Genomic DNA, 60948 nt, shown 5'->3' with positions numbered 1-60948 from the left:
CTTTATGCCATTGAGTTGCTGACTGATGTATGACTGATGTATGTACCTAAGAGACGATAAACCTACATTTATCCTCTGCCAGGAATGACTAGTGGGCAGGGAATTCAAAACGACTAGAAAGTCATAAGAATGAAAAGACATACTTTGCCTCAGGAAGGAACCCAAAACAAGACCACTTTGCTTTAGGACAAAAATGGTCCTGATATGAGAAGGCATAAAAACCAAGGTGCTGGATGTCAGCTACGGCCTCACTGAACACTGGCCATGTCTCAGAACCACTGTGCAACAAAGGAATCTGGACTGCAGCATAAAGATGGACCAGTTCTCATGAATTCACACATGTGGATGTAGGGGTGTGTGTGGGTGCTGTGCAAATTAGCCATTTCTTTACTTTTCATCTTAAAAAATTTCCCAAAAAGGTGTAAGAGTATAATCCCAAAAGTTGAATAAGATGACACAGACTCATTTACGAAACAGACTACACATTCCTCATTAATTTATCATTTAATATAAATGCTGACAGAAAGCAGATAAAGACCTTGTAGACACTTTCATGTATTTACAATCCAAATGGTGAATCACCTCCTTCTACTTGTTAAAGTAAATCCTTTTATCTGCAACTCATGGGAGCCTTAAACACTAATTAGGAGCAACAAGAGGCTGAGTCAGTTTCCAAGGTAATAAAGAAAGGGAACAGCATTTTAACAAAATGTGGCATCTTGATATAAACAACATGCACATAAATAATAGAAAATAGAAAAAGATGGCCCTAATCCTCTCAAAAACCTGCAACAAGTGGAACATGTACTTATTCAGAGTCTACTGCTCTAAACATAGTCCTATTGTTTCTTTTTTTTTTTTTTCCACCTTATTTGTTTTGAAGGCTGCTTAAAAATTAGAAATACTAACCAGATTTAAAAAGAGAGGAAATGGTCCATTTCAAACAAGGGTTTTCTTTTTCTATTCCAAAAGAACTTTCAGATAAGTCATATAAAGTCTTCAAACAAGATTTCACAGTTTGCCAGACGCTATGGAATTATTCACAGCTTGTGAAATTCCAACCCACTGTCTATCTTCACTTCTTTTAAAATTGGAAACATTTGGAAAAAGTAAAATTTCACAAAATTCAGCAATTAAAAATTAGCTGTCACTTTAAGTTTACACATTAAGTTAAAAAAAAATTTTTATTTCTCAACAAGTGGGTAGAGACAGGCAAACCCCCCCTCCCCCCCAAAAAAAAAAACCCTAAACAAAACAAAACAAAAAACAAGGAACCGAAGCAATGGGATTCAAACAACCCACACCAACCAAACAAACAAACAAACAAACCCAGGAATGCAAGAAAACCTTTAAAAAATGACATTTTATCTAGCACTGATTTATAATAAGAGAAAGAATTCTCACTATTCAAAATTCTAAGTGATTTTATAAAGTCACTTATAACCTGACTCAAATCTCAAGGGCTCCTTTATTAGCCTAGATTATTTTTGTCTTGTTAAGTATACCTCTGCAGGGCACAATCACATACAATCAATACGATTGGTAAATTACACAAGCTCTATCCCAAGCAAATATGCATCAATGTTAAAAAGTTATTATTTTTTTTTTTAAAAAACAAAACAAAATAAAATCCACCCAAAAAGGTGATAATGACTGCAGAATGTCTCTGGGAGACTGGTATGAGCCTAAAGACCAATTGACCATAGTCAGAAAAAGGGTATCAGGGAGTAACGGGAAGAGACCACACACATCAAGAGGAATCTCACAACTGGAAAATGTTTAAGTGGGTGAAAGGTTTTGTTCATTACCTTAATTTACTTTTTCCATTGCTTATGTTTCAAAGTCATAGATTCATCATAAAGCTAATAAAGTCCATGACCAATGAATAAAATGAAAGAAAAAAATCTTCAAGTTCCTTTCATAATAATGCAGGAAAAGACAAAGGGGTGGAAAAGGTAAGTATGAACACTAGGCAACAATACATCTGAGAAAAAATAGTGAGGAGAGTGTCTCGGCTGAACAGAGAAAGGTGAATATTAGAGGCAAAAAAGCTTAAAATGCCTTTAAATCAAAGGAATATTTTATGGGGTAGTTCAGATATTATTGTGAGAAAGGCAGCCAATCAATGAAGAGAGATAAAACTAAAAATTTTAATTAAAAAAAAATCAGGCAAAAAAGGAAAAAAAAAAAAAAAAAAAAAATCAACCCACCATTTGTTCCCACCCTTTTCTGCCCCTCTCACGGGCTCGCTGGGGTGGGCCCCACCTGACGGTTTCCAGTTATAAGACAACTCTGAGTGTATAACCTAAAACGGATGCCAAAGACTTGTGAGCTCTGTCTGCTTAGAGTTAAAAACAAAAAACAAAAAACAACCAAACAAACAAACAAAAAAACAAGAACTAACACAAAACCAAAGAAAAGCCAACCAGAGACAGTGGAATCTCGATATAAGAAAACAAGTCACGTTATCTAGTATATAATAAAGATACATTAGGATAACAAACTCCACAGGATTTTATTTCTCTAAACACACATTTGGACACAATATTGTCTACAGGTTTAAGTTCTCTACCTTGGGTTGTTGTGCCTTATTTTCTTGTGATAATAAAGGTTACTCTAGGGATGTTTTGCTCAGGACAAAGTTTAGGGGAATTCAGTGTTTGGCTGAAAACTCAGAGGCTCTGAAAACAAGGGTTCCAGTGGTGAGGTAACCCAGGGACCTCAACAGGGCTGCAAAGGGTTCTGGACCCCCTCTGCTCAGTGCAGTATTGAAAATCCACCGACTGGGAACATATCAATTAATAAAAGGTGTCACTCCTGTTGTTGGCAGTTTCTTATTATTAACATTACAGCCAGTATTACTTATCAATTAGAATCTATTGTGAAAACTTTCAGCAATCACAAAAACAAAATCTTAAAACTCCAAATCTTAAGTTATCTACTATAAAAGTACCTTTTGACAAAAACAGCTTTCTTTTTTGAAGTGGCTCAGAAAAGCGGAATTGAGAATTTAAACAAAATATTAACTGTAATTCATCTACAACTCCCAATATCATTTCAGCAGAAAAATTTCATAAAGCTGAGCTGAAGCAACAAATAAATAAAAAATCAAAGCTGTCCAAGGTAGAAATGTAGAAGTGGATCAACAAGACAGCATGCAGGGGACAATGACACCAGTAGTAGACAGCTTGTCTGTTCAGTCCCCAAGGCTGAATACATCTGTTTTTAGTTTAGCAGCTCTGATTTTTACTTTCAGGGGAAGAGATCACCTTTGCAACACTGTAACCATGCGTCATTGATTAAAATTTTAATAAATTAGGACTATTTTTAAGGTAAAGGTTGAAGTAAACACTGCAGTTAATGATCTGACAAGTTATCCATTTCTCCTAAAAGTAACTGGGCCATTTGTCCTAATGAAATATCATTATAGGTAGTTTTTACAGATAGATTTTATTATGAAGCCTTTACTCAGTTCTTTAAAATGAACAAAAAGAAAGTTGAAAAAAGACAGCAAGACCTTTGTGTGTGTGTGTGTGTGTGTGTGTGTGTGTGTGTGTGTGTGTGTGTATAAAAGCAAATGAATTCTCTTTAGTGAGAAGATTCTTATTTTTCTCTGAATCTGACTACAATGAATTATTTCTCACCAGCCAGATACTCAAGATTACCCAGTCCCATGACCTACCATCCTGAGAGTGTATCATCCTTCAGGCACAAGTGAAAAAACAAAACCATGGGAGATGCTATAAAAGAGTCTCAAAGAAGGCAGGGTGGTTGATTACACACAAATATTGTAAAAGATGACATTCACAGGTTTAGAAAAACTGATGAATTTCCATTACTTTTACATTTTATAAGGCCAGCTAACTTTAACAGTTAACTTTAGATAAATCTACACAGTACAGTCAACTCACAAATACTAAAAGGTTACACAATTAAAATGGCTACTACATCTCCCAAAACCAAAACAGTAAAGCACAAGTCTTTGGCTCTCCCTTAAAGAAAACAGCAGGTTACCATTCTTAACCAGACCTCTGTTTGCCTACCAGTAGGGCAAATACCACATTTGTGCATCACTGAGTAATAACACCATTAGAAAAGGCAACTTCACAGAAGTTATTGGCTAAGCGAATTCATCTGAATGCTCTGTTTTGAGGCAGCAAACTGTCACTGTTACAGATTGGGAAGGGCAGTGGGTAAGTCAAGGGGAAACTGCAGAATGGAAAAGGGTCAGGGGAAAAAAAGAGACATTCATGGGAAAACTTAGGAATTAAATTTTGAGCTCCAACAATGAAGACCCATGCAAAGTCTGATGGAGTTACATACTCAAAGTAGCAAATAAGAATCATAACTATTTTTTATCTTTCAGGCAAACGAATACATGGGAAAGAATAGGAAAAGGGAAGGGAAATAAGATGGGAGAAGGGAATCACCCACATTAATGCTGTTCTATACATTCTGAGTAGTTGACATTAAGAATAGTGTCATTATCGTTTGAGTAATATTACTACTAGGAACCTATGCTATAACTAACTTCCTCTCAATTAGAAAATAAAGAATGGATCTTTGGTCACTTTAGGCTCTGTACATTATCTAAAAAAGGGCATCTATTAGACTTATCTTTTGACAATATCTATAGATTAGGCAAAAGAACTACATGTAAGACAGGAAACTGAGCCTGGACGTCTTATTCTCAAGTCTTCTACACTTCTCCAGAAACTCCTTGAAAAAATAATCCAAAACACTTTTATATTTCTCATTATAACAAAATCTAACTTTGTTATTTAAACAAGAGTGAACACATGCTCATTACTCCTATCTTAACCCTTTCAGAACTGTTGATGGAGTTCATTTGAGATTTCCAAGTCTTGCTTTTGAAAAGCACAAAATTATCTCCAGAAGAAACTAATGTGTAAAAGAAAGCACAAAAACTGTATTTTCTACCTGATTGGTTTCACTTCTTAATGTCTCTAAAGGCACAAATACATTTAAAAAGCCAGGGGAAAAAAAAAACAAAAAACAAAAAACGATGCTTTCCAGATTTTGATAAAAAAGCAGTTGAAGAATCAAGTAGTTACTCGTATGCCCTAATAGGCCATTTACCTTTATGGGCTCCTCATAACACAAAGTATATCCAAGAGAAAAACAACAAAAACAAAACAAAGTTCTGGGGTTTTAATAAATTCCTAAACCTGCTGGAGGACACTAGGAAAGCTGTAACAATTTCCATCAGGTAATGCAGAATGACCAATTTAAAACAGCTGAACTACTAGACAAAAGGACAGTTTACCATTCTGCTTTTCTATTCAATCAGACTGCCTTTAGGGACAGGGAGGGCTACAGTGAGAATTCATGCAGAAAAGATTTTTTTAGCCCCTAAATGAAAATACATAGAAAGTATTAGTGTATATGAAGAAACAAGATGAAAGAATTTGAGTTATCAGGGGTCTCAATAAATACCCCAAATGGAACTTTACTTTTATCCTGAACTTCAATAAAACCATTACCCATAAATTCTTTTCTAATACCAGAAATCATTCCAACTTCCAAAGTAAACCAACTGCTTCTAAAACTTAGGAATTATCTGACATGTCCAAAGGAGAAATAAGATATGTCCAAATTTGCCTACAGAAGGTTGGAGGCCAACAATGTTGCCTTTTATATAGAGAAATGAAAACCCTTGAGACTCTGTCAGACATAACGAAAGTTTCTTTCCTTCTCCCAACAAACAATAAGTACTTAAAGTGTAAATATAACAGGGTTTTTATTTTTTTAAAGGCCAAAATAAGCAAATGTATGAATTTTTTTTAAAATGGAAAATGTACGTATCAACTGAAAAAATGCCTCACCTTCGTTCAGTGCTTCTACCTCCCAATCAGTCATTTTATCGCAACAGCTGCGCTCATGCGAAGAAATCCTTAAAACATACCCAATATATATACAGATATAGCTATGTATATATGTATATATATAATATATATATAAATTTTTATTTAAATAAAAAAGAAAGCTCGAATCCCAAGCCAAATGTGTATATCAAATCCTTGACCAGCCAGGTCTGTAGGGCATAATCAAATTCAATGTGAAATAGTATATAAACACGGTGCCTTGACTGGGCAAATTAAATAATCGCTACTCAAAAGAGTGTTCGGTTTGGACTCTCCTACTGGTAGGCAATGGCAGGACTGTATTACCCTTCCCACCCACCCCCATTTGTTTCAGTTAACAATATAATGGAAACAGAGCTTAGACTGAGGCTGTTATGACCTCAGCAGGAGTTAAGGGTTAAGAATATAAGAAACAAGAAAAATATAAACTTTTGCTTTTACCCAACCAAAGCAATGCAGTAACTTATTACATAACCAGTGCTTTCTGATTTAGTAGTATAATCCAAAAAGGGAAATTGAAAATATCAGGAAAACAGAGGGACAGAGAAAGCGAAATAATCCCCACAAAACATGCTTTATAGGGGTTAAGTACAGACTCAGGGTATCAGAATATGTGCAGCAGAACTAAAGAAATTTTTAAAAAATTTCTTCCTCTTTTCAAAATTTTCTTAAAGTTTTTCAAGGCTGGAATACCTAATATATGAAAATTAACTTCAAAATATTTACTACTTATTTATGGTAATACTTTGGGACAGCAACAAGTGATCAATTCATAAACCATCCTTAAGATTCAGGCAGTTTTATATTTGCCAAATCTTTTTGAAAGCCAGGGGCTCCAGTATACAGGGGTTTTGTTTCATGCTTTTTTAAATTTTGAAAGTGAGAGAAAAAATATATCCATATTTCATTCATTGAAATAATGTGTCCCTGTTCATTTTAAGTTCCAATCAAGTGTTAGTTTTAAAACATGAATGATAGTCCTGGTTTGTGAGCATTCTATGATTTTAGTGAAGTTTAATTTGTTAAAAAACAAACAAACAAACAAACAAAAAAACTCCAAATTTCCAACCAAGAGCTCAGCCCAGCCAATACACCAATTGGGTATTTTTAGTGCTAACAAATTACATCTTGCTCTTAATCTTCATTAAAATCTAATCAAACAAGACAAACAGTGATTTGCCTTTCTGATTATATTAAGAGAATGCAAAGTATCCTAAACAGGGAACTAAAACATTGTTAATTCTCTTTCTGAAAAGCTGAAAATAAAACCCTTCCAAGAGGTAACAACAAAAGTTTCAATGCCATAACAAAAACATACCTACCCATGAACCTAGTGATACAAAAAGGAAAAAAATTCTAAACAGGTCTGAGAAAATGTAGTTTGCTGCACATTTTCTAATAACTCAGTCTATTACTGTCTCTGTTTCTCAAGCACCACAAAATTCTAAGAAATGCCAGTGCTTTTTGTCTGTTTTAGTTTAAGGAGTGGTGAGAGTTAGAAAGGACTGGGGCTAAAGAATTATACACTGGGTATGTAATAATACCAAAATACAAGAAAAACCTACTTCATTAAGATCATACAATTAATCAAACAGAGTGTATATATAATATCATCATCTTTTTTTTTTTTAAAGCCCTGGATCCAAGGCGTCCAAAGTTATTAAAATAAAGTTCATTCACAGAACAAAAACAAATTTAATCTGAATTGCTTGCAGATACTGCTAATTTTCTTTTTCTTTAAATTAAAAAAAAAGCATTAATGTGAACTATGTGCAGGGTTTGTTTTTAGTAGTGGTGTTTGTGCACATTGCCTCTGGTGCTTTTCCTGGATTTCTCTGACCATTCTTAGAGAACACGTTTAGAAGTCATCCATTCTTCTACCCCTATGCCCCACAAATTGATTAGGGGCAGAAGAGAATAGTAGGATTCCTCATGTTTTAGGGAGCAGAACTGGGAGTAACTACTGATTTCTGGGAGTCATTGTTATCCCCTCCTCCCTCTGGGTCCTCTGATAGGGTCAGAGAGCTGGTCTTGTTTGACAGGAGGCTGATATTCTCTTGTGTCAAGGCTGATCCATTCGGTATGTCACTGTTAATATTAAAGAACAACAACAAAAAGAGTTACAATTTTAAAAAGGAGAGAAAAAAAATCAATTATTCAGTAGAATAAAGTCAAAGGGCCTATCATTGAACACCATAGAAAAATATATGAATGGCTTCCAAATTTTAATTTACAGAGTCTCATTCATGTTTTAATATAGAGTTGGCAAAATAAAAGTAGGCAAGCTTCCTGTTTTTGTAAATCGTTTTTATTGGAACATAGCCTGGCCATTTATTTATCTATTGTCTGCTACTGTTAAGAGTAAAGAGTTGCAACAAAGACTGTAAAGCCCATACCTTAAAATAGTAACCAAATGGTCTTTAAGAAAAAATGCTGACTTCTGATTTAGCAGGTTTATTAGTATAGGAGATTATTATTTTTTGCAGTGCTGGGGATCAAGACCAAAGCAAGCACTCTAACACTGGAGTACACCCCAATCCTTAGAAAATAGTTTTGAATCTATTAAAAATCTATGGGTTTAAAATAGCCAAAAGCTAAGAATAAAAGTAACAGGGTATTAGAAATTCCTGCTATGTCATCAGAAGGTCAACTCAGGCCTATGCATTCAAAAAAAACCTCAAAATAGCCTAAGAAAATAATTAAAGGTGTGCAATTAATTTCAGTAATATTTATTGAAAGATTATTCAGGATACTTGATACATATATTCTTCCATAGCTGTAACAGGATACCGAATCGGGACAGATCACTCAAAACTCAGAGGGCAGGGGGCTGGGGAGATAGCTCAATCCATAGAGTCCTTGCCTTGTAAGCACAGGCCCTGGGTTTGATCCCCAGCACCCCCCCCCCCCAAAAAAAAAAAAAAAAACTCAGAGGGCAGGATTGTAGGTAGGTGGATTTGCAAAAACAACAGGCTAAATAAATGCTCCCAACACTTTAAAGACAGGAAAAATGTTAACATTATTTATCTCTAGGTGTTGGAATTACAGGAGATATATATTAGAAAAAATTTTGTTTTGCAATACTCGGGATTGAACCCAGACCTCACATATGCTAAGCTACATATAAGTGTAATGTAGAAAGTGCTAAGCTACATTCTTCTTTAAATTTTGAGACAGGACCTTGATATGTTGCCCAGGTTGGCCTCAAACTTGCATCCTTCTGTCTTAGTCTCCTGAGTTGCTGGGATTACAGAAGTGTGCTACCGTACCCCACTACACAAAATTTTAAAATTTATCTTTGGGGGAGGGGAATAAGAAGGACGGTAGAATTAATCCCATATATAACTTCCCTATCCTCGTATCTGAATACAGGACCAGGGTAACTGCATCACATACAACCAACGGAATAGGATACTAATTAGAATAAACTATACTTCATGTACGTATCATATGCCAAGATACACTCTACTGCCATGTATCTACTGCCATGTATCTACTGCCATGTATATCCTAAAAAGAACAAATTTTAAAAATAAATAAAACTGATCATTATCGAAAACTTTCAATTTCCTACAACTTATTTTTTTTTGTAACATATTTAATGTAAGGGGTGATGCTGAGGGTGTATGTAACTCAGGATTAAAGTGTTAATTCCCAGTACCAAAAATTCAGAATATATTACTTTTATCATTTAAAAGCATAAGGCTATATTTAATATGAATTAAAACAAAGAGAAGAAACAACACAGTAAGAAACTTTGTTAGGAATTAACAGATAATTCAATCCTGGGTCTAAGTTCTAGAATTCCTAGATTAATATAAAAATATTCTGCTCTCAATGTACATAGAATAATATTATTTTAAAAATCAAAACATTAGCTGAGCATGGTGGCATATGTCTGTAATCCCGGAGGCTTAGGAGGCTGAGGCAGGAGGATCACAAGTTCAAAGTCGGCCTCAGTAACTCAGAGAGGCCTTAAACAACTCAGTGAGACCCAGTCTCTAAATAAAATACAAAACAGAGCTGGGGACATGGCTCAGAGATTAACTACTTCTGGGTTCAATCCCTGGTACCAAACCCCCCCACCAAACAAAAAATATTTATAATGGTTATTCTGGTATGAACAGATAATACAATTTTTTTCTCTCTCTTTTTTCTTTTGGCCATACTGAGGATTGAACCCAGAGGTGCGCTACCACTGAGCTATATCCTCAGCCTTAATGACTTTTTTTATTTTGAGTCAGAGCCTTGGTAAATTCCTCTTGCTTCAGCTTCCCAAATAGCTGGGATTACAGGTGGCATTATTTTTCTTTTGTATATAGTTTAATAAGATTACCTGAATGTCAAGGTAAGGTCCCCAGCTGGAACCTTGTTCTGTGGTTCTGGTTGTCCATTTTCTGCTTGCTTACTTGTATTCAATTTGCTTTTCATGTCCAGAGAACACTGGTTCTCCTTTGAAAGAGAAGGAAATACAAGTCCGTTATCTTGTATTCAATGGGGCTAATGGGATAGACTAACTACAGATAATATAAACTAACTGATGATCCAGAAATTACATTTAGTTTTATAAAAGGAACAAGGAAACAGGCAGACTAGAAGAGATACATACACAAGAGTGTAATGGAGTACAACCCACCTTCTTGCTATCTATGCTTGGCAATAAGAAGAGAATGCCTCAAACTAACATAAGTTAACAGAAAAAATGTGAGAACTGCATCTCACTCATAAAAATAGGTCATCAATAACTTAAAGGCTATCAAAACTAAAATGTTACTTGGTAAATACATCTTTATATAACAATACAAAATAGTAAACATCATCTCATCTGCTTCCCTAGTGATATTTTAAAGAGAAATTTAAGAATTCCCAATTAATCACCATGTTTTCCCTGAAGAATCCTATGACAAATAACACACCCAAACCAAATGGGAATAAAGAGAGGAAAGATCCAATAGAGGCAGCAGCTCATCTTCATGACAATTATTCTAAACACGAATCATTCATTAGAATGCCTTAGAGAGTTCCAGATGACACAAGAACTCTAGAGTCATGTGACACAACCACATAGGTTTCACTTCACTTTCCCTCTCCTTTCTCATCATAACACTCACCATACTTAGTTCCCGGGTTCTCTTCCCAATTTCCCTTTCCACTTGATGCAGTTCCAAACTCAACTGCTCACTTGAGATCATTCCAGGCCACTTTGGAGGAGGTGGCGGCGGCTGTGGCTGGCCTGCAAGGGTGTTTGCCTCCCTCTGCAACACCAGCCTGTTACTAACAGCCTAGTGCATAAAGCCAAGAACATACAAATCTCAACACACTTTACACCATGCACATAATAACTGGGTCCAATTTCAGACCACAGCTACTTAAACTTACCACCAGGTATTTGCAATAAAAATACTGGAACTACAAGGCACAATCTCTTTCTTAAAGTACTAGGTAAATTAAAAGGGGGGGGTGTATTTAAATTTGATAAATAGTAATTTTGTCTTAGGTATTAACTACTTTTTTGCAGTACTAGGGATTGAACCCAGGGGTACTCTACCACTAAGCTATATATCCCCAGCTCTTTTTATTTTTTACTTTGAGAGGGGGTCTTGCTAAATTGCAGAGGCTGGTCCTGAACTTGGGATCCTTCTGCCTCCGCCTCCTGAGTCACTGGGATTACAGACATGTGACACCACACCTGGCTATAAATTATTTTCTTATTTAAAAGAGAGGTCAACTATAAATGTGTATCTCCCCCTACCCTTTATGATTTTTTTTTTTTTTAAACAGCACTGGGGATTGAACTCAGGGGTTCACTCATGCTAGGCCAACACACTATTAGCTACCCCAAAACCCATTTTAAAATACTGAGACAAGGTCTCGCTAAATTTTCTAGGCTGGCCTCTAACTTGCAGTCCTCTTCCCAAGTAGTTGGGATTACACATTGCAGCACCATGCCCGGTTTCCCTCTTTTACTGATTGTTAATTTTCTCTAAAATAAATCCTACAATTTCAATAAAACCTCAAGAATGGCAGCCAGGCACAATGGTGCATGTATACAATCCCAGTGACTCAAGAGGCTTAGGCAAGAGGATGGTAAGTTTGAGGTCAGTCTTGGCAGCTTAGTGAGACTATGTCCCAAAAATAAAATAAAAAGGGTGTGGATTAGCATAGTGGTTGAGTGCCCCAAGTTTAATCCCCAGTACTGCAAAACAAAACAAAACAAAGCAAAACCTTCAATGGCAATGTCTTTTAACTATGAAAAAGTATCCAGCAAGCTTCCAAACAAAATGAATATTCTTCTTTTCTCTTTTTTTTAGTGCTGGGCATAGAACCTAGGGTCTTATGTGTGTTCAGCAGGAATTCTATTGCGAGCTATATCCCAAGACCCTAATAATTTTGGGGGGATGGGCACCAGGGATTGAACTCAGGGGCACTCAACCACTGAGACACTTTCCCAGCCCTGTTTTGTATTTTATTTAGAGACAGGGTCTCAATGAGTTGCTAAGCACCTCCCTATTGCTTAGAGGCTGGCTTTGAACTCTTGATCATCCTGCCTCAGCCTCCCGAGCTGCTGGGATTACAGGCATGCACCACTGTGCCCAGCTCCGAATATTCTTTTGAGATAGAAAATGGCTCTAGAAATTTCAACGAGACAAAAAACCATGAGTTTGAGGATAAGGAGTACTGTACCCTGTGGAAATGAAGATCTGAATCTTAAATTTTAAATTAACGAACTAAAGAGCAATATAAGTAAACACAGCATTTTGGTTTTTGTTTGTTTTGTGGTGCTGGGGTCAAACTCAGGGCCTCCCAAATGCTAGGCAAGCACTATGAACTGAACTAAACCTCCACCCCAGACTTCCATTTTTATGACAGAAGAATTTCATATCTTCAATCAGAAGATGGAAGCAATCCCACCTGCCTAACATACCAAGGACATTGTAAGGGTCAAGGGGCAAATAAGATATGTGACAGTGGGTTGGGAATGTAGCTCAGTGGTAATATAGTTGCTTGTGTGAGTACGTGAGGCCCTGGGTTGGGTCCTCAGTACTGGGGGGAAAAAAAGATGTGACCATAATTTATAATAAACTGTAAATAACTATATAAATGAAACATTATTCTCATTATACAGGAATTATTATTTTTTTTTTTTTTTAAGTCTAAGTTCTAAGCTTCTACTTTTTGTTTCTTTTTTTTCTTTCTTTTTGTGGTGCTGGGGATTTGAACCCAGGGCCTTGTGCTTATGAGGCAAGCACTCTACCAACTGAGCTATATCCCCAGCCCTAAGCTTCTACTTTTTAAAGATTTGTAAAAGCCAAGGATTAAAGTAAGTAAGAGAAATTTTAAAAATTTCTAAAGCTAAAAGCAGTCATTTATAAATAACATTTACCTTAAACTTGTGCCACCAAAGAATAAAAGCTCCTGCTGGGAAATTTAGATATCCTGTTTTCTCTCTGTAGGTGGCAATAATTATATTTCCTACTATCCCAGAATCAAACCCAGTACTGAAAAAAAAATTTTTTGGGGGGCAGTGCTGGGGATTGAACCCAGGGCCTTATGCTTTCAAGGCAAGTGCTCTACCAACTGAGCTATATTCCCAGCCCGGTACTGAATTTTTTAAAGAATGGACAGCCATATCGATTCTTAAGGAAAAGACCTTAAAGTTTTATGTTCATAATACCTCAAAAGTTTCTCCATTTAAAATCTCTGAGAACCCTGCAAATATTGGGACGAAAAAGTATCTGTACTTTCAGGGGCTAATACCTCTAATCCACGTAGCTGAGTCTGCTGGCTAATCTGATGGTTCAGTTGCTGCAGTTCTAGCCGGAGCTGTTCTCTCTCAGCAGATGGAAGGGGTTTTCCATGACTGGCTACTTCTGGTATAGATACTCGCTCCCTTTTGTGAGAAAAGCATGAAATAAATTTTAAAGTTTTATTTTGTGAAAACACTACTTACTGTAAAAACAAAATAAGAGAAGTTGAAAAGGTAAAGATTTGTACAAGTAAAAAATATGATTCATACCTCTCACTGAAGTGTCCCTGAGAAGTTATGTTTTGATGAGGTGAATATGGAGAACCTCCCCAGCTACTGTGCGTTCCATATGGACTATAATCTGTAAGTGAATGATTTATTGTGGTATGATGTAATTCACAGATTTGATTCTTTAAGGTACCCATAATCTAAAAGGTATAGACATATTCTGTATATAGCCGTCCAGAAAGACATCTACCAAAAATGGTAATAGGGTGGTGCTATTTGTTTCTTTCCCACAGAACCTTCAGTTTTCATATTTCTTCGTCTGTTTCCATTATTACTACTTTGCTTTTTATTGCTAGATTATAACTGTGCATAATAGCTGGGTTCATTTTGACATAATTATACAAGCATAAAATTTAATTTACTGAGAATGAATATTTTAGTAAAAGCAATGAAGCTTTTTGAAGAAAAAAAAAAAAAACCACACAGTCATATAGGCATTTAATTTTTACTTTGTATCTCTAGAATTCCCTGAAATATAATTATTTTTATTAACACAAGATGATTCTATGGAAAAATTTGAAAATTACTGACTTAGAAACTATTGAAAGTGCTGATAGTAAACAGAAGAGGAGTTACAATGGGAATCACGAATATGAAATCCTCAGAATCAGCATACCTCTGAGATTCTTACCTGAAATGTTAACAGATTTTGTGGGAGCTCCCTGAGGTGCCATAGCCTGCATTGGGCCAGCACCCTGATATAGCGTTTTGGAAGTTCGAGAAATGGCACCAAACCGAGACACTGTTGGTCGGTCTCCAAATGGGATGAGGTCATCATCACTGGTTTCTACTGCTCTTCTCTGAAGTTCCAATCGCTGGTCTCTCATTCCTTTACTCTCCACATTCTGATGGAAAAAGCAGAATAAGAAGTCTACCCCACACTTAGATCTCTAACATAATTTCTTCTAGCTGTGTAATAAGGTTAAATAAAGAGCATGATGTTGGTACTGGGGGCTGAATCACAGGTGCTGTACTACTGAGCTACACCCTTAGCCCTTTTCATTTTTTGAGACAGGGTCTCTCAAAATTGCTAAAGTTGGCCTTCAGCTTGCAACCTTCCTGGCTCAGCCTCTTGAGTCACTGGGATTATAGGTATGCACCACCCTGCTTGGTTAGAGCACAAGGCCCAAGTTGGTAAGACTAAAATCTTTAGTTGCCTTCAGTTGTCATACAAAGCATTATTTTTAAACCAATGATCACTCCTCACAGTTAAACATATATTTTATATCATGACCAAGTATGCACACATACACATGCACTCCCACACACAGTTTTTTGTGGTACTAGAGATTGAATCCAGAGCCTTGTACACAGTGGTTAAATGCTCTACCAATGAGCAACACCACCAGCCCTTTCTTTTCATTTTTTTATTTTGACATAGGGTCTTACTAAGTTGCTGAGGTCTGCCTTAAACTTTCAATCCTCTTGCCTCAGTCTTCCTAGTGGCTGGGATTTACAGGCATATGCCACAGCACCTGGCCAGAAACACGTATTTCTCCCTATAGATATGATGTATAATGTTATATATACAAATATATATTTATGTGTGTGTGTGTGTGTGTACACACACACACATATATTTATTTATTTAGAGAGAGAGAGGGAGAGAGATTGAGTCCTAGGTAATGTGTATGCACATTAGTGTTTGAGAAACACTGAGACTTCTTTCAACTCTATGGGAGATTTTCAATTACATCTAGATTGTGTTAAGAACATTTTTATTCTTTACTGATTTAAGGAAATTAGTTTATTTTGCTGGTACATATGGTACTTTAAAGTAATAATCCCTTCCGAAAGTAAATTACATCCAAAACAAGGGTTCCTGTTTAATTCCACCTCCTCATCTTATTCTAGTAAAAAGGCTTATTATGGCCTAAAAGAAATGTTTCCCAAATCACACCACAGAAAAACACAAACAAAGGCTCTTTTTTTTTGGTGCTGGAGATTAAACCCAGGTCCTCACAAGTGCTAGGGAAGTGCTCCAGCAATGATCTGCTCCCTCAACCCCTAAAGGCTTATTTTTGCTTTGTCTCCTCTATATTCATTTCTGTTTTTTCGAAGATGCCATCTACTCGTATTTTTACTACAGATACCAAGTCATTTATGTATAGTGCTACCAGTGTTGAAGAAGTCATCGTCTTTCTTTTTCTTTTTTTTTTTTTTTTTTTTGCAGTATCAGGGGTTGAACCCAGGCACTCTACCACTGAGCTAACCCCAACCATTATAAACTTTTAAATTTTGAGACAGTCTTGCTACAGTGCCTAGGTTGGTTTCACACTTGCAATGCTCCTGCCTAAGACTCTGGAAATTTTATTTCTTCAAAAACTATAAAGGCAATCAAGATAAAACAAATATAATAAATTTCAATATGTTAGAGCTCACTTGAAGCTAATCAGCTTTAATTCTAACTCAAATAATACTTATTCATTAGATTCAACTCTGTCGTTTAAACTATAGTGTTGTAAAAAAGTTTTATTTGGTGAAGTCCAACATCTTTTTAAAATATATTTTTAATTGTCAATGAACCTTTATTTTTATTTATTTATATGTGGTGCTAAGGCTCGAACCCAATGCCTCACACATGCTAGGCAAGCTGAGCTACAATCCCAGCCCCAGAGGTCCAACATCTTGATTAATTCCATAAAATAAGTTAGCCTGGGTTCTAAATAATTGGTGTGAAATTATCACCTGCACAGAAATATAACAAATGCTCTTTTGTCTAGATAATGTTTTTACTTAAACTTGAATGAAACAAAAGAACTGTATAGTTTTAATGCAGTTCAACTGCAGAATAAACTACAGCAAAGTTCAATTATTTGTGCCTAAACTACAACGAGTGAAAATTTACTTGGCTTCCTTTGATTTGTATTGATCATGGCTTAGCCATTGCACATACCATCATTTCCACACTCCCTGCTGCCACAACATCTTTGGGTTTTGCATCTTTGGTTCCAATGTAGGAGCCGATGGTGTCACATGACCAAGGAGAGTATTGGCTATAATCATTTCCTTTGTATTTCCCAGCTACCTTCAATTCTTCATCCAAAAACTATAGATGAAGAAAAACAAACAAAACAAAAAACAGGAAATGGGTCTATGAGTAACAAGACAGAGAAAGCAAGGAATTTCTTAGAACATCAAGCTGAAGCAATATAGTGTTATTTGACTTTTAAGTGTCAAGTTTTATAGTTTATGAAAAGAATAACTTAATAATGATGACTTTAGCTATCACACTTTGTTATTGGGAGGTCAAAAACAAGTATCTCAGTATCTTTTATGGAATCAAGTCAGGATTTTAGAAGAGGTTTGCCCATCATTTCTTCATTACATTAGATGAAGTCAACATTTAAGCAAATATATAGCACGGCATGATTTTCCTAGACCCTCCTCAATGTTTCCTTCAATAACAGAAGAACAAAAACATTAAATACAGTTTAAAATGCTGTATACAGTGGATGATGATGTAACAGATTCTTTATTAAAATCTCTTTAACAGCCATAATTCCTATCTTGAATAAATTCTGGTTCATAGGATGATTCAAGGAGGTAATATGCATAATTTTTATCTTCTTAAAGTTCTCTTACCTAGTAAGAGAAGAGCTATTGTAATATTCACTTTTATGTAATGTTTCACATTTTCCTCATTTTCAAAGTGCTTTTCATGTATAATATCTCCTAAGTTCTTCAAGCTCAATAGAGAAAAATGTAGGTACAATCTGATCAAAGCTATACCACAATAGGGCAGAAGAAGAACCAGAACTTTAACAATGCTTTCACTTCATCACAAGAAATATGTAGATCTACTGATAATGCGGGGGCTGCTGTGTATTTAAGAGGCTCTAAGTTTTGCCTTATACTTAAGGATCTCTTTTGAGTCATAATTATGGCTTTGTGCACTGAGCAAGTCTATGCTGCTCACCAGTACTCCCTTCAACCACAATTTGTTTCTACTGCAAATGTCTTTCCTTTTCATAGCCTTTATATTTCTCCTGTCTACGAACTTCATGTATAACAGTTAAAACACACTATCTACTAAAAAGCACACTCTTTCTGTCCCAAATATAATGTACTATGCACCTATTAAAAGGAACTGGATAAATTTATATACTGACATAAACATCCAGAATAACTAGTTAAGTAAAGACAAACTGCAAGCAAAAGAATGCAAAACACAGGCATGAAACCCCAGAATGTACGATCGAATCATTCTAGTAGAAAATAATGTTAGTGCAGGAACAGAAAAATGATGAAATATATAACAAACTGACAGTGGCTAGAGAAAATAGGATTTTGGAAAAATTATTTCTATATTATGTATTTCTAAAATGTTAGAATTTAGTACAACTATATGTAGGCTGTTTATAATCAGAATTAAGGTTCAAATATGTAGAGTTTTGTATATCCTAAGATGGTTCTGTATAAAGTTCTTTAGTAGCCAGGCATGTTATAATTTTGTGAAAAGTAAAAATAAAATTATTATTTACTAAATGTCTGCTATGTACTATCTTTTAAAAAACATATACCACTATAAGCTGAAGTACTATGTATAAAACAACAAAACAATGAATAAATAAGATCACAAAGTAAAAAAGCTGGCTTTGTTTTACAGACAAATAAAATGGATAAATCCCTAGCAAGAATGACCAAGAAAAAAAAATATTGCCAATAGCAGAAGTGGTAAAATGAGTTATCACTACAGATCATATAGACATTAAAAAGATGCAAGACAAAACTCATTCACAATAACTATTAGCACTGTTTTGTAGAAATACAAAGAAGGTAAGATCCAAAATTATGGTTTACTGCCCTATGGTACATTAATCAGTTTTGGGTATTGTTTCAGTAGTGGGGATTGAACCCAGAGGCACTCTACCACAGAGCTACATACCTGGCCTGCTTTATTTTTGGAAACAGGGTTGTCCCTAAGTTGCCAAGACTGGTCTTTGAACTTGAGATTCTCCTGCCTTAGCCTCCTGGGTTGCTGGGATTTCAGGTGTGTACCACCATGCCTAGCTACATTAATCAGTTTTTTTCCACCTCTGACTACCTGTATTTGCTTGTTTTTATTTTCTTTACAATTGTGTTTGTTTCCTCATTACTAAGTTAAAAACAAAAATTACAAAACAAGGAATAGGTAGAACTTAATCTGATAAAAGATGTTCTACCAAAAATCCTAGAGCAAACATCAAAGATTACAAATGAGTAAAGAATACCTGCTACTACTACTACTACTTTTTTTTTGCGGTACTGGGGATCGAACTCAGGGCCTTGTGCTTGCGAGGCAAGCACTCTACCAGCTGAGCTATCTCCCAGCCCCTACTACTACTTCTATTCAGCATTATTTTGGAGTGTAAACAAGAAAAGAGACAAAAGGAATAAAAAAAAAAAAAAAAAAAAAAACTGGTAATTATTCACGGAGGACATGACTATGTGCTCAGAAAATCCATTAATAAATATTAAACTTAGTCAGGAAATTTAGCCTGAGTGCTAAATAGAAGAATACACAAAAATCTACCTAATTTCTCTTGTTTATAACAAATAGAGCCAGGTGCAGTGGAGTGCCTGTAATCCCAGTGCTTGGAGGCTGAGGCAAAAGGATCTAGAGTTTGAAACTAGCCTCAGCAACTTAATGAGGCCCTAAGAAACTCAGTGAGATCCTGTCTCTAAAAAAAATACAAAACAGGGCTGGGGATGTGCCTCAGTGGTTAAGTGCTCCCTGGTTCAATCCTCAGTACCAGAAAAAAAAGCATTTCACTTAACCCAATGTATCCAAGATTTTAAAAAATAAAACATTTTACTTTTTTTGGTACTAAATCTTCAGATTCAGTGAATCTGAATCTTCAGTGAATCTGAAAAAATCTGAATTTTTTTTTTTTTTTTTTTCCGGTGCTGGGGATCAAACCCAGGGCCTTGTGCTTGCAAGGCAAGCACTCTACCGACTGAGCTATCTCCCCAGCTACAGTGCATCTTAATTTGAACTAATCCCCTTTTTCTGATTGAATTCAGGGCCTTATGTGGTAGGCAAGAACTCTACCACAGAGATATACCCCCAGTCCCTGGACTAGCTTCCACATATTCCAGCACAGATTCAGAGATTCAATATATCCTTATCAAAAATGAAGCAAATATTTTTGTGAAATTATGCTGATTCTCCCAACCCCAACCCTCCCAGTCCTGAGAATTGAACCCAGGAGTGCTTTATCACTGAATTATACCCCCAACCCTTTTGGGATTTTTTGTTTTTACACAGGGTCTCACTAAGTTGCTGTGGCTATCCTGGAACTTGGGATCTTCCTGCCTCAGCCTCCTAGGTCACTGAGATTACAGGTATGCACCACTGCAGCTGGGCAACATGCTGATTCTTGAAGAACAATAAAACTACATTAAGGAATGGGTGGGGAATGTGGTATTGGCGTAAGAACAGAAATATATCAATGGTCACCTCATTATGACAAAGTTAACTGCAGTACACTGAGGAAAAGATGCTCATTTTATTAAATGATGCAGGATAAATGAGTCCTCACAGACTCTTGTAAATGGATCTTGACCCCAACGCAGTTTATATAAAAATCAATTCTAGATGGATTATATATCTAAGTATAAAATAAAATAATCTTTAGAAGAAAATAGCAAAATATCTTGATTACCCTAGGAATAGGTAGATAACCTTGGGAATATATAAAGATTATTTAAAACACACACACACACACACACACACACACACACACACACACATGCTGATAATGAAAACTTTGATGAACAAGACTAAAATGATGTGCTTACTTCCTCTTGATGGAATGTGGGAGGCAATGTTGGTGAAGGTGCAAAAGGAGGTGGAGAGATAACCTTTCTTTCCTCCAGCTGGGCCATTATTTCCTTTCTTCGGCGATGTAGCTCATCTAGACTAGGAAGGGGCTGGGGAGGAGGAGGAGGAGGAGGAAGCCGGCTATATGGAGGTTCCTGAAAATGGAAGAACAGTTAATATTGACAAAGAATTTCAGAACACATCAATTCATTTAGTATATATTTTAAATTAGAAGCAGCCTGCATACATTATCATTAAGATTTGGAAATATTTAAACTAAGGAAAAAGAAAATGCACTGAAACACTGAAGGTTTCCCAAAGAGTTAAATTTAGGTTTGTTTTTCTTGGCCAGAGACCATAATTTCCTAATAGAATCAGAATACCTATTTATTTATGGTACTAGGAATTCAACCCAAGGCCTTGCTCACACTAGGTAAGCACTCTTACCACTGAGCTACATCTTCTGCCCTGTTTTAAATTTTATCTTGAGACAGGGTCATACTAAGTTACCTAAGCTGGCCTCAAACTTTCAATTCTCCTGCCTCAGTTCCTGAGCAGCTGGGATTACAGGCATATGTCACCAAGCACAGCCAGGAATAAAACCATCTAAACTTCACAAACAGAATGGTTAGTTGGGAGAGTTCCCATTAATACTTTTTTTTAAAAAGTACTAACCTACTTGAATTATGAAAAGAATTTTTAAAAGGAAATTTTCTTATACATTGTAATTGATCAAATTCTATCACCATGGCAAAGAAATTAATGAATCATTGCCAGAAATAATTGAATTAAGTCTATGTAATAAGAAAAAAATATAGCATACTCTGGGATACGAAGGTCTGATTTGAGTAGGATGAGGGGTTACTGGATAGTAACCCTCCACCTGTTGATATCTTTCTCTGGACTCTGGTACATAGGATGGTACTGCAGCAGGTGGAATCTCAATGGGTATCGGGCTTTCTCGGAAAATCTCCTCTCTTGTGTAAGACTGAGCAGGGTACACTCGACGGCCATCATAGTGAGGTGGGTACATAGGTGGGTACTGTTGTGGCTGTGCGCCATACTGAGAGTTCACAACACGATCTTGGAGGTAAGGTGGATAAAGATCCAAATAGGGAGGACCAGGTTCAGGAGCAGATGGTGGAGGTCGGACAAAGCGGGACACACATGGTGGTGGAGTATAGTACATACCTGTATAATACAAAAAAGAGGAACCAAAAGCAACAATGAGCCAATCTATTTTCATATACATACACACACACACACACACATACATATTTTAATACTGAAACATTGAAGCACTAATAATTCACTTATTTCTTCAGATGTTTTCCCTCCTGCTTACATTGTTAGGTCAGTTTTATGAGAAATGCCAAGCAAAAATTATCCTTAGGGCTGGAGTACAGTGCTTGCCTAGCACGTTTAAGGCCCTGGGTTTGATTCCCAGCACACACAGCATGTCCACTGATACCCACACAATTACATGTCATTAAAAAAACTAAGCTACTTATAATCTATAATAGTAGACTGGTTCTCACTGTTTGACCCTCTTTCTGGTGTTATCTTAATGCAATGCTTGCAGACAATGGGAAACAAAAAAGTTCTGTTTTATAGATATCCTTGAAATTTCACTTCTACTGTAGATTTGAATATGAAACTGAATTAATGAGAGGTGGCATACTAAAAGTCCATTTTGCTGGTGCACATCCAGTAACTACTTAGTTCTAGATTTGAGGCAAAGTTGTAGCAGTAGTTTTTCAATTTCCCAATCATAGTAGTTCTCTATTTCTGTATCTTCATTGTAACAGCTTCACGTAACATCTAGTTCTGGGACTCATTCTTGGGAGACCTAGCTTAAAAGCCTGCTTCTATAGTATTTCCATGGATCTTGTGAGCATAAAACTCCTGCCCTAAACCTCTTTCTGCTTAATATAGCTAGAATGACTTCTGTAATCTACAACCGGGTCCTGATAACACAGTATATTTAAAGTTACACATTGGCCAATTCAACAAAAATAGCTAGATTTTTCCTGTAACTGATGGTCAAAAGGAAGATATGAATCAAGTTTTGTCATTTTTTTTGTGTGTTAACAGTGTCACATCAATTAAGAATTATTCATTTGAATGTATAGGAGATGACATTTTGGATTCAAAATTTTTAAGCCCTGAGAAAAGGAAACAAAGGACATCTTTACTGCTATTTTTATTTTTATTTACTTGGTACTGGGGATTAAACATAGGGGTGTTTTACCTTTGGGCTACATCCCCAGCCTTTTTTGTTTTTTATTTTGAGACAGAATCTCACTAAGTTGCTTAGGGCCTCACTGAAGTGCTGAGGCTGGTCTTGAACTTGTGATCCTCCTGTCTCACACTCCCAAGCTACTGGGATTACAGGCACACACCAACATGCCTAGAGAATTAAGTTTTCTAACTTTCACTTGACTCTAAACTCTCATCTTTCTAATCCACTTGTAAATCTTTCTTTCCAGTCCCAGCACCCCTATTTGAAGCATTTTTTTCATGGGTCTTTCTGATTCAAGCTCTCAATGATATCCCTTTTGGCCAGTTTCTACCATACACATACATATACTAATCATACATATTAAGTAGTTTTCCATTCTTCACTATTGTTGATTATATACTACAAACTAAAAAGGCATCAATGATACAGTTTTTCATATATATATTGTAGGGTCCAGAAAAATACTGATAATTAAAAGAAAGAAAAATATACTGTATGTTTAATTTATATCCACCGTTTTTGTTTTGTTGTTTTTTTTTTTTTTTAATCTTAAAACTTTGTTCAGGAGAAAGAACATATTCTGATTTACTCAATAAATTTCCATTATCTATTTGGGTGATTTAGTTCCATGAGTATATGAACGTACATGAACACATTTATTATATAACTGTGCTTAGCTGGTAAGGTAGTTTACTTAGCTGACCATAAAAATCTGTTTTTACTCCAAAGTAAAAACACATTTATTTATTTTAAGGAGGCCACTGTGTAAATGGCTAGTTCTCTTACCTGGCTAGTTCTCTTTATTCCTAAGACAAGTGAGTGATAAAAATGAAATATCATTACCCTGCTGATAAGATGCTGGTTCAAATGGTGGGGCAGCTCCTCGAGGATCCTGATAGTAAAGATCTGTTTGCTGTGCTGGGTATAACTGAGAACCTCGTGGTACCATCTGAAGTGGTTTGGTGACAGGCATTGGAGGCAGATCTGCTGGCCCCCTTGGAGGTACAGGATGTGGATTCACAGGTAAGGCAGAAATGCTCTTAGGGACAGATTCTAGCCTAAGGGAATAAGATCATACAATTTAAGGTTTAGGTCTCTAAAATACTTCTAATGTACACAAATTGTTTAAAAAAAAGATGCTAAGTGTAAAAATGATGGCCATAATTTGATGAACTCGTTTATTCTGTCATTTCCTCTACCAAATTTGCAAATTTTATCATTTTCACACCTATGCTATTTCTTAAAAACCACTAGAATAAAGAAAAAAGTTTTCTTTGAGCAAACATTAATCTTTCCTTCTGCTTTATATTTAAAAGGAAGAAACTTAGGAAAAATAACATACAGGTCAGGAGGGGATCCTGGAGCACTACTGCTCAGATGATCATTCTTCCCTGGTTTCAGACTAGAATCATAGCTGGGATCTGTTCCCCGTGGAATCAGCTGTGTTACTGTATTTCCTGCTGACACAATTCCATTTGGTAGAGCAGGGGGTTTTCTGCTAGGCAGATCCACTGCACCTTCTTCTGGAAGGATGGCGGCAGAAGGCAGGCCCACCTCATTCAGCTGACCCAAAGAGGCACTCAGAGGTCTTCTGGGAACCAGACGTTTGTTCATCTTACGAAATCTATGTAAAAAGCAAAGGCACACACCAAAAACCAAATATCAAAGCAAATCCAAGAACGAAATGTACTTAAAACTTTTTTATTATATCGGTGACTGAAGTAGGAAAAGGTAAGTTTCAGGCCAGCCTGGGCAACTTAGAAAAATAAAAAATAAAAAGAGCTGAAGATGTAGTTCTCAGTGGTAGACTGAATCCCTGGGTTCAATCTCTAGTCCCAAAAATGTGTGTGTGTGTGTGTGTGTGTGTGTGTCTGTATTTTTTTTCCCCTAGAAATTCTCTCTTGAAAACACCAATTCTGTCAACTCAAGAACTATGTGTATACGTATTTGCAGCAAAAACACAATGACAGCACAAAATTCCTTGTAATGAACATGTTAGCATTTTAACATTATAAATCAGGTTATTAATATTTTTACTATTTGTTGAGATTTCTATTTTCAAAACTTACTGGTAGAAAGATCTTGAAAAGACAGTTTGAAATATATTACTTTAGCTTTTCCTCAAATTTATTCTTGAGATATAGTGAGCCTACGTTAAAAATTAAGAATAAAACAGGGCTGAAGGGGTAGCTTAATTGGTAGCACCAAAAAACAAAGCCAATGTGCATTGTGAATAACTAATCATTTACTATACTGAAACATTTAAATATCTGAAAATATTGACTTTTATCAGAAATGCTTCAGAGATATTATTTGTGCCTATATAAAACTGAAATTATTTTAAAAGTAGGTTAATGGAAACAATACATGATAATGGTTTAAATTTAAACAGACGCTGTGGTTAAAAAAAGGTGGAGGGCACAGGTAATTTCTTTGAATATACTAGGGAATCAAAACCAGGGGCACTTTACCACTGAGCTACATACCCAGCTCTTTTCATTTTTTTTTTTTTTTTTTTAAATTTCGAGATAGAATCTCACTAAGTTGCCCAGGTTAGTGTCTAAGAAGGAGGAACTACTGTTAAGAATTTGAGAGCATCATACACATTTTTTTTGAGCTATACACTAAGTTCAGTATTCATATTCAAACATATGTAACATTATTTACAGAAACAGGGTCATATATTGGTCTTTTTTTTGCACTTAATCTTGGCTATTCCTTTATGTCAGTTAATTTTAGGGTTTTGGGCTATTAAAACAATGTTATAAAACTGATAATTATGTATATGAACTGCTAGGCCAAAGAGTATGTATGTTGGGATAGGGATACACTTCAGTTAAAAGTGCCTCTGGGATTGGTATCCAGTACCAATAAATAGATAAATTAAAAAACTGAACTGCTTTTGCAGAATTTGCTGCTCTTCAATAGTTAGTGAGGTTGAATATAGTTTGCACATGCAGTGGCCATTCGTTTTATGAATTATCAATTCATTATGGTTTGGTTATGGGTTGAGGGTACCCTCCAAAGGTGTTGGAAGTTTCATCCCAAGTGTGGCAATGTTGGGTGGTGATGAAACCTTTAAGTAGAAGGTAACTAGGTCACAGGGACACTGCCCTTGCAAGGTACTAATTAATGCTGGTCATGCGGAATGGATCAACTTTCACAAGAGTTAGTTGTTATCAAGGAAAGCCACTCCATGGATGTGGTTGTTTTTGCTTTCTTACCGTGTTATGATACAACTGGGGAGGCCCTCAAAAAAGCCTGCTCCATGCTGTTTGAACCTCCAGTCACCAGAATCATGAGCCCAATAAACCACTTTAAGTTACCCGGTCCCAGATATTTTGTCATAGCAATACAAAAGTAAGGACTAAGATATTTATATTCATGATTTATAAATATACTGGTGTCTCTCTTAAAGATTTGCAGCAGCTCATTTTGTGTCAGGAATATCAGATCTATGTGTTCTTTCTTTTTAAAATTGTGGTGTATGTACCATGTCTGTTTTTAATTTTTATGTAATCAATTTTTAATAATCTTTACTTTATGGATTTACAAAAAATTCTTTCCTTCAAGATTATTTAACAACAAAAATACCTCAGTACTCTATGGTGTTATTCATATGACACGTCTATACAGATACTGATAAAAAAAAAACAACAAAACTCATTGTTTTGTACAAAGACAGGAAAGAATCTTTCAAATAGGTAGCCATTATCTTTTTTGTCACTGATGTAAAATGTCGCCTTGAGAACATATGCTGTTTTTCAAAACTCTTTCTAGATGCTCTATTGCATTTTACTAAGCTATCTGTTCCTATGCATACCAGTCTTTATATTCACCTTAGCTTACAAAACAATTATTAATCTAGTTTTTATTGAAGACTTTTTTTTTTTTTTTTTTTTTTTTTCAGAATTTTCCTAGCTATTTGCACATATTTATTCTTTTCAAGTGAATGGTTTTGTTAGGCCTTTAATAATCACCACATTGAGACTTTAATTGGAATCTCACAGAACTTATTTTTTAAGGGACCTGTAATTTCAACTTTTTTCTCTTGTGCTGCTGGGGATCCAGCCAAGAGCTTTGCACATGCTAAGCATGCACTCTACCACTGACCTATACCACCCAATACTCATCTTAATTTTTTAAAATTTACTTATTTTTATGTGGTGCTGAGGATTGAACCCAATGCCTCACACATGCGAGGTAAGTGCTCTACCACTGAGCTACAAAACCCCAGCCCCTCATCTTATTTTTAACTGGTTATGTTTTCCTTTTTATCTTACATGAGAGTGATTCATTTTGTAACTTTACATATATTAGCTACTACTTCCAGAAAGTCAGGTTTAACGACACATGCCAATAAATCCCATCAACTCAGGAGGCTGAGGCAGGAGGAACCCAAGTTTGAGGCAAGCCTGGGTAATTTAGTGAGAGCCTGTTTCAAAATAAAATAAAAAGGGCTGGGGGTATGCTCAGTGGTAGAGGGCCTCTGGATTTGATCACCAATACAACAACAACAACAACAACAACAAAAAAAGAAAATCCCAGAAAGAAATCAATTATTGTACTAATTAAAAGCATCATGCTGGACTGGGGAGATAGCTCAGTCGGTAGAGTGCTTGCCTTGCAAGCACAAGGCCCTGGGTTCAATCTCCAGCACGGCAAAAAAAAAAAAAAAAAAGCATCATGCTACCATGGTGGCTTTTAAAATATAATTTATTAACTTATTGAGAAAGTATCTATGATAGTGCTACTATACTATAATACAAAGTATCTACTGTTTTATTAAAGGATTTTGATCTATAATTGATGTTGGATTTTATTCAAATGCCTTCTGGAATTTTTGGGTATGATCACGTTATTTCTTCTCTAACTTATGATAATCTATTTTAATGAATGATTGAATTCTATTTTTGGTGATTTAAGAAATATTTTTAGTTGTTAAAGGATCTTTATTTTATTCTTTTATTTATATGTGATGCTGAGAACAGAACCCAGTGTCTCACACATGCTAGGCAAGTGCTCCACCACTGAGCCACAACCCCAGTCCTATTTTGGGTGACTTTTAATATTAATATTTTTGTCATTTTCTTTCCCTCTTTTGTTGTTTTTACAGTGTTGGGGACTGAACCCAACAGGACCTTGTGTATGCTAGGCAAGTGTCTACCTCTGGGCTACACTCCCAATCCCTAAAATTTTCTTTAATTGTTTTATCTTTGTTAAATTTAGTGTGACATACTGGCTTTATTTAAAAAAAAAAAAAAAAGACTAGGATGATGGTTCACACCTATAATCCCAGTGACTCAGGAGGCTGAAGCAGGAAGATCCACAAGTTCAAGGCCAGCCTGGGCAACTTAGCAACCCTCAACAACTTGACAAAACCCTGTCTCGAAATAAAAAAATTAAAAGGGATAGGGATGTAACTCCTCAGTGGCAAAGTACCCCTGGGTTCAATCACTAGTACCGGGAAAGGTGGAGGGTGTGAACAGGTTATTTTTTCTTTTCTTCAATGTACTAAAAACTTTAATAGAACTCTAAATATTTGGTCCTTGAAATTTCAAAAAACTATGAAACTGAGCCAACAGCAAAATTTTTCACAGTAACACATTATACAATTAGAAAAAAATCAGCTACAACTGATGAAAATTGCTAACGCTTTAATTTTTTTTTAGTAAAAAATGACTCATTTTGAGATAAACCTAACCACGAAATAGTCTCCTTTCTGTGGAAACAATGTAAAGAAAACTGAAGAAACCGCTTTATTTCTCAGTCAGCAAATTATTCTATTTATACCTCATTCCAAAGGCTGCCTCATGCCTTTTGCACTTACTTTTCCAGTTCCTCTTGTGAGTGTGCAAATGTACAGCTGGCGCCACGAGGGCATCCTCCTCTTTGTTTCATATCTCGGCACATGTATGTTTTATATTTGCTATGCTGTGGAGGCTAAGACCAGAATCAAAACATTAGGCATAAAACAAAAACCACAAAACCCAAATAAATGCAAATTCCATGTTGCCTGTTTAGGATCTTGATAATCTAGATGAATAATTCAGACTAATTCCCACGTTCACCTAAACTATCCAGAGCAAATGTACTCAAAAGTTATTTCTCTTCAAGTCTCAGAGAGTTAAAAATAAGTCCTGATTTTTCTGACATGTTGATATTAATTCTCAAACATGTAGCATCATATAAATTCTTGAATAAATCCCAGGGCAACTTTATGATCTTTCTTCCAAGTTTTATAAAGGAAAAACAAACCACTGGAATTTAAGATTTATGACTGTATAAATTCTCTTCTAATATTTGTTTTGTGCAATGTTCAGAATAGCTACACATTTCCTATAAAATACCACAAAAGATACAACAGGTCCTATAACTAAAGAATAGCCTATAACCAATTCTTGACCTGCAGAAGAATATACCAAGGACTTAATATTCTCCAAAAGCACAAATTAAGCTTATTATTTACAACTTAAGGATAGGCATGAGGATGGACTTGGAAGTTAATGGAATATGAAACATAACACTAAAGTGAACCAAATAACATATTTTATCACTTATAGCAGATCTTAAAAGCTTGTCTCATTGTTTTGTCATATTCTTTGTGATAGCCAATGGAACAGGAGCTATTAAATAGTTTTTTTTTTTTTTCTTTTCTTTTATGTCTAAGTCATAAAATAAAGCTAAGATTTATCTGTGTTTAGACTGACTGGGAAAATCATGTCCAGATTATTCTACTTAGCAGTCTACTTTTTACACTTTTTGCCTTTCCAGGGGGAAAAAAGGTATATCGAATAATATGTTGTTAATATTTGCCTAAGTCAGATAAATTAGTAAGAGTATTAAATTCACAGTTTTCACCACACATATACTAATATAGAAAAACCACCTACAGCTATATAAGCAGTATAGGAGTACTTAATACAGCAGTAATACCTACTGTGAAATTGAAATGTAATACAAAGTATGGAGAATAATCAAATAGAGTAAGCTTTAGCACAGAATATGCTTTCTTCATCAAATGTTGCTATACTCAATGTGAAATGTGAACCAGTGCAAACATTAGATCAGTAAGGACTGGTTTAATGATGTTGGATAAAATTACTACATTAAACCAGTAAACTGGCTGCTAATTTACAGTTTCTATTGTTAAGAAAGAGTCTTAACATATTCATTTCATCTTCTTGCCTTCATATTTGCAGATTTAGCCACAGTAGCTTACATGTAGTTTCAAGGTATAAGTGCAATGACTTAATTTTAAATTTCAAACTACACCCTTACCTGCTGTTGATCTGCTCCTTTTTTGCTATGGTTCTGGATATAATCAACCAGCCCATGCACAACTGTACGCACAGCAACCAGTCCATTTTCTAGCTGTTCCCAAGTAGGAGAAGGAGCATCTATAGAACAAATAAAAACAAAAATATTCTTTAGCTATGTTATTCAATATTTTGCCCAATATTAAATTAATAAAGGAGTCAGCTTCAGCATCTATGTGCAGTGAAGTTAAGCATAATACAGCCTTTCAAATAACTTATTCACCTAACTTCCATTTTAAAGGAATGGGCATATTCTTTCAAAGATGTGTTTGCAAACTAAAATTACCACAGGGAAAAGAAAGGTAACAAAGGAAATTAAGGAAGCCAGAAAAAAAGGGCAACTGTCATTAGATCAATATTGAAGAGACCACAGAGTGTCACATGGACTTTGCTGACTAGAGATCGTGTCTCTCATCTAAATGTATGGTTATCACTCAGCTTCTTTAACCAGTTGTTTTTATGTAAAGATGTGAGGTTGGCCCTATAGTTTCCCAGGGACATCTGAAATCTGAGATTCTTTTATCAGTTTTTTGTTTTTTAAAAGCTGGGGACTGAAACCAAGGCATTGCATTTACTACTGAGCTATACATGCCTAGTCAAAATTTAACAATTTCTAAGTGTTGGCACCTAACAGATTTAGAACATTACACAGACCAATACAGAGGAGGTCACACAAAACTTAACTGCCTACAGATGGTCAATTTGTATGTTTATTTTGAAGTTTTACATGATTCAGGTATAGAGTAAACAAAATATTTAATAAGCTTAATAGAAAGAGTTATTATATAAAGTGGCCCAGCTACATATCTTCATTTAGTATGTGCTCAATGCCAGAACTATGATTTTATTATGGAATAATTAACCATAAGGCTAAATATAAAATATTCTTTAAGAGAAATATAAAATCAAGTGTGAACACATTTTTAGATATGATTTCTTGCTGGATGCAAGAAAGATCATGAAAGATTTCTTGGTGAGAGCATTTGAACTGGGCTATGAAGAACAAATGGAATTTCCACAGAGTGGGGGAAGGTAAAGGTGGAGAAGTTAAAGTAAACAGTTATTCAAAAACTTATATTTGGGAGCATCTACCATGTCTGAGGTATTTATTGTTCTACTTGCTAGAGAAGTGATAGTGATAAAACAAAAATTCCCATTATAGTCAAGAAAAGGACCCAGACAACAAGACAAATAATCAAAAGAGAATTTAAAACTTTTTCACTTCACATTATGTTGCAAACATTTTCTGTTTGTGCTAACTTTTTTAAATTATATATATATATATATATATATATATTTTTTTTTTTTTTTTTTTTTTTTTTTTTTGGTACCAGGATTGTACTTAGGGTCACTTAACTACTGAGCCATATCCCGGTCCTTTCTTTATTTTTCTTTTGAGACAGGCTCCTGCTAAGTTGCTTATTAGGACCTCACTAAATTGCTGAAGCTGACTTTGAACTTGGATCCTCCTGCCTCAGCCTCCTGAGTTCTTGGGATTACAATCATGGGTCACTGTGCCCGGCTCAGAGTTTTTAGATAATGATGAGTTGAAAAAAATGGAACAAAAGAAGTATAACAAGTACATATAAACTTTTAGACCTCCTTGAGAAGGTTACATTTGGTTAAAGACCTGTAAGAAGGGTTTGAGAGTGTCTTAATGGAGATACTAAGGGGAAAACTTTCTAGTTAGAGGGAAGAAAAAAATGCAAAGACCTTGATGTGAAAGTGTGATTGGCATGTTCCATACTGGCAAGGATGGAGAGAGATAATGAAAGACCAGACTATGTGAGGCTTTAAGTGAAGGAAAGCCACTGAAAAATCTGAAGGCAGAAAAGATCTGATTTAATTTCATTAAGCAATTTTGTGAGTATATCTGCAACAGGATCACTTGGGCTTCTCTGCTATGTCATACACAAAACAGGAGGTTAGTCCATAATCTATGGGGAGAGATAAGGATTGTAGCAAGGAAGGTATTCAGAAGTCAATGAATTCTAAATGAAATTTAAAGGTAAGGCCTACTGATTTTGCTAACAGATCAGATATACATTATGAGATTAAATAAGAGGTAATGATCTTTCTGAGGTTTTTGGACTAAGCAAATGAAAGAGTTGCCACTAACAAGTTTGGGGGAAAAGCTCATTTTTAAGGTTTGAAATACTTATTAGACTCATCATGGTAGTTAGGTACATACATACACAAGCTACAAAAAAAGTCTGGGTTAAATGAACTATATTTCAGATTTTAAAAGACCATCAATTATAATGTGTACAATATTTTATACGGCACCAAAAGAGAAATACCTCACTGTATAATTGCAGAAATACTAATATCAGAAAAAAAAAAAGGTGGGCCTCAGAACTGATGAAATAGAATAAATTTGTGAACCACACAAATAATATTTAAAGGTATGAGAGTAGCTGAGATTGTGTTGGGAATGGATGTAAGTATTAAAGAGAAAAGGTGCAATGATTAAACTTTGAGACTACCCCAAGAGTCAGCAGCTATAGAGTTGAGAAATCAGCAGAGGATGTCTAGGAGAGTCTAATAAAGATAGAAGGAAATTAGGTCAATGTGGTGTCCCTGAAGCCAAGAAAAAAGCATTTCAAGGAAGAGACAGTAAAAAGCAATACTAAATGCTGTTAACAGGTGAAATACAAGAACCGAGAACTACTCTGGAACTGGTCACAAGGAAGTCACTTGTGACCTTGATGATATAAGTTTAGATAGAATGGTGGAGAAAAATGACTGACAGGAGTGAGTTCAAGACAGTGGCATCAGGGCTGGGGACATAGCTTGGTGGTAGAATAAACCCTACATTCAATTTCCAGAAGCACACATGCACTAAGCTGTTATTAAAAAGGAAAAGAAACACTGCAAGGCAGGTGAGAAAAGAGGTTAAAAATGGGTTGAGAGAAATAACAGTGTATTTAAATGTTGACAGAAGTACTCTAGTAAAGAAGGAAAACTAAAGCTACCAGAAAAAAAGACACCGGTGGGATATGCTTGTCAAGGTGATGCTAGTGCATGAAGTGAAAGGTGGCTTTAGTTCAGTGAACAGTTTACTATTATACAAGGACAACAGAATATAGTGGCATAGATATAGACAGGTTTATATAGGGGTAAAAGCTTGTGAATTTTTTCTCAATTGCTCAGAATCATCAAAGCAAAAAGTGGAAAAAAAAAAAACTATACATTCTAGGAACAGATCTGATTTGGTTTCATTAAGCAATTTCGGGAGTGTATCGCAAAAGCAGGCTGATAGATAATCTTACTTTGAGCAGATGATGGAGAATCTCAGTAAATTTTTGGGAAATGGATTTAGAGTGATGAAGAGACACATGGGAGTCTATTTCTATAAAGAGTCTATTTCTATAAAGAGGTAATACCTGATGCTAAGAACCAACAACCATCATCAACAAAGAATGCAGAGGACACAAAGTTTCAAGAACACAATCTGACTACAACTTTGTAGGTAGGAGGGAAAAGAGTGGTACAAATAAAGACAGAAGCAGCTTTCAAGACAGAAGAGAACATGAGACTGTAGATATATAAGGTGTGAGAAGAGTTTCTGAATCAAAGAAGTGGTTAACAATACTATTAAATGCTGAAGACAAACAATTTAAGGATTGAAGTCTTTGGAATTAAACATTTGGAAACTACTAGTGAATATTAAAAGAGTTTTAGTTCAGTAGTAGGAATAAACACTGTGATAAATAGAAGCTCAAATAGCTTAGATGCAAATATTAGGTAAAAAATAAAGCTTGGGTATATTTTCAGGTCAAGAAACAGGAAAAGGTTGACAAAGTAAAGATATCCAAAAGAGAATATTAATAAGCAACATATCAAGAAGAAAGCAAAAATTGGATCAAGGAAATGCAACTAAGAATATAGGATATAGAAAAAAAGAGTTTTGGCACATGTAAAACAGGTAAATACAGCAAAATTTTGGGATGGAAGAAGGAAGACACCTAAAGGAGCCCAAAGAGATTTATTTTCCCGATGAGGTGATTAGCACAGTTTTAGTTAAGTAAATAAAAGTATTAAATAAATATTATTTTAAGTGAATAAAGGACAAGATTTGGGACAAAGGGCTGGGGTTGGGATTCAGAGGCAGAATACTTGCCTAGCATGTGCGAGACACTGGGTTCAATCCTTAACACCACATACAAAAATAAGCAAATAAAGGCATGCTATTCATCTTTAACTACAAAAACTTAAAAAATAAAAAAAAAAATTAAAAAAAGATTTGGGACAAAAATGAAATATTGTAGGAAAGATCTTGAAAAACTATTTTGCGAAATTCTAGAGAAAAGTAACAAAAGACAAGTGAACAATCACTGAACAACTGAGGACACATATAAGATAGTTCATTAACTTCTTTTGGTTTTACCTGGACTTGGGTCAATGTTTGCTAATAGTTCCAAATGGGGTCTTAGTCGGTTCAAGTTTGCCGGGTCTCCAGTCCGCTGGAGAGCAATAGTTAGTTCCTGAACACTCTGAGCAAAAGAGGCTGGGGTCTGCAACTTAAAAAAGATAAATATTAACTTTCCCAAAGACCAGACACTCCTTATAAAATAAAGATTATTTATAACTCACAGAAGTTTCTGAAATTTCTGAAGCTTGTCTTACTCACATACATTATGTTTTGACCAGACTGAATTACCTGCTATCTGAACAAAATCTGCATATCTTCACATCCATAGGTTGGCAAGTTTGGCATGTTATATAAAGTACCATTCCCTCTACTGTCACATTCTTCAAATGTGGGATCTTTCTCAATTCTTCAATTTCATAGTACCACTGTTTTTGTTTTGTTTTTTATTTTTTGGTACTAGGGATTGAACCCAGAGGTGCTTTACCAACAAGTTACATTCCTATCACTTTTCAGTTAGAGATAGGGTCTTGCTGAGTTGCTTGGGGCCTCACAGAGTTACCAAGTCTGGTCTTAAACTTGTGATTTTCCTGTCTCAGCCTCCCAAGTCACTGGGATTACAACCATGCACCACTGTGCCTAGCTCTAACCTTGGTTTTCACAGCACTGTCAGTCTGGCTCTGGAGGTCCTTCTAAATAACTAAAATTTGGAAACAGAGTGTTCAGGGTCTAAGATCATGACAATGAATATAAACCTTAGAGACATCTGAAGTTCATCTGTTAACTGAACTAAATAATCTCAAAAAATCTACCAGCTCAAAAAATCTTGTTATTAGTTGGGATTCTTAGAAGCACTCAGGCTGTATAGATCCCAAAGGTATAATGAGACACATTCTCACATTAACTCCTTCAGGTGAACATAATATGACCTTTAATTTGAAGAAAACAACAACAAAACCCTGATTTTATAATAGTAACTTAGGATTCTAACTAAATGAAAACATTTAGATCTTCATGCAGATATTTCCTTCTGAAAACGATCACTCTTCAAGAGTAATTTTTTAAAACAGCACACCTTTTTCAAAAACCAAAAAAACCACAATTACCATTAGAATCTGATATGCCTTTAATTTTTAATATACTTACTAAAATTTAATATAATTAAAATTAAAAAATAAAGTTATTTTTATATTGGTTTTGTTTTGACTTACTACTGTAACAGAAGCATTTTTATATTGCTAGCCAATTCTATCATAAAGTATTTCAGACAAATACATCTAACCTATAAGGCTTAATAAATAATAACATTTCACTTTTTTGTTTTGGTGGTGGTACTGAGGTGAACCTGGGGCACTCTACCACTGAGCTACAAGTCTGTTTCATTCTTTTATTTTAACACAGGGTCACTAAGTTGCTGAGGCTGGCTGGCCTCAAACTTGAGATATCCCTGCCTCAGTCTCTGTAGTAGCTGGGATTACAAGTGTGTACATCACCACACCTTTTTTTTTTTTTTTTTGGACTATTGTTTTTAATAAGAAATTAAATGCTATATATCAGCTGAAGATATTCCTCTCAACTAATTTTATGGCTATGTTACAGCATTCTGAGCATATAAACCTTAACTTCTTTAATCACTCCCTTATTTTTTTTAAATAATGTAGCAAGTAATATTATTGAGCTTGTAACCTCTTTGAAATTTTTTATTATTTTCTTAAAATTAATTACTGAGAACAGCAAATTCAGTCAGAGGACAGGAGTATTTTATAGGGTTTTGGTTTTGGATTGAACCTTGGGGTATTTTATCACTGAGTTATATGCACAGCCCCTTTTTTATTTTGAGATAGGGTCTCGCTAAGTTGCGTAAGCCTTCAAAAAATTGCTGAGGCTGGCCTTCAATTTGTGATCCTCTTGCCTCAGCCACCCAATCACTGGGATTATAAGTGTGTGCTACTGTCCTTGGCTTACAGGTTTTTATTCACTGATAAACTGTTTCCCAAACAATTTGTAATGTGCACTTTACAGTCAGCAATGTTATGAGAGTGCATATGTGTGTATACACACACATACACTTTACAAATTTAACAGGCTATTCTTGGTATGTCACTATTTTAAAGGTATATTTCTTTAATCATTATTGCTGGTGAATTCATTCATTCATTTATTTAGTGGTACTCAGGATTGTACCACTAAGCTACAGTTCCAGGCTTTTTAAATTCTGAGATGGGGCCTTGCTAAATTGCTGAGGCTGGATTCAAACTTGCAATCCTCCTGCCTCAGCCTCCCAAGTAGCTAGGATTAAGTTATGTGCCACACTGCCTGATTCTTGATGATGAATTCTATCCCCATGAATTGGATACTTTGATGCATTCTCTTTGTGAACTACTAATTCATGTTTCTCTCTCCATTTATTTATTGGAATTAGTGCTTTTTTGGTCATTTCTAGTAAATTCTGTATTTGTATTGTATAGTATGATAGCTTAGCTATCACATTTAGCTATTTAAATTTAAATTAATTAAATAAAATAAAATTTCAGTTCTTCTGTTCCACAAGTTATATTTCAAGTACTTAGCAGGGGCCGGGGATGTAGCTCAGTGGCAGAGCATTAGCTAAGCATGTGTGGGGCCCTGGGTTCAATCCCCAAGACCAAAAAAAAAAAAAAAAAATTAAGGGCTTAACGGGTATGTGTGGCTAGTAATCAACATAATGGAAAGTATGTACATAAAATATTTCCATTATTACAAAAAGTTCAGTATCTCATATTGTTCTATATAATGACAAGATATGAAATACATTGCAAATTTTCCTTATCATTTTGTTGTACAAAGATCTCTGGATATTAAATTTAAAGCAGGATGTGAAAAAAAATTCTTCTAGGACCTACGCCTAATTATGAAGTTCAATTGAGACAAAAACCTTAACCTCTTTGTAAAATCTTTTGAAAAGTAAGCTAAGTTTCTCTTCAGAGGTAGAAAGCAACTACTCTAAGAGATCATTATTAAGGTTTCAATAAATTATAAACAGTTAGTTGCCTAACTTGAGATATAAGTTCCATTCTAACCTAGGCACATAATAAGTGTCAACTAGTATTATTATTTTGGGGCTGCTCTTTAAGAGTTTGACCCTATTTCTCTAAATTAAATGTAAGGTGGACTCTAGCATACTTGGCAATCACTTCGGGAATTATAAGTATTTAAAGTAAAATAGTAAAAAATAATACTATTAATTAACATACTACAATATGTTTTGTATGGTGTTTTAAGACTTTTACAGACTTTCATAAATTTCATTATTATAACAAAAATAGTTCTAGTATTACTCTAATTTTTGTTTTTTTGAGTTGTAGATAGACACAATACCTTTATTTTACTTATTTATTTTTTATGTGGTGCTGCAGATCTAACCTAGAGCCTCACATGTGCCAGGCAAGTGCTCTACCACTGAGCTACAACCCCAGTCCCTTGCATTACTCTAATTTTAAAAGAAGTACAGCTCTTAGCATCAGATACAAATGAGCCTGACCTAACATTTACAACTACTCTTGTCTTTTTATCCTAATAAATGATAGATAAATAGAAACAAGTTTACTGAAAGTCTGATGAATCTTGGAATGGTGGTAGCTTTACTATATGTGAAATTATTCTAAGATTCATAAGAAAACTCAATACATAGATCTTACAGATCATCAAGTGGGTGCTACGGGAAGACAATAAAGGCTTTGCGAAAATGAGTTAAACTAACCCTGTGACCTAAATTCAAAGAGAATAATAAGTGAAGGGAGAGAGGTAATGACAAAATAAGAGACAGATATCCCCCAAAGGAATGTGGGAGAGTACTAGCTACTAACACTAATCAAATATTTACATAAACAAATTGGTATTCTGATGTGACTACTTATGACACAGTCACAGTGGATACAATTTATAAAAAGCCTGACATGCAATATTCAATCAATATTCACTTGTTAAATAAATGAAATTACCAAATCATAAAATACCAAAACTCCAAGGTTAATCTAAGATAAAGAACAAAAAAGGCTCTACCTTGTCAATAATGGACTGCATATGAGATTTGTGAGACTGGTCTCCATAAAGCAAAGAGGACCACTGGTCTGGTGCAATTCTTAAGCCTGCTTCCATAGCAATCTGCACTATCTGGGAGTCATGTTCTCGCCGCAGAGCTTCATAGGTCCTAAATTCTTCTTTCAGCTGCATCAGAGAAGAGTCTTCATCACGTTTGGTGACCTAATTAATAAACAGTTAAATCTCATAATGAGGCAAAGAAACAAGTTTATACTTTATGTAAATATAGATAACATAATTTCAAATCTAACAAGTTTCTTTTAGCAATAATACCAAGATTAAAATGGAATATGCCATGTTGCTTATAAAACATGCTCCAACAGAAATCTCAAAATCACGGGGTTGGGGATATAGCTCAGTTGGTAAAGTACCTGCCTCACATGCACAAGGGTCCTAGGTTCAGTTCCCAGCACCACCAAAAAAAAAAAAAAAAAAAAAAAAAGAAAGAGTCAAAATCTTCTGGATAGGTCTCACAGAAAGGATTGACATGTGAGAATGAAATTCAAAGACTGGACAGAATTTAATAAATGCCTGTGGGTATGTATACCTTTTTGAAAAGAAAACACAGGAATACAATTATTCTGAAAAGCTATGTATGTTTCTTCTCCATACACATGAATCACAATTCTATTAGGGCTTGCCGGACATTGAACTACGTGATACTAATAACTTGAGGAATTTCAGATGCCGATGTAATTCTAAAGATTACTAATTTATATTAGCTCAATTTTCCATGTAGTTCTACGAAGTGGGCCACTACCAAGTGTAAAGTTTGAGATGCTACACTAGAATAATCATAATGTTGACAATTATGCAAACATCCATATATCTGGGGGACGGTGGTTTACTGGGGACTGAACCCAGTGATGCTTAACCACTGAACCACATCTCCAGCCTTTTTTATTTATTTGTTTATTTATTTTTTAACTTTAAAGATAGGGTCTCACCAAGTTGCGTAAGGCCTCACTAAGTTGTTGAGGCCTGATTTTGAACTTATGATCCTCAGCTTCCTAAATTGCTGGGATTATAGGTATATGCCACCATGCCCAGTTGATAATAATATATTTTAATAATAAAAATAGCAACTAGTTACAAAGCACTTAGTATTGTGCCAGTCCATATGTTAAATAACCTAATTAGCCATTATACTACTGTATTAACTCATTTAATTCTTTTAACTTGCTGACATAGTACAACTGTTATCACCCCTAAGAACTCACATTTTAAATCAAGCTGTACTGAAGCCAAAGGTTAAATAAATCAAAATAAAATAATTAACTATAGTCCAAGATCACCTATTCCCTAACATATTTTAGCTTTAACCTTTTCTTTCCATGAAGACACATAATAAGTCTAGTGGAAAATTCTGATTTTTTCCTCCCACCTAAAAAACTGCAGAATATTGTAGTCAGAAATTTCAAGTCATACTGATGTTAAATTAAAATATGTACTTCATTTTCATTACAAAGAAATAAGGTTCAACATATATTTTGTTAGGTAAGTCTACAGAAAGGTAAAAATCAAACATGTTAGTTAAAAAGTAAACTAAATTACATTTTGCCACAGTTCAAAGGCTCAAAGACCAAATGCATATCTACATGTATGAAAACACTCTTAAAACAGGCTAACCTCGTTAAAAGATAAAAATGCTTTCTATACAATATACTGGTCCCCTGACTCGACTCTCAATGTCCTTGAGCTGGGCTCTCCCCCTCTGGAGTAGCCCACATTCTCCCTTTAATGTGTATCCCTTGCTTTACCCCAAAAGTAGCGTCTCTCTTGAGACTGTCCCCATTCTCCTTTGAATATGTATCTAGTTTCCTAAATAAACCAAAAATAAAAGTTTAAAAAAAAATTAAAGTCCTGGAGCAGTATGGTACTAACAAATTATCTCACAGCTTGAAAACACTTTTCAAATGAAAATTTAGAAGATCCTAACAGCTAGTGCATAGTTACATGGACACATATTCCTAAGGACTGCCTAAAGTGGAAGAAGTAGAAAAAATTGGTTTTCAAATTTTGGGGGGGTTACTGGGGATTGAATCCAGGGTACTTTACCACTGAAGTACATCCTCAGTCTTTTTTATTTTTTTTATTTTGAGAAAAAGAGTCTCACTAAACTGCTGAGGCTAGTCTTGAACTTGTATTGTGATCCTCTTGCCTCGGCCTCCCAAGTCACTGGAATCACAGGCAAGTGCCATTGCAACCGACTTTGAATTTTTTAATTTACTATTTACTGTTTAAATACCCCCTTTCCTTTTCTGTGTGTGTGTGGGGGGGGGGGGGGGGGGGAGGAATGGAACGGAACCCAAGGCCTTATGCATGGTGGGCAATTGCCATACCACTAAGCTACACCCCAGTCCACTACTTATGCCTTAATTTTAAGACATTAGGAAAACAAAACAGGATGATCAATAAGTGATACATAGTGGGCACCAATGTTTTTGAGGCTGTGCTGATTTAACTTGGGATACAAGAGAATATGTCCAAGAGAATATGTCCAACTATACCAAACACGCTGAAACTGAAATGGCAACAGCTCCAGTATTGCATGTGTAGAATTATACCAGGAGCAAATCTTCAAGTATACTTGTTTGTGCTCTAAAAACTTTCTTCAGACCAATGCTGCTTATAATCTTGGTGAAACACTGACCCAACTGATTAGTCTCCTCAATATAGAACTCTGTAAGCCTTGGTTTGACCTATGTTGTTCAATATCCATTGTACAAAATTCAGAGCGGGGGATGTAGCTCACTGGTAGAGCATTTGCCTAGAATGTGTAAGGCCCTAGCCCTAGTTCCATCCCCAGCACTGAAAAGAAGGAGGAAAAAACAAAAAACCCAACCAAAAACAAGATTCAAGATCTAACTACGATAATGTATAATCCACATTCTTTCAAAAAGAAAAATTTCTGAGATATTCTGAAAAGGCATAGGCAACTTTATTAAATTTAGGGAAAAGACAATGTTTCCTTTCAAGCTGAACTTTAATTCAGAGTCATACCTTGAAGCAGGAGGCTCTATAAAGGAGCTGAACAACATGCCCAATGCTAGTTTTAGAGGCTTGAGGAAACCGTGGCTCCAACCTTTGCACCACAAAAAGAACCAGTACTTTTCTTGACAAAGCAGAGCCATCTTCTAAGGCCAGGAGAACCAGCTTTAGAGCTTCCTCCTGCATTGCTAGGAAAAGTTGGTCAAAATCAAAATTCATCAAGTGCAGAGATGATACAAGCATTTTGTTAAAATAATAATATATGGTAATTTCTGCAGATATTAGTTAATGGGCAATGCAATAAAACACATTTACAACAATGCCTTTTTTGTAGTACCAGGGATCAAACCCAGGGTCTCACACATGCTAGGCAAGTGTTCTACCACTGAGCAAGAATCCCAGCTTTATGGCTTTCCATTTATTAAACCAATTTTGTGGGCAATTTGGGCTTATATTCTCTATATTTTATTAAGAAAGCAGATAAAGGATTTATGCATTTGGAAAAAACTTCTCTCAAAATGAACAAATTTTCTGTATTGAGAGAAAAATTTTAAGTTCTCTGAGAAACTTGTCAAGCGGGATGTTACTTGTTAATAACAAGAACAAAAAAGAACATCGTGGAAACCCAGCTGGTATTCATACATCACTTAAGAGATCTTACACTATATTTTTAGAATTACTAGTACAATAAATACCAAATTTTAATTATATACCTGGTCCAAGGAACTGGCAACCCCTAGCCCTGACTGCTGCCCAAAGATTGGAAGAAAGTTGCTGAGGATTCTGGTGCTGGAGAATGAGCTCTGTAACTGTTCGTTCACCCAAAGAGCGAGCAGCTCTCATGGCACGAATCCTGCCTTCTTCTTCCACCAGCTGGCAGTGAACCAGAGTCACAAGCTTCCTCTGCATTGGGCGACTCAGAACACTCTGGGTAGTGCTATTCAGACCCACTCCTTTAGAAGAAAATAAAAACATTATTTCTAGGTTTACAGTACAATTTTACAGTCCAGGAGCACTTCCTCTGATGGGCTGACTAACTTGTAGATAATGTGAACTTTTGGATCCTACTATAATATTTAAGATAAACAATATAACTACACAAGTATTTTTAAAGTATACAAATGTTTACATATATCTCATGAAATTCAACATTCATTATGATGTTCAAAATACTATTATTCATTTTAATCTTGGAGGAAGAAAGGAAAAGAGACCCAATAATATTAACAACTGTTTAAAGACCCAAATCTTGAGGTCATAACAGTTCTAGCATAGTATTTCATAGTGATTAATCTTTTTTTATTAAACAGCAAGTCCCTTCTGGGAGGAAACAGCAATTTCCATTTTTATTACATTCCCTACTGTACACTATCTAGAACTAGAAGAAGACAGACTATTGAGAATTGTCAAATGATGGAAAGGCTGCCCTTCTGAATCACTAGTACTTATACATACTTATAGTCATTCAAATAAATTTTCCAACAGCACATAAACTCTAAATTCACTACTTTATTTGATGTGGTTTGCAACATTATTTAGTATGAAGTAGGTCTGGCTTATAATAAAAAAATGAATTTCATTCATTTACAGTTCACAATTTGGGGGTGGGTATTGGGGATTGAACCCAGGATTTTTGTCTATCACAGAGATATATCTGCAGCCCTTTGTATTTGAGGGTCTTGCTAAATTGCCAGGCTAGACTTTAACTTGAAATCCTACTGCCTTAGCCTCCCAAGCAGCTGGGGTTTCAAGTATGCACCACCATGCCAGGCATAGCTCATAACTTTTATGGTAATGAAAAGTGTATTTCACAGATATTTCCTTGGCATAGATAGTTTCATGAGATTTACCTCTAGCACTGCTGAGTGGTTTCAGGTACAATGCTAACTCTTCTACACATTTCTTGGCTTCTTCATAATGCTTTGTGTCTTCAACCCCACTACACAAAGTAATGGGCTGCTGTTCAGGGACCTGCAGGACAAGAGGATTCATTCATTAATTAAATGTTTTATTGCGTACAGTTTATACACTGATAACATGAACACTGGTGATATCAAAACTACTAAATTGGGCTGGGGCTATAGCTCAGTGACAGAGCACTTGCCTAGCATGTGAGAGGCACTGGGTTTGATCCCTGACACCACATAAAAATAAACAAATAAAATAAAGCCATGCTGACCATACACAACTGCAAAAAACAATTAAGAAAAAAAAAAAAAAACTACTAAATTTACTTAATTATTTCAAAAGACCTTTCCTATATACACACATCTATCGAATTGTTTCATTTCTACAACAGCCTTATTTAGAGAATTCACCTACCATATAATTGACTGGTTTTAAGTACACAATTTAATGGTTTTTAGTACATTCCCAGTAAAATAACCATCACCACATGATTGTGATTATCTTAGAATATTTTCATCCCTCAAAAAGAAAACCTTGTACCCTTTAAATAGCTACCTCATCATATCATCCCAACCCCCTACAAAAACACAAATCTATTTTCTATGGGTCTATGAATTTACTTTTCCTGAATTTTTCATATAAACAAAATTATATAATCATATAATATGGTCTTTTTTTGACTCTTCTTTCATTTAGCATAATGTTTTCAAGGACCATGCAGGTTATAGTATATTTCAGTGTTTCACTACTGAATAACATTCCATTGAATGAACATACCACATTTTATGAGTCATCAACCAACAGATATTTAAGTTTTCCATTTTTTGACTATCATGAATAATGCTGTTACAAATATTTATACACAAGATCTTGTGTGGACATTTTTTTTGTTTTTCCTGGGTACACACACCTAGTGAGTGATAATATTTGAAAATATGCCAGACTATTTTCCAAAAATTGAGTACCCTTTACATATTTACCAGCCCTATTTATATGTAATTGTGTATTTATCACATGTACATCCAAATACATATATGTATATGTATGTGTATGTGTGTGTGTGTGTGTGTGTGACTTTTTAAATATATGTATGTGTTTGTGTCCTGGGTATTGTACTCAGGGTCTCACGCATGTCATTTTTTTTTTTTTTTTTTTTTCTTGCGGTGCTGGGGATTGAACCCAGGGCCTTGTGCTTGCAAGGTAAGCACTCTACCAACTGAGCTATATCCCCAGCCCAATGATTTTATTTTTAATTGACAAATAATAATTGTCTATAGAGTACAATGTAATGTTCTGGTGAGTTTACAATACTAAATGATTATATCTATCACCTCAGATATTTATTTATATCTTGTGAAAACATTAAAATCTCTTTCATCAAGTGTGAAATACAGAATGTTTCTTATTTATTATGACCACCATTCTGTGCAATATAACTCTTCCTACTATCTAACTGAAACTTTGTATTCTTGGATGAACATATCCCTTTCTCCCATCTATCTCTTCTTCTTTGTGGTTGTTTTTTATTTCCCTGATGGCTAAGGATATTTTGGCTCGTTTTAGGCTCAGAAGGTTCAGAATTAGTCATTTGTTTAACTTCTTTGGAAAAATGTCTCCTTGGGACCTTTGCTAATCTGATTTAATGAACTTTGAAGGACAACTTTAAATTTACAGAAGAATTGCTAGAACAATACAAAGAATTCTGATTATCCTGCACCCATTTTCCCATTATTAACATTTTATAAAGATAGGGTAATTTCTTTTTTCTTTCTTTTTTTTTTTTTTTTTGATGGTACTGAGGATTGAACCCAGAGGTGTTTTACTACTAAGCTATATTCCCAGTTCCTTTTATTTTGAGACAGGGTCTTAATTAATTGCCTAGGTTGGTCTTTAACTTATAATTCTCCTGCTTTAGTCTCCCAAATTGCTGGGATTGTAGGTGCGTGGACAATGCCTAGCAGTATAGTACTTTTTTAATATTAAAGAGCCAAGATTAATATATTATTTTAAAAGTCCATATGTTATTCAAATAGCCTTAGTTTTACCTACTGTTCTTTGTTCCTGGATCTACTCCAGGGATCTCATCCAGGATACCAGGTTACATTTTGTATTCATATCTAAGCTTCAATTGGCTTTGACAGTTTTGTGGGGTACTGGTCAAGTATACTGTAGAATACCCTTCACATGGGATATGTCTCCCAGTGTTTTTCTTACAAGGAGATTGGGGTTACGAACTTCCAGAATAATCTCAGAGAAAAAGTGCCATTTCATCACATCACATCAAGGATACATACTATGAACAAGATTCATCACTGATGATGTTAACTTTGACCAGTGGGATGAGAAAGCATTTACCAGGCTTCTCTCCCTTTTGGGGGTGGAGGTTACTGGGGATTGAACGCAGAAATGGGCTTTACCACTGAGCTACATCCCCAGCCCTGTTCATTTTTTATTTTGAGACAGGGTTTCGCTAAGTTGCTGGCTTTGAACATGCAATTCTTCTGCCTTACGCTCTGGAGCCACTGGTGGTGGCAGGCACCACCAAACCCGGCACCGATGCCATTTTTTTAAAAATATTTTTTAGATGTTGACAGACCTTTATTTTGCTCATTTGTTTATATGTGGTGTGAGAATAGAACCCAGTGTCTCACACGTGCTAGGCAAGTGCTCTAACACTGAGCCACAACCCCTGCCAACCAATGCCATTTTTTAATTGTGTGACACAAGCAATGAATGCATCCGTGTTAAATGAATAAGTGACTATGTCAAACCAGAAGGCTATCACATATTTTCAGAAATGTGACAAAATTTAAGGACAAATCCGAGGGTCTGAGTTAAGAAAATTTGCTTAAGGAGAAAACAAGGCTATTCAAAATGTCATCATATAGGTACAAATCAGAATTCTAGAGATCTGCTAAAATAATTAGTTAACTGGAATATCTGTTTAAATTCCAACTTCTCTACACATTTTAAACTTTTTCTGGAATGATTTTAGATTCGCATAAAAGTTGCAAGGATTCTCTAAACTTCACTTCTTTCTTATGTGGTTAGCTCTCTACTACCAGCCTTACCTAAGTCTTATCCTACTGGTCTGGTTATTCCTATATTGTCAATTTACTATGTGCCAAGCTGTGTAAGTACCAAAGGGAGAAAGCTATTTTTGCCATGTCTTCTACCCTTTTCCTTCCCCTCTTATTTCAATCATTATTGTACATACATGGTATGTGGCATAAACAAGTAAGCAAGGACTATGAACTCTTCATCCCTATTAGAAATTACAAGTGTTACTATGATAATAACAAAGCAGTGACATCATAGGAAATCTCTTTTCCAATAAAATATTATACCTTTTTAAGAAGCTATAAAAAGACAAATCAATATGCAATAATTTGCCTTAGATGAAAGGAATCCTTTTTCCTCCTACATCATCTGTGCAAAGAATCTTAGTCCAGTTGAGAATAAAGCTGGGTTCAAGGCCTGGCCTATACAAGGGAGTCCCAAGACTGTCACTTTAATTCTGTAGATCTCTTTCCTCACCCATACACTTATAAGACACTAAAAGTTTGGTCTAGCTCTGATTCTACATATGTTTTTGGGTATTCTAACACTTTAAATTTGTCTTTAAAACTTGAGCTCTAGGGCTGGGGAGATAGCTCAGTCAGTAGAGTGCTTGCCTTGTAAACACAAGGCCCAGGGTTTGATCCCCAGCACTGCCGAGAAAAAAAAAAAAAAAAACCCAAACTTGAGCTCTAGATATATTCTCCTGACACAGGTGTTCTCCTAATATATCTCAGGGTAATAGTCCTGAGAAATGCACTTTGGGGAGAGTGGGGGTGGAGGGTATTGGGGAGTGAATCCTGGGTTGCCTTACCATTATTAAGTTACATCCCCAGTCCCTTTTATTTTGAAATAGGGCCTTGCAAAGTTGCTGCAGCTGGCCTCAAACTTGCAATCCTTCCACCTTGACCTCTCAAGTTGCTGGAATGGGGCATGGACCACCACACTGAGTGAGAAATGCTACTTTTTATGGAACTCTTGTTGGATCACCTACCATTTGAATTAAAATCTGCCTCAGTTATAAAAAAGATCAAATCTTAGGCACAAAGATAAAAATGGAATTATGAACTCCTAAGCAAAAAGACAGCTGTATCTTTGTATAACTTTAATTTTCAGGATGAAGTTAATCAATTTCCCACTTTCCATATGCTATTTTCCAAAAGGAAACACTATTTATAGTCCACATGTGTATTCCATCAGGATACAGTATCAATAATTTATTTGGAATTCTGCATGAGAGATTTTTGTCTCTTTACTCAATCATTTACCTTATTAGCTGTATATTCTTGAATACTTATTTTATACTTTGGTTACAATCCAATACAATCTTATTTGTTTTGTTTTCAACCTGTTTCAGTTTTGACCACTGGGAGCTCTTCTGGATGGTTCCTGTGTGCCTTTGACCCAACCCCATCACTGTGTTTGAGCACTTCCATACTTTCTAGCACTAGATACTCCAGGCTCACTCTGAAAACTTCCTGTTGCAGTGCTAGAATCAGCCATTTCTCCAAAGAACGCTGGTTTCTTTTACAGAAGAACTGTAATAGAAATCAAGATTGAACACTACATATGCCTTAGTGTTGGGGTATATTGGGGTATTGTGCCTTCTAGTACATCTTGGCTGTCAAGACAAGAAAATATGTGTATATTATAACCCAGGTATGTGTGTGTGTGCACATAAATATTACAATATATCCATCTGTATCTATATTCAGTTAAACCTGAGTTCACCCGATGCCCCAACTCTAATCCACTAACACAGATCATTCTAGCCTCTTCCTCTTGCTTACACAGATCATTCTAGCCTCTTCCTCTTGCTTATCTATAAAGTTCAAAAATGAGAAAACTGATTCCCTATCATCTGCCACCCATTTACTTAATAGTTCAATTCCCATATACATGTACAACAGTGTCAGAATTTAAACTTTCATGAAAAAACACTTTACCTATTAGAACACACTGTTCAAATGTAGTGTCTTCTGTCTTTAATCTTGTGAGAATTCATTACTTTGAACTAATCAAGTATCTAAAGTTAATCAGGTTAGCACCTTTCCTCTGTAGCCCTTGCAATAAAGACTGTTTCATTTATTTCAGATTGTTTTCCATAACCTTTGTAAAGTTTTGTATTTCAGCTGGGTGTGATGGCACACTTCTATAATTCCAGTGATTCGAGAAGGTGAGACATGAGAATCACAAGTACAAGGTCAGCCGGAGCAACTTAGCAAGGTCCTCAACAACTTAGTGAGACTCTGTCTCAAAAAATAAAAAGGGCCAAGGATGAAGTTTGGTGGTAAAGCTCCTCTGGGTTACAATTTCTATTTGAAATATGCCAAGTATCATAAATCCAACAAATACAGAATCATAGTTTCAATGTCCTAAGAAATACCCTGTGTTTCATCAATTCAATCTTCCTGCCTTCCTAATATATCCCTAGCAATCACTATTATTTTATTGTGATTATAATTTTGCTTTTCATACAATATCACATATTTGGAATCACATAGTATATAGCATTTTCAGAGTGGCATACTCTACTCAGCAATGTATATTTGAGGTTTATCTGGTTTTTTTTGTGTGTGTGGCTTAACAGCTACTTTCTTTTATTATTTCATTTTATACAATATTCTAATTGTATGAATGTACCAATGTTTATTCTGTGCTTACTGAAAGACATCTTGATTACATCCTTTTTTTTTTTTTTGCAATTCTGAATAAAGCTAGTATAGTCAATTGAGAGTTTTTATATAAACATGCTTTCAAATTAGCTGGGCATTACCTATATTAAACTTAATAAGAACTACAAAACTGTCTTCTAGTGATTGTTAGATTTTTCATTCCCACAAGAATAAAATTTTGTGTAGCTCCACATTCTCTTCAGCATTTGTTGTCCATGTTTCAGAATTTAGTTCTAAAATAGGTTAAGCAGATATGAAAAACTGTGAGCAGTTGCTTTAATTTGCTATTCCTAGTGATAGATGCTAGCAACTTTTTTCCCCATATTTTTTATTAGTGCATTATAGTTGTATATAATGGTACGATTTGTTGTTACATATTCGTACATGCACACAACATAACAATATAGTTTAGCCAGTATCATTCCCCAGTATGTCCCCTTTCCCTTTCCTCCTTCTTCCCCCTGGTCACTTTCCTCTACTCAACTGATGTGAGATACTTTTCATCTGCCATATACATATATTCTTTGATGAGGTTTCTGTTCAGATCTTTACCCATTTTTCATTGGTTTGTCTTTTAAATATTGAGTTAAAAATTGGATATATTTTAGAAAAAAGTCCCTTACAACTTATATGATTTTAGTATTACTTTCTTTCATTCAGTGGGCTGTTCTTCCTTTTACTGTGGTACTGAGGACTGAATCTAGGGCTTCCTGAATGCCAACAAGTCCTCATCCAACTAAGATACATCCCCAGCCCATTTCATTTTATTTTAAGACATGGTCTTCCTAAATTGCACAGGCTGGACTTGAACTTGTCAACCTCCTGCCTTGGCCTCCTAAGAAGCGGGTATTACTGGCTTGTGCCACGAAGCCAAGCTCTGTACTTTCCCATTTTATAAAATATTTAGTAGTGCCGGTGAAAGCAAGATAGGCTAATAAATAAAATAAAATTTCCCTTTGAATAAATTATCCTAAAACAGCTCTCTTTATCTTAAAAACACGTAACATCAATCTTTGTCATATCTTAACAATTTACAGAAGATTAAACTTTGATTTATACTACATATATGGGACTTTATAGACTCACACTGGACAAATTAATAGTGAAGGATTATCTGAATAAATTGCATCTAACAAAACAATGACCTTTGAGAATATGAGAGACTGGGAAAAAGAAGACAGACATTATCCCTTCATCTAATTTGAGAACACTTACATAAAACTCTCCAAGTATTATCTTCCGAATTACCAGACTAACTTCCACATGTAGCTAACCAGGGATATCTGCTCCTATTTTAAGTAAGTGCTTCTTAAAAGCTGTACTCTATGGTTTTTGTCACCTTTTTCATCATTTCAGTTAGTGTCTAATAAGTAAAACTGCCTGAAGCAGCTTCACCTCTTCTATTAATACAGTGCAAGGGTTTATGAATGACATTTTCCTCAATGTAAAGAATTCCTTATGACTTCTCTCTTGTGCTTCTCTAGTAGTCTGAATAGCTAGGATTGCTGAAAATTTGACATTTCTATACTGACTGAAAAACAATGAATTACCAGTTTATCTTGTAATGTACTGAAACAAACGACCAATACAGTACTAGAAAGCATCATATCTATTTAAAGAGAAGGCAATATTACTCAATTTTAATCCAATGTTTCCGTCAAGATCATGTTTGTGCTTGCGCATGCGCACACACACACACATACACACACAAATTTAAACACTGTTAAGTCACCCATCTTACCTGAGCACCCACTAGCTGCAGCAATGCTGAGTTCACGGGGAGGAGCTCAATGTCGGTATTGATAGTGGTCTGGTCAAATGGGCAAGCCTTGCGGTGGAGTTTGTTCAGGCACATCTTACAGACAGTATGGCCACAGCCCAAACTGATGGGCTTTCGAATTGTTTCGTCGAAAGTCTGAGTGCAAATTGGGCAGGAGAGGAAATCCGTCCATTGTGGAGCTTGTACAGGCATTGCTTCTGGAGTTACAATTCACTAACACACACACACACAAATCTAAAGCAAAGATTCCACTGGAATCAAAATCTTTGAAAAAAGTTTATCTTTTTTTTTTTCGTTAAATATCTTCTGTAGATACAGTCAGCACATAGTGTGAAATATAACCTGGAAAACAAAGAAAAACAAAAAAATTAGCATTGATTTCATGTCACAAGCAGATACAAGTCTCTGACTTCATATATGTATATAATTAAAAGGTAACTGTTGGGGGGCTGGGGCTATTAATATTTTGTTTCCTGATCTGAATATGTTACATGGGTCAGTTCAGTTGTGAGAATTTATCAAGCTCTTCATTTTATGTATGCTATACATCAATAAAGAGACTTTTTAAAACTGGTCTAAAATAAAAACTACCATTAAAATATTTTATCATCAAATTTGGTGAAAGAAATGATACAAAAAAGAGACAGTGGAGTTTTTAAAGTTTAGATATTCCTAAGAGTTTTACATACTGGTGGCTAAGGCAGGAAGACTGTGAGTTCAAAGCCAGCCTCAGCAACTTAGCAAGGCCCTAAGCAATTCGGCAAGACCCTGTCTCTAAATAAAATATTAAAAAGGACTGGGGTGGCACAAGCCTGTAATCCCAGAGGCTTTGAAAGGCTGAGGCAGGAGAAACTGTGAGTTCAAAGCCAGCATCAGCAACTTAGCGAGGCACTAAGCAACTCAGTGAGACCCTGTCTCTAAATAAACTATAAAACAGAGCTGAGGATGTGGCTCAGTGGTTGAGTGCCCCGAGTACCCCTGAGTGTAATTGCCGGTATCCCCCTACCGTCTAAAAAAGGGCTGGGAATGTGGATCAGTACTTGAGTACCCCTGGGTTTAATCCCTGGTATCAAAGAAGAAGAAGAAGAAGAAAAAAAAAAAAAAGGAATTTTCAAATCTCCAAATTTAAGAATCAGAACAATTACAATTAACCAGAATTATATGTAGTTCAATTTTACTGTTGATCTTCTATTTTTGGTGGGCTAATAAAAAACAAATCACAAAATTCATCAGTATGTCTACCAAAAGTTTTCTTCAAATATATAACCCAACTTGAAACCTCTAACACACCTTAAAATACTACTACATACTACATTTACAAATAACTATAGTTTTTAAAAGTGAGAATTGATATTCTTAATATCAATAACTGATATCTTAATCTTGATTTTAAAAGTGATAATAAAGTAAAATAGTTATTACAAGTCATTAAAGATTTAATTATGCTCAGTAGTCTGCTTACAAAGACGAATCATTTAAAGTGTAATAAAACAGAACAGTCAATCATTTATACTTGTTATTCTTATTCTTCAAGTATTACATTAACTCATCTTATTCTTCAAGTATTACATTAATTCACATTTTATTGAAATTACTCAACCTTGAACAAAAGCCAATTATTGATGACAGAAAGGTTTCCATTATGTATGCTAAAAACTTTATACATTCATTTAACAAATATTTATAACCACTACTATATGCCAACCTCTTTAAACCAGCTAAGGTGGCACACACCTATAATCCTACCAATCCCAGCTACTCAGGAGGCCTTTAAAAAGGCAAGAATATTGCAAGTTATTGGTCAGACTGGGCAATTTAGCCAGACCTTGTCTCAAATAAAAATTTTTTTAAAAGGGCTGGGGATGTAGCTCACTAGTAAAGTGCTTACCTAGCATGTGCAAGGCCCTGGACTTAATCCTCTGTATTGCATGCATAAACAAACAAACAAACAATTGGGTGAGGGATAGTGAAAAAGCACAGTCACAGTTATCTGTCTTTAGTCAACAGTGTTTTAAAACTAAATTTTGAGCTGGGCATGGTGGTGCATGCCTGTAATCCCAGTGACTCAGGAGGCCAAGGCAAGATTGCAAATCCAAGGCCAGCTTAGCAACTTAGCAAAACCCTATCTCAAAATAAAAAATAAAAAGGGTTGGGGATACAGTCTGGAGGAAGATGCCCCCAGGTTTAATCCTCAGTATCACAAATAAAAATAAACAAACTCAACTTTGTTTGGGTTTTTACAATGTATGCTACTAGAAAATAAAAATGAACACTGGGGACTGGGGGACTTGGCTCAGCAGTACAGGGCTTTGACTAGCATGTGTGGGGCCCTGGGTTGAATCAAAAACAAACACTAAAAATTTTTTTCATTATCTTTTAATTTCAGCCCCACCCACCTGTCGGTACAGGGGACTGAACCTAGCACCTTGCACATGCCAGGCAAGTACTCTACTACCAAGCTACCCTAATTCTAAAATGAAAAAATATTTAACAGCTTAATAGACAGTTCTCAAATTAACTTCAGTTCTAAAGTTAGTTATCTGCATGTATATTCAAATGGCTCTCACAACACTAAGCGTAAATTGTGAAACTGACTATATTTTGACTTCTTTAATAAAACACTATAGATACTTTAATAAAATTCACCTACAAATAATGAATACTTAAAAGTAGATTTATATTACATTATTACTAGTTGATAAACTGAGACTGTCTTCTAGATGCTAAAAAAGAAAAATTTATATTTGTAGAGTGAAATGCTACAATGGTACATGGGGTTATAACAGTCTCAAAATTAAATACCTAAAAAGGTGTTCAGAAGATATATTCAAAATGAAAGCTGCATACTAGATGTTTGACTTCACATCCTTCTGACAAACTTGTTGCTGAATCTAACAGTCTGGTCATTGCTCTAATCTTGTATTCTCAAAAAGATAGGAAACAGCTAGCTACTCTCGCTACCTTGTTAATGAACCACATTCCTCTCCTTCTGAATTCACTGGCTATTCTTCTGAACTTCAAAAGGGCTTTATCTGGAGTTTCCTTTTCTCATAATTTTCTACATCCTGAAATAGTAACATATTTTGAATAAAATCCAGGTTTCTTACTCTGATTTACAAAGACCTGAATGACATGACTTCTAATTATCTCTCCAACCTCCTCTTCTGCCTTCTGCCTTTTTTTTTTTTGTTGTTCTGGAGATTTTTACCCAGGGGCTCTTTACTACTAAGCCACACCTCAGCCCTTGTGAATTCTAGACAGGATCTCACTAAGTTGTTTAGGGCCTCACTAAGTTGTTGACTCTGGTCTCAAACTTGCAATCCTCCCGCCTCAGTCTCCCAAGTTACTCCAACTTAATATTTTTTTTAAATATTTTTTTTAGTTGTCAATGGACCTTCATTTATTTACTTACATGTGGTGCTGAGGATCAAACCCACTGCCTCAAACATGCTAGGCAAGAGCTCTAACACTGAGCCCCCAACTTAAATTTTTGAATACTACCCCAACACTGGATCTGAGTGCTAGCTATTCTCTGTTTAACCTTTGAATCAAAGACCACTCTTGGTAATTTACAAGGCACAAAAAAATGTCAACTTCGCTTTCCCTGACCACTTAAATTCCCTAACAATCTTTAAGTCATTCTCACTCTACCACTACATTTAAATTCTCAAAAACATTTCTGTCATCTGTAAATTTTATTTTCTTACTTATATTTTGTTATTCAAAGTCTATTTTCTCTGGGAAATATTATGTTAGAATATTATCTCTGGGAAAGCAGAGACCAAATCAGTCTTGTTCATGACAAGTTATAAGTCCCCACTCCAAATTCAGGTACGAGAAAAAATTTAGAATTCAGAGACCTGCCAACAATCTCAACAGATTCATGAAACCTTACCACAGATCCCAAGGTATTTAAGAACTTCAGTTAAGAAATTCTAACCTATACTGTTCCTTTAAAAGTCTAGCAAGCATTTGAGATTTATTGTATGTTCAGTACTCTGGAATACGGAAAGCAAGGAGTTAAATATTTAAATATGTCCTTGTTTTCTCACATTATTTCAGGTTACTCCTGCTATAAACAATATTTCTAAATTTATTCTGATGTAACATAAAATTGTATTGTGAAGTATACCTCAGAGAACATCTAGTTCTAGATTAATTTTCTAACATGAGATGACTAACATTTACATATGACCCTATTATTATGCTTTTCAAATACCTTTTTTTCATTTAATCTTTAAGGCCTGAAGAAGTTGGTATAATTTCCCTTATTTTTACAAAGAAATAAAATAACATTCAGAGAACTCATTCAAGGTTACATAGGGAGTAAGTAACCAACTCAACTCACAATCACCTTAGGTCTACCTGACACTAAAACCTTGAGTTTGCCACCATATCAGTTTAACATGGAGTAGACTGAAAAAAAAAGAAAAGAAAAGTAAAAATTTCACTCAAAAAACTTTGCAGCTGGGCTGGGGATATTGCTCAGTCGGTAGTGTGCTTGCCTTGCAAGCACAAGGCCTTGGGTTTAATCCCCAGCACTGAAAGAAACAAAACAAAACAAAACAAAACAAAACATACAGCTTGCTGAAGGCAGATATGGGATTAAATGCCAAATCACAGACTTTGTGTTGTAGTGTCCCTTACACCCTAATTAGATTATTTACATAGGAACTCATCACTGATATTGTCATATTAAAACTATAACAAACAATATAAGGCCTAGATTAAAACATTCATTAGCCTTGGAAACACAATGTAAAACTGTTTATATTAACATGCTCTTTCTCTTTTATCACATTCTCAAAGGCTTTGTTGGTGAGGAGATAAATATATTGAAATAACTAAATATACTGAAATAACTGTTAAAGCATAAACATATATAAAAAAGAAACAACTGATATGAATGTGTTCTCTATTTACACCACAATCTCAATAGATTCTTATAAAAATCTTTTCAAGTAATATTCATGTAGGTCAATACGTTTTTTAAATGATAACAGTGAAATACCTTCCTCCTTCCTTTATTTCCTATCCCCCTAGTTCTCATTATAACCCCAACTTCACAGATAAACCATTGCATTACTTTCCTTTTAGTTAAACATGTAGGTTAATATATAACCAATTGGAAAGAAAGTATTTTAAATGCTGTTATTCATAAATTGTCTCTCCATTAAGTTTTCTTAGAAATTACAGGTAGAAATCTTTTTCCATTCTCAATAAAAATTAAATATTCAATTTTATGACAAAACATGTTTTACAGGACTTTATGTCCAGTACTGAGGATAAAACATGATGAACAAGCTAAGTTATTCCATGCCTATAAGAAATTTATACTGTTTCTTTATACTATGCAGAAATAAAAACTGTACAAATAAACACAAGATTGTAAATTATGGTAAGTTATAGGGGGAAAAAAGAAAATATAAGGTAAAGTGTTAAAGAGATGATTCTAAAGAATTAGCCAGGGACTGAGAATGTAGCTCAGTAGTGGAATGCTTTACCTAGCATGCTTGAGGTCATGGGTCTGACCCCTATACCACTGGGAAAAAGAAACAAGATTGGAGAAAAAAAATAAAAGAATTAGCAATGATCAAATAACACAGGACCTTCTAACTCCTATTATGGTACCTGGTCATTAAGTGAAGAGTAACATACCTACAGTTACATTAGTAATCTTTTCATCGCTGTGTCTGAAATACCTGACAAGAAAAACTCATTCTGGCTCACAGTTCTGAGGTTTTAATTTTAATTCATTGTCTGCTGGCTCCATTTCTCTGAGCCTAAGGTGAGGCAGAACATCATGGCAGAGAAAAGTTGCTCAGCTCAAGGGGCAGCTGGGAAGCTGGAAAGGACAGAGAAGAAGAGAGGGAGAGGAGCCAGGGACAGATGCAAACCCCACCCCCAAGTCACACCCCCAGTGATCTACTTCTCTAGTCACACTCAACTACCCATAGTTTTCACCATCTCCCCGTAGTCTATTCAAATTATTAGTCCATCAAATGAATTAATCCACTGATAAGGTCAGAACTCTAAAGATCCAATCTTTCCCCCCCTGAACACTGCTGCATTGCCTAAAAAATGAGCTTTTGGGGACATTTCAGATCCAAACCAAAACAACAATCAATTGATTTTCTACAAAGGTGCTGAAAAGATAAATTGAAAAAAGAAGTGTCTTTTCAATTAATGGTGCTGGGAAAGCTGGGTATCATAGACATACCCCTATCTCTCAGCAGTTACAAAAATCAACTACAAATGGATTGAAGACTTACATGTAAGATAAGAAACTATTAAAAGAAAACATAGGACAAGTGCTTCAGGACATTAGGCAAATATTTTTACGAAGTAAGAGCCCCAAAACACAAACAAAAACAAAAATAGAATATGATTACATAAAATGTAAAGGCTTCTGGGAACCAGGAATGTAGTTCAATGTAGTGCTTAGCTTAGCACACATGAAGGCCCTGGTTCAGTCCCCAGCACTGCAAAAAAATAAAAAATTAAAAAGCTTCTGAACTGCCAGTGTTGGTACACACTTGTAATCCCAGTTACTCAGGAAGCTGAGGCAGAGAATTTCAAGTTCGAGGAGGCCAACTCAGTGATTCAATGAGACTCTGTCTCAAAGGAAAATACAGAAAAGGCTGGGGATATAGTTCAGTTGTAGAGTGTGCCTGAGTTTAATCCCGAGTATCACAAAAGAAAACAAACTTGTGCAGAGGAAAGGACGAAGAGATAATCTACAAAAATGAAGAAAATATTTGCAAATAATTCATTTGAGAGTGTAACTATCCAGAATATATCAGGAACTCTAAAACCTTAATAGCAAAAACCCAAATAACCCAATTTAAAAAATGGCAATAGACCTAAATAGATATTTCTCAAATTAAGATGTACAATGACTGAAAGGTACATGAAAAAATGTTCATCAATTATCAGGGAACTGCAAACAAAAACCACAGAGATATCACTTTACCCCAGGAAGAATGATTATTATCAAAAAGACTAAGATAACAAGTGCTGGTAAGGAAGTGGAGAAAAAGGAACCCTTACACACTGTTGATGGGAATGTAAATTAGTACAGCCATTAAGCAAAACAAGAGGAACAGAGGTTTTCCAGAAAATTAAAAAAACAACTACTGTGTGATCCAACAATCCTACTAGGTTGAAATACATCCAAAAAGGAAATTAAATCAATATGTTGAAGAGACATCTGCACTTCCGTGTTCACTATTCAAAACAGTCAAGAAATGGAAACAATCAAAATGTCCATTGACTGATGAAGGGATAAAGAAAATGTACCTGAAATTCTAACGTTTGTTACAAAATGGATGGAACTGGAGATTATTATAGTACGTGAAATAAGCCAAGCACTACATGATCTCACTCATATGTGGAAATTTGAAGTTGGTCACAGGGCCTGGAGGTGGCTCAGTGGTAGAGCGCTTGCCTCTCATGTGTGAGGCACTGGGTTCGACTCCCAGCATCATATATAAATAAATGAATAAAATAAAGGTCTATCAACATCTAAAAAATATTTTAAAAAAATGTTGGTCACAGAAGTTCAGAGTAGAACAGTAGTTATCAGAGGTTCAAGAGAGTAGGGATGGATGAGGGGTGAAGGATGATCAATAGGTACAAAGTTACCATTAGGAGCAAGAAGTTCTAGTGCACAGTAGAATGACTATAGGCAACAATATACTGTATATTTCAAAGAGCTAGAAGGAAGGATTTTGAAGGTTTCCTTATAAAGAAATGATAAATGCTTGAGGAGATTGATAATGTTTAACCTGATTTAAACATTATACAATGTATAAATGTATTCAAACATTATGAAGTAAACCCCATTAATATGTGTAATTTTATTAGTTAAAAATAAATTTTAAAATAATAAAAGATACTAGTAAGAAGCTAATGAAGAGGATAGGAGTGACTCACTTCACTGTTTTGAATATTCCTCTATTTGTGTTATTATGCTCACCAATTTTAGTCCACTAAGATTTCCTTTAAGGCCCAAGTAGGAAGACCAACCTAACATCTCTATAAGCCTTTCTTTTATTCTAAGGATCTAAGTTTCACCTACAGCTGTTATAACAGCACATGCCTCCTTTTAAGAAAAATCTTAAAAACTCGATTACAGTGATTACTCATATTATACAAAACTAATCTACTTTAAAAGGTATTAATAATAGGATTCTTTAAAAAAAAAAAAAGGACTAAAATTCTTTTTTAACAAATAAATTGTAAAAACTAAGTATAATAAGAGAGGAATACCCAGATAAACAGAAAGGCACACCCATATTTTGGAACTGTGTAGAACAGTTAAAAAGAGATACAGGAGTATAGAAATGGAAAGAGATTGAAGATACATTAAATAAAAACAAAACCTGAAGGCAAATACATACAGCATCATTTGTGTTGGCAGGGGGGAAAAAAATCACCCTATACATTAGTCTTAAGGGTGGATGAAAACAATGTCTGGGAAGATTATCAGCAAACTTAACAGCAATTACGCAGTTGGGGAACTTACAAAACATATAATATGAAGTACTTATAAAAATGTAAATAAATTGAAAGTAAAAAAATAAGGAAGGAAAAAGATAACATTAAATACAATTTAGGATGATTTCTAACATAAATTATTCTAAAAACTACTTAATTCATTTTTATTTATTAAACTGACCTTTTAACATATTTGGACAACTAACTCATCAAAAGCTACTATTTCTTTTCAAGATTATTATCATTATTATTTATGAGACAGGGTCTCCTCCTGCCTCAGCTTCTCAAGTACCTGCCATTATAGGCATGCAACACTGCAGCCAACTCTCAAAATTAATTTTAAAATGTTTTTACAACTTCTTTGTAACTAGTCTTTCAAAGAACAAGCATAGCTTTATTAATTTTATGTATCACAATTTCCACTTCTAACCTAGTAAAATAAGGTATGTCATTGTTAACCTCTTAATATTTCTAATAAAATAGTTCTTAGAGACAGTTATAACAAACTTGATACAATGTACTGTGTATATTGTATACGCTGTTAATTGTATATATTGTTCAATAAGAACAATTTCCACTCTCTCATTTCTAAATCTCTAAGTTTCTCAAACAGTTGTTTATATCATCTTTTAAGCACAAAATATATCCAGAATACATAAGATATATGGTTTAATAAATATGATAAATATTCTTTCAGTCAAGAATAAACATATGAGCTGGGTACTGTGGCAAATGCCTGTAATTCCAGTGGCTGGGGAGGCTGAGGCAAGGAGGATTTCAAGTTCAAAGCCAGCCTCAGCAACTTAGTGAGGCCCCAAGCAACTCAGCAAGACTCTGTATTTAAATAAAATATAAAAAAGTGGTTCAGTGGTTAAGTGTCCCTGGGTCTAATCTCTAGTACTCCCCCAAAAAAACACAATATGAATTGAAATTATTAAAATAACAACACTGATTTGATAACAGAATTCTTTAAAAAAGGACTAAAAATTTTTTTAAACAAATAAATTGTAAACACTAAGTATAATAATAGAGGAATACCTAGATAAACAGAAAGGCACACCCATATTTTGGAACTGTGTAAAACACTTAAAAAGAGATACAGGAGTACAGAAATGGAAAGAGACTGAAGATACAGTAAATAAAAACAACCTGAAGGCAAATACAGCATCATTTGTGTTGGGGGGTGGGGGGATGACCCTATTAGATACCATTATTAGATTAGAGTTCAGGAAACTGAAACACAGATGTTAGGTAAAAACGCTAACCATATGGTAACTAAACTTATCCCATTTTTAAACTA

General features: G+C 35.1%; 1 protein-coding gene and 1 long non-coding RNA gene across 6 annotated transcripts; both read right to left on the bottom strand.

Moving 5' to 3' along the window:
* Positions 1 to 485: 485 nt before the first annotated feature.
* Positions 486 to 51848, bottom strand: RC3H1 (ring finger and CCCH-type domains 1). 5 transcript variants are annotated; one of them, XM_079106381.1, is made up of 19 exons: positions 51111 to 51848; positions 43580 to 43700; positions 42443 to 42682; positions 41742 to 41917; positions 38700 to 38900; positions 34677 to 34809; positions 30249 to 30367; positions 28798 to 28910; positions 24310 to 24591; positions 23811 to 24025; positions 21549 to 21916; positions 20704 to 20880; positions 16817 to 16969; positions 14552 to 14765; positions 13903 to 13993; positions 13644 to 13776; positions 10997 to 11167; positions 10222 to 10337; positions 486 to 7973 (listed from the first exon to the last, which is right to left on the bottom strand). In XM_079106381.1, exons 1-19 carry the CDS (start codon positions 51339 to 51341, stop codon positions 7823 to 7825), a joined length of 3405 nt encoding a protein of 1134 aa, XP_078962507.1. In that variant the 5' UTR covers positions 51342 to 51848; the 3' UTR covers positions 486 to 7822. The 5 variants fall into 5 exon arrangements, with proteins under 5 accessions (XP_078962507.1, XP_078962509.1, XP_078962508.1 ...); XM_079106383.1 differs by having other exon boundaries at positions 10997 to 11140; XM_079106382.1 differs by having other exon boundaries at positions 34677 to 34803.
* LOC306641326 lies at positions 45329 to 51104 on the bottom strand. Its single transcript, XR_013758146.1, has 2 exons — positions 48641 to 51104; positions 45329 to 47604 (listed from the first exon to the last, which is right to left on the bottom strand). It is a non-coding gene; the product is annotated as an uncharacterized lncRNA (long non-coding RNA).
* Positions 51849 to 60948: the final 9100 nt, after the last annotated feature.

The sequence above is a fragment of the Sciurus vulgaris genome, assembly GCF_902686455.1.
Source record: "Sciurus vulgaris genome assembly, chromosome: 12".
NCBI lineage: Eukaryota > Metazoa > Chordata > Mammalia > Rodentia > Sciuridae > Sciurus > Sciurus vulgaris.
This window is presented reverse-complemented; position numbering and strand designations above follow the sequence as displayed.

Bases quoted from the DNA above. Each gene is read 5' to 3' on its own strand.
- RC3H1 (XM_079106381.1), bottom strand. From the start codon at position 51,341: ATGCCTGTACAAGCTCCACAATGGACGGATTTCCTCTCCTGCCCAATT. The intron at 24,026-24,309 runs GTATGTTATTTT...TTATTCCCTTAG, and splicing joins CCAGGATCCCCTCCTGACCT to GCTAGAATCTGTCCCTAAGA. The intron at 14,766-16,816 runs GTATGTGCAATG...TTTTTCCATCAG, and splicing joins CAGGGAGTGTGGAAATGATG to AATGTGGAGAGTAAAGGAAT.